Here is a 62,133-nt window from a genome sequence, read left to right on the forward strand (position 1 = left end):
CACCACCGTTTCCTTAAGAAAAATGAGATACACTCTAATAAGTCAGACCTAAAGCTTGCCAGTCTGGATGCGTTGGTAGGGGAGACAAAACAATCCCTCCCAAAGACGGGTTATTGCTAACCTTGTCAGCAGGCATAAAGAAAACCAAGGGGAGTTATGTGAGCTAATTGTGTTATCTTTCTGAGCTTTGTGATCTCAAAAACCCTCAGGGATTTTTTGAGATGCTCCCTCTCTGTCAGGTGCAAATAGGAAGCGTGCTCAGAGTGTGTTCCTCAGATACACAGCAATAACAGTGAAATCACAATTATGATAAATGATGAACAGTAATGAAATAATGGTAGAAGGAGCACGAGGTCCCACTTGTCCACCTGCCTTCTGTGCACTGCAATGGGCACCTGCCTACCTTGGCAGGACCAAATCCTCTTTTTTTGGTCCAGAAAAGCTATGCTCACACAGAGTGGAAGTCAAAGGACACTTGCTGCTGAATTCCTAAATGAAAGAGATTTCAGTGTGAGGGGATGAGCCACGTCAAAGAGCCTTTTAAGCTTTGTGCTCTGGTGGAGCTGGTGGCAGCAAAGAGCACTTTGTTGGTCACGTATACAGCTGGGGCTATGGCCTTGCACAAGCCTCCTCAGCAGCCTCTGATCTAGGGAAAACTCGTGAACAATGAGGATATTAAGCCACATGAGCACTGTCTCAGCTGGTTTAATGCCAAGGCATTAGAGGGAAAGGAGGACATCTGTGTCTTCTCTGTGAAAACTCCCCCGTCACCCCTTGAAGCAAACCAATTTAACTAATGGGATGAGATATGGAATTGCAAATGCTGTTCACAGCTACAATGTGTTGAAGTGAATATCCCTTTTGGAGGAAGAATTCAACTTACTCTTTTCTTTGAGGTCTAGTTTCCAGCTTGCCCACATGTTCACAAGACAGACCTCATGTAGATATCTAGTCTTGGCGTTTTTCTAATCATAGGGGTTGAATATGAGAGAGGTGTATGTCAAGTTAGGGCCTGTTGTTTGTAATTAACTTAGCTTCTGCAGAACAGACAAAACAATTGGAGAAACTGGAAACTGGAGATCAAGTAGTTGTTGTTGGATCCAGTTGCTGGCTTTACTTGACCCGAGGCAAAGTCCACTCTGAGTCCAATGCAAACTTTCCCATCAGTTTCAAGTATGGCCAGTTATGTGCCAAAAGAGCACCAAAAGAAAACCCTGGGGCTGTTTATAAAGATCTAGAACCAATGCGCCTGAAATAAGAAAAGTAAGCATGCATAAATATTCATTACACATACAGACTGTTTTCATAAGCATAACGGGAGTAAAACAATTAAAGCATGTTGTTATTAATTGTGAGATTGGGAATTTTGTTCACCTTATTCTAGGCCTGGCAATGATGTAGCTACATACAGAAGTGGAGAAGTTGCTGCTTAGCTGTAGTGCTGCAACTGACACAGCACATGCTTTGATTCTGATCTTGAACACAATCCACTGATTTTCTAGAGAGTGGACCAGGAGGCTGTAGGTGGTTGAGCAGCTAGTTATTCTCTTAACTCTCTTCCTTTCCCTGCATCTCATTTCTAGGTGGACAAAAATCTAGATTATTTTCTGTGATTACTGGAGTAAATCAAACCAATCCATACCTCAAAAAAGCAGAGGAGATCTTCAGAAACAAAACGGGGCCCACAGAGGGAACAAGACTAATGTTCAGCTCTGATCACAAGGCTGCAGAAAGAAAAAAAAACTAAAATAGAATTCCAGGACAGTCCTTGAGCAATACACAAGAACAAAACAAACCAAAGGCTTTGCCAACTCACCACATGAGGAAATTCCTTCCTATCCTAAGCATAGCCAGGGATTCTGCAGTGTGTCCAGGAGCAAATATCATTAGGGCTGATCTGGCTTGTTTTTGTCCAGGCGTGACATTGGCACTCAAAAGATGATGCTGGTTTTTGATCTTGTTTTTCAATAATTATACAAGAAATCTCCCACGGCAAAAAAAAATTCTAAATACTGGTTAATCTTTTCGAGCAAAAGCCAGACTTTCCAAGTGTTTGATCTAAATTCAGTTATTTTTTAATTTCCAGGAGTGGTGTTTTGTCTTCCTGTGCTGAAGATCTCTCGAAGACATGTCATGTCAAATCCTACACAGAAATCTAAGGCCCACTAGGTGTTAATGCATTTAAGCTGTGAAAACATGTTTCTGTAAGTAAGTGGCAGCACAGCTATGTAGAAATCTTGAATCTGCAGAAATTTCACATACAAGGAATGTCTTGTGGTTCTCAATGGCGTCAAGTTGCCCTCGTACTTTCCACCCCCAGGGTGGTGGTGGCTGCTGGCTGGGAGGGAAAGCAGCATGGGGCTCTACCCGAGGCACCTCGTGGGAAGGCGCCGAGCACGGTGGGTTCTGAGGAGCACAACTGGTGTTGAAGATATTCAGTGCTACAAAGGATCCGGCCTTTAAAATGTTCCTCGCTGCTGCAGGCCAAAATAATTAAAACATCGGGGCATTTAATGTTTATGTACCGATGTCTTGCATGTCCACACACTTTATTCTAAGTCCTCATAACGGCCATATAAACTCTTAGTCTGATTTGGCAAGTCAGCCCAATGACTCCTGGTTCTGATAAACAGTGTTAGCTTCTCCACTTGTGGAATCCCTTCCCCAGTTAAGCCTTGGTGCTGGAGCTGCAAACAGTGAGCCCAGGGGCTTGCTTGCAGACACCAAGCCTGGCCATCTGGCGGTGCGTGGCACAGAAACACTTGAGCAGCTCTCTGGTAGCTCATGCTGCAGCCTGGCAGGGCTGTTCTGTGTAGAGTAGCTTTTCTTGAAGGAAGATGGTCCAAAACTGCATTCTGAGATAAAGCACTACAGAGGTTGCAGTTATCCAAAAAATAAACATAAGATGTTCAGAATGAAAGATGCACTGAGAAAAAAATGCAAGCTTGGCTGAGCGTGGAAATAACTCTCACTGCAGTCAAAGCAACTTAGTTGCCTTTTCTTTAAGAGGATTCAATATCACAACCATAAAACTGAAATAAAAGTACAAGCATGTAAGTGTGATAAGACTGCTATAGTCTGGCTATCTTACAACAATTTAAGGCTTGAGTTGTAAAAATGATAAATGCAGAATCTGAATGTGAGCCAGTAAGACAAAATAACATTACCCTACAATATCTTTGCAATGTGCATTGACAAGCCTTCTTCCCTCCTCTGTGGCCTGAGATAGTACATAAATATTTTTCCAGATAAAGAATAAGATAACCTGGAGCAAGGTGGTCACAGAATGGCTTGGGTTGGAAGGGACCTTAAAGCCTACCCATTTCCAACCCCCTGCCATGGGCAGAGCTGCCACCCAGCAGCCCAGACTGCCCAGGGCTCCATCCAACCTGGCCTTGATCCGCCAGGGATGGGGCACCCACAGCTTCACTGGGCAGCTGTGCCAGTGCCTCATCTCCCTTAAGGATTAAGGAGATCAAAAAAAGGGACAGGTGAAAGAGCAAGTCTGCTTCCTTGTACCTTTTATTCTATTTTTGATCCTAAATTCAAGATCACAAACGTTTTATAAGTATCAGATCCCTCATCATCTGAGCTAACTGAAAAACGTGGTAGGTGGAAAGTAGAGAACAAGACAGAGCCTCTGTATCTTACTTTAGGAGTAAAAGACAGTGAGAGTTTTTGTGTGTTTGCAGTAGGTATCATACCTGCCAGAGCTGGCAGCAAGGAGGAAGCAACAGACAAAAAGCTGACCATGCATCTGTAACACCATGGTTCACATTGGTGATGCTGAATTTTCCTGCTGCATGTCTACTTTGCTTCCCACGAGTCCTCCATGTCATATTTAGGTCACTGGCTAATTTCAGCTTAGCTTCTTTGTTTTCATTTTGAAAAGCAGTGAAATTAAAGATCTGGAGGTACAGCAGAGCTAACACAGCAAAGAGCCTTCAACATCTTTCTGCATTGCTATGGCCCTGGAGCTCAGCCACAGGACAAATCCTTCCTCACCTATGGGAATCATTTTTCCCAGTTCTGAGAGGGAAACGCACAGAGCTGAGTGTTTCACCTGAACTTACATGCTGAAACATAAGGGCAGTGTTGTGACCCTATACATAATCTGGATCTTTCAGACATGTTTCCAGCACCATCTGGAGCAGCACCTTCAGCCTCTCCAGGACGCAAAGCCCTCAGGTGTTTTCATGCAGCTTAACTACGTAGGAGGCACCAGGAGGACAGTAAGCACTTTTAAACTCTTCCTAAACAAACTTATCTGCTCACAGACTCCATCAAGGAGGTATGTAGCCATGGAGAGCAGACACCTGAGTGCATCTCTGTTCTCTCTGCCCCAGGTACCCCTGCTGCCAGCTGCAGGGAATCTGCCTTCCCTATATAGAATGAGCATCGAACAAGTTGTGCCTTACTGCCTTGGGCTTTAAAATCTTCATTCTTCTAAGCTGAGACCACAGCACAGCTTTCCATGTGTTCTGTGTAAGAGCAGCTCCCGATCAAAGATGGATCTCAGTCGGGCTCCCCCTGTTCCTGCTGTGGTTGCCTAGCTGGGAAGCACTCACAGAGTGCAGGCACTGCAAACACCAAGCTATGGAAAAGTCTTGCAAAGGGAAAGTGAGTCTCCTGTTTATATTGTGAGCCAATATTTTGTGTAAGCTGTGATGTTATAAATTCAGGCACCCACAGTACGATAAAGACGTTTCTCCTTGCCCCTCTGTACATAGCTTGACAGAAGCAAGACAGTGTTTGTGACAGATGCTGATGAAATGAGCGATCTGGTTACAAGGCTGAAATATTTGGAAAGGACACAAGCTAGATCAGAATCTATTGCCTTTGTGGAAAGGAGATTTAATTTCTGAACTACCCACACGTGGCAACGAACAACCTTGTCTCTGCCCTCTGGTGACAGCCAGCAGGCACCATGCAATTATGATTAAAGCCTTTCATTGTTTTTGTCCCAGATTAGATTAAGTTGGTATTTAAAGATACAATTTTCTCATTGCTTTGTCACGCCAGGATAGAGACACGGCTGTCTGTGCACTCACAGTGGGCAGCAAAAGGAAATCTGAACACTTAGAGGTGAGCACAGCTGGCAAAACTCCTGGTTTCCAGGAAGAGTTGGAGAAATCTTCACAATATTGCTGGATTGTTTCTACTGATAATCTATTCTATAGAGTATTTCTATTTCTATTAATAAGGGATCACTGAGCTCATGAGTTACGCACTCTTCATCACATAGAATCATAGAATCATTAAGGTTGAAAGAGACCTCTAAAATCATTCAGTCCAACTGTCCACCTATGACCAGAACTGCCCACTGATGATGTCCTCAGTGCCACATCCACATGGTTCTGGAACACCTCCAGGGACGGTGATTCCACCACCTCCCTGGGCAGCCACTGCAGCACCACTCTTTCCTAGAAGAAATGTTTCCTAATATCCAACCTCAGCCTCTCCTGGCACATCTTAAGGTCATTACCTCTTGTCCTATTATATCTTGTCCTATTACAGTTACCTGGGAGAAGAAGCTGACACCCACCTCGACAAATTATTGTAGATAGTGATAAGGTCACCCCCGAGTCTCCTCTTCTTCAGATACAACCCTCAGTTCCTCAGGACTTGTGCTCCAGACCCCTCACAGCTCCACTGCCCTTCTCTGCACACGCTCCAGGGCCTCCAGGTCTTTCTTGTAGTGAGGGGCCCTAAACAGAACCACTTGAGGTGCAGCCTCACCAATGCTAAGTACAGAGGGACAATCACATAAAACAACATGCCAAACTCTTACTGTTAACTTCGTAATGATTTTACACCAACAGTAGCTCACTCAGTGGATACAAGGACAATACATGCAGACACACAAGCCATAGTAGCTCAGTGACACTGTAAGAAAGTGGCCCACTGACACAGAGCAACCACCTTGCTGGCCAGCAGCATCCCCACACGACAATGTGACCTCGTGCCTAGGCATCACCAAACAGACCCTCATTTATCTTGTGATGCTTTTAGCCAGTCAACACTGGTCTCCGTCAAAACCTGCTTTCTTGCTGCTGGCTCTAACCCATCACTTGAAAGGTCAACATTAATTTATCTTACAAACCAATTTCACTAATCCCTTTACATTTTATATCAATCACTTCAGAGCAATGGTTTGCACATTTGTCTCTGGCAGCCATCAGGGAAGGCCGTGCAGGCTTCTCTCCGAGGGCAGTGCTTTTCCACTTCCCCCAGCACTGCTGTCCCTCACTGGAATCACCAGCTGAAGCAATGGAGCAGCAGAGCCACCTTGTGCAATCTGCTGTACAGCCCTGGGTGCTTCACCTTGTTACGGCCATAAAGGAAGGCCTGAGGCAGGCGACTTCAGCTTTGACGTCACAAATGACCTCACTTCAGATTTACCTTAGCTATGGGCTTGACCCTATTTTAACTCACCACAATTATAGCCATTAAGTGCAATTGTTAACAATAAGGATGTTTTCAACCTAGTATTTCCCAGTGTCACCTGGGCCCACAATCTCATTTTTATTATGTGGAGAACAAGGTATCTGCACTACTCTGCTATCAAGTTCTCATTATAAAAGATTTGACACACAATAATTTTCTTAAAGGGACAAACACACAGGGTGGTGAGGTGCTGGCACAGCAGCCCAGAGAAGTTGTAGATGCCCCATCCCTGGTGGTGCTCAGGGCTAGGCTGGATGGGGCCCTGGGTAGGTGAAAGGATGAAAAGGAACAATGCACAAGCACTTGCCAGTATCTAACACTCCCAGCTTTAAGAAAAAGGACCAAAGGTGACATCCAGTTGTTTCTGAAGATGCCCACGCGACTTCAAAAATGCGGGTATGAAAAAAAGGAGAAACAAATGGGTAAGGAGGGCGAGACAGCATGACAAAGAGCACTAGCCTGGAACTGAAAGTGAAAAGGAGACATTTAATGAGCCCAATTTAAATCCTTCTTTGAATCCTGAGAGGCAATAAATGGCTCGTAAGGATTTCTCCAGCCTATTGGTTATTAAGAAAGGCCCAGTGGACCCTGCTTTCTGTCTTACAGCAGGTATACCACGGGACTCTGTAAACCTGGCACGGTAGGAAGACTCCCAATTTAGCTCAGTAGGTATGGCTAGCCAGTCCCCAGACTATTTTTTTCTGCATAGCACCAGAAAGATGTCTGGAGAATTGAAAATCCCAGCTTTTTACCATGAAGGCACATGAAAGAAAGGCAGAATCCAGTCTCAGTGTGGCATTTATCAAAGCCAATGAGAGCTTTGCCAGCAGTCACAATGGTACCACATAGCAGGACCAGTACAAGGCACCCACCAAATGAGAGACCAGAAGAATAGTGGAACCATGAACTTGCTGCATACGGGACAAAAAGCAGCAAAATATATTGTATTAAACTGCTTTTTTTTTTTTTTGGCAGGGTCGGGTCAGGGTGGAGGATTTTCCCCTGGAAGAGATGCTTTTGATACATGGCAGTGCAATAGTGTTCCCAGCAGGGCCCAGTTTAATATAGAACTGACACCAATGGTACCAATGGTTCCCCAGTCTGCACTGCAGTCTAGATAGATGCAATGGACCACACTCTCAGGAGCAGGGCATGCTTACTTGTTATAAATAAACAAACATTTAAATAAACATAATTGATCCCGTGTAACAACACATCCTGGAACTATGGTTTAGGAAGCAGGTTTGTGACATTTTTAAAGAAGAAATACTTGAGCTGCTCAAGAGATGCTGAGAGTGTTATAACATATGCAGAAAATATTTCAAGTCCCCATAGAGGAGATGGGTAAACGTGGCTATATGGGTATGTTTTTTTTTAACGCACTGGAGAGAACGTGGCTTCGTAACAGGCAGAGCTGAGAATCTGCAGTTCTCACAAAATGGAGTGGAAATGCAACTACAATCAGCAATCTCAGAAGAGCCTCTCTGACACACTTAGGAAATAAAGCCAACACAGCCTCTTCAGAGTAATCCCCTGAAAAATGTAGCTGAAGAGATGCATTTCACATAGAGGCAGAGCAGGCAGATGCTCTCCCTTTCTGGGCCCTAGAGGTGTTTTCTTTAACTTGCCTGAGTTTTCCCCACCTATGTGCAGACTGATTCACATAGTTTGCCTGTCTGAGCTCTGGCTGGGGCCCTCTAATTGTTCTTTAACAATCTAACCAAAGAGCTGATAGCAAAAGAAGTGATTTCTGAATAGGAGCATCCAGAGATGTAGTGCACCTCAGCGTATTAATTTCATAGCTTTAGTGGCATTGTTCTAAGAATCACAAGCATCCTGGCAGTGACTACATTTCCTCATCCTCACGCCCTCATTTACAAAGCCATGGGATTAAAGGAGCCTGTTTTCCTACAGATTTGCATGTTCTGCTCCCCAGTCCTCGGCAATAGCCAGTCACAAACTTGTACTTCTGGTGGCACAAGCACGTGCAAGATGCTGGACAAGCAATGGTTGCTCTGAGCTACAAATGTGGTCTGCTTGGCGGACCCCTATCAGGACCCACTTCTTTGAGTCACTGATCCTCTCTGTAAAATGAGTTTGGGGACTCCTGGGTCTCTCCCACGTTCTAAGACATTCAGCCACTGGGATGAACAGGAACCCCATCAAGGTGTTATTTCCAGCTCTCCTCTCCCATCTTCTCATTTTTTATTCTCTTGACTTAATTGGGTGCACTCCAGATGGCACACACCTGCACAGATCCCCACTAATTACACTGCACAAATAAATGCCTCATGCAGAGAAAATAAAGGAGGAAGAAATTAGCTAATTGCCCTCCCTGGCTGTATTGCCAAGGTGTTTTACAAACACGCAGTGCACTCTATAAACCAACATCACACATTTACATCTGCCACCTTCCCTTCCCATGTCCTCTCTTGGCAGGTACTACACCAGGAACCTCCAGTCCTGGTATACACACTCTAAAGTGCTTAGGATGCTCCAGCAAAACCCTCCTCCTCTTCCTCCTCAGCTTCATCTAGAGTAGCTTCCTCCATGAGAAGACAGTCTGTTATCCAGGATGAGAAAGACTGTGTGTCAAGGCCAGCCCTTGAATGACCTCTACACTTCACAGGCTGTCTGATGGATATCTTATGGGGAGGGAACTGAGGTTGTTCACTCTGGAGAAGAGGAGGCCCAGTGGAGGCCTTATCACTCTCTACAATGATCTGAAAGTTGGTGGGGGTTGGCCTCTTTTCCTAGGTGATCAGAGATGAGAAGTAATGGCCTCTAGTTGCACCAGGGGAGGGTGAAGTTGGATGTTTGGAAGAATTTCTTCCCAGAAAGAGCAGTGCTGCAGTGGCACAGGCTGCCCAGGGAGGTGGTGGAGTTGGCATCCCTGGAGGTGTTCCAGAACCATGTGGATGTGGCACTGAGGGTTTAGAGGGCAATACTGGTGGTAGACAGACAGCTGGAATAGATGATCTTAGTGGTCTTTTCCAACTTCAATCATTCTATGTTTCAGTATTTAAGAGAAACCTGACAAAGATGCTTGTAGTTCACTCTACCCAAGGCAGCAACTCAGGCAGGGCGCGTGCGGCACAGGGCACGTGTCACAAACCTGCTTGTGCTGAAAAACCAGGACGGTGATGCTGGCATAAGCTCAGGCATTTCTCCTTTCCAAGGTCACCTACTCTTCTAGCAGCGTCCAGTCCAGAGATGAAACAGGAGCAAAAGTGAGGGGGAAAAAAGAATAAACAGTCCTGGCAGGTTTAGAGACAAAGCATGATTATGCACACTTTAATTAGTTCATGCTCTGAAAGTGGGGAAAGACCTCACACTCAAGAAGAAAACTTGCTTTAAAAAAACTGAAGTGTTATTTATTGTCAGGGTTTTTTCCTCCTATATTTGAAGGATGATCTTTAAAGGTGCCAGTGCTGTAAGACAGCCTCTGACTTTTCTGTCCCTCGCTGTCCTTGCCTTCCACAGCTGGGAGAAAAATCGAAGCGAGTTTAGATGTCATAGCCAAAAGAAAAGGCTTTGAAAGTAAGCACTGAAGGAACATTCTATGTTTGAACTCCACAAAGAAAATTAAAATCAAGGGAGAGTAGAGCTGAAACAGTAATACTCCATTTTTTTATATGTACACATATATATATTTCAATCATTAGATTCAATGTCTGACTGCTTTCAATGGGACTTTTGTTTGTGTAAAGAGGGAAGAACAGAGCTCTGTTTTACCATGGCTCTGTGCTCTGTCTGCTGTCTCCAGTCCCCGAATTCTGCTCTGGACGGGGACAGGATGCAAACCCCTCAGAAGGGGTGTGACAAGAGAGGACAGAAGAGTTGCAGCACCCTTCTGCTCCCACCATGCCCCACAAATGGCCTCAATTCAGCAGGAAACAGCAGGCATGCTCTGCAGGTGTTGGCATATCTACTGCTTCTCCTATCTGCCCAGAGCCTTAAAGCATGGCCCATGGCTGTATATTTGGGCATGAGAGGGCATGTGGGGCATGCTGCAGCTCTTGTGACGCAGCCCCCTTTGGCATCAAGTAAAATAATTGACAGGCAACAAGGCTGGGTCATGATTCAAAGGAACAGATAAAGCTTCCTAGTAACTCAAAGGCAGAAAAGGCCAGTTCTTGCCCCTTTTAGTACTGTCATTTCTAGGGGTAGTGAAGAGCATCATAGAATCAGCATAGAATAACTCTGTGTTGGAAGCAACCTTCAAGATCATCAGGTCCAACCACCAAGCTGACTACAGATCCCCACATCCAGGATGACTGGAATGAGTCTGTTTAAATTCACTTACCAGCTGGAGAGGGGACAAAATTGCCAGTGCTTCAGCCAGGGCCCAATGGCTTCCTCGATGCCACATGCTGGCCTCCAGGGACAGATCTGTGGTTGTGCAATCACAAGATGTGCTTTCTTCTCTTCCCATTTCTGTTCCAGAACTTCTCCAGCCTTGGACAAACCTCCCAAGGGCCTCTGTGTCTGAGCTTCCGTCTGGGAATGGGGATGAGCACAGCTGCCCACCTGCATTGAGCTATATCTCTGCTCACCAATACATTGCAGGTGTGCAGTAAACTCGAGTACTTTTTGATCCCTCTCCTTTTGTGAACTCTCCAGAATAAAAGCTAAGTGGGAGGGAGGGAGGCAGAGTGGGTAACTGTGCACACAGATGTTAGACTCTGATTGCTAACGCTGACAGACCACAGGGTGAGAGGAACAGCAGAAATATCCAGGCAAACATTTAACTCAACAGGTTTACAAGAAGTGATGTGCACAGAAGTGTTGTGTGCATGCCTGATGTTACTGAGATGGGTTTTTAAGGGACTGTTTCCCAGTGCATTTTTCTTGTCAGAAGAAATTCAGGGAAACTGGGCAAGTGTGAAGGATACATCATACTCATGATAAGCAATTATTCTTCCTTTTAACAACTGGCTTGTTTCACTTTTTACAAGGTATCAATACAGGAGAAGGTACTTCTGATGCTCACATGCAGCTTCTGAAGTTCTCCACATGTGTTCAGATCTCACCTGATGCAAGCCAGCATATTTATGCAGGGGGAAACAAACCTGTGGTGCCATTCTGTTGGTTTTTTTGTACCTTAGTGGTCGGGCTTCTTTGAGATAGCAAGGTGTAAATGCAGAAAGCTTTATCTGTTCTTGGGTTAAAAATGCACAGTTACAGGGAGACTGCATCTCTGAGTATTCACATTTTACATCTTATCTCCGGCCATTGAGGGGCTTATTGGGAACACCAAAAGAGGTCCTGAAAGATAGAATCATAGAATATGTTGGGTTGGAAAGGACCATAAAGATCAAGCTCCAATCCCCTGTCATAGGCAGGGCTGCTCCCAACCAGATTAGGCTGCCCAGGGCCCCATCCAACCTGGCCTTGAACATCTTCAGGAATGGGGTACTCACAGCTTCTCTGGGCAGCTGTGCCAGTGCCTCACCACCCTTTGAGTAAAAAAATTCTTCCTAACATTTAACTTAAATCTCACCTCCTTTAGTTTAAAGCCATTTCCTCTTGTCTTATTGCTATTAGATCATGTAAAAAGTCAGTTCTCCTCCTGCTTTTTAAGCTCCCTTTTCAAGTACTGGGAGGCCACGATTAAGTCTCCCCTTCCCAAGCTAAACAAACCCAATTCCCTTAATCCTTCTTCATAGGAGAGGTGCTCCAGCCCTCTGGCCATCTTCACGGCACTCTTCTGGACCCACCTCATCCTTCCTGCACTGGGGGCCCCAGGGCTCGACACAGTACTGCAAAGAGGCCTCACAAGGGCAGAGCAGGTGGGGACAATCCCCTTCCTTGCCCTGCTGACACCCCTCTTCTGATGCAGCCCAGGATACTGTTGGCTTTTTGGGCTGCAAGCACACACTGCTGGCTCATGGCAAGCTTTTAGTACACCAGGACCCCTAAGTCCTTCTCAGCAGTGCTGCTCACAATGAGTTCTTCTCCCAGTCTGTGCTCATATCTAGGATTGCTCTGAACCAAGCACAATGCTTTGCAGTTGGCCTTGCTGAACTGCATTAGGTTCTCATGGACCCACTCCACAAGCCTGTCCAGGTCCCTCTGAATGGCATCCCTTCCTCCTGTTGTGTCAGCTGCACCACTCAGCTTGGTGTCATCATAGGAGGTTTATTGCTTCAAATTGCTGTGAATTGAGTTGAAATCTGAAGGATGTCAACAAGTTTAGTCTTTTCTTTAAGTAATGAAAATGTTTTTTTCTGTGTATATATTTTGCACTAGGAATGTAAACCTCAGTGCAAACAGCCCCATCAGAATGCTCTCTCCTGCTAACTGCTACAGCACTGCATTAAAAGATGCAAAAGGGAGCCTTAAATGAGCTAGAACAAAATAGAACTTTCACTTTTTTCAACATATATGAAATCTCAATTAAATAAATAACACCATGACGGAGAAGCAAAGCATGATCCAACACCAAAACTACCTCAGCATCACTACATTAGGCCTCACTTACACAAAAACTCTCTGGCAACCTCCAGGCTGGGAGCCTCCAAGCAGGTACAAAGCACAGCAGCACTTTCACGATTCCAGGTGCTGCTGCTGCAAGAAGGGAAACACCAGCACATGCACACACACGCACACACACACACAGACACACAGAGCTTGTGAGGTCATCACGTGCAGCACTGTCTCTATTGGCCTTGTTGCAATTAATGGCAAGGCTGTCCAGTTTTGTCTGTTGAGCTTGGCAGCAGGTGAGTTCCAAAGACATGGATTCCAATCATATTAAAGGAAAACAATCTTCTAAAAATAAAATAAAAATACCCAACCAACACACTGCTCTTTCATTTAGCTCAAATTGAACACATAGATCATATAAAAACTGAAAGGGCAAAGCAGAGAAACTGGCCTGCCTTCCACTCCTGGGAGAAGCTAGAAACTCATTCCATATTATATTTTAAAATATCTTTTTAAAGAAGCATTTGATACCTCACTTGGAGGACCCTGGGATGGCTGGGTCCTTTTTTCCCTGCAAAAAGCCTGTTTCCTCTCCTAGGCCACCAGTGTAAATACCAAAATAGATCACTCTGAATTGGCCTGTTAACAATGATTTATTTAATGGCTAACCACAGTGTCTGAGGCTACTGATAGACAATTTAAATATGTCACACAAACACAGCACTTTGTTTTCAACTCATTCCCCGCACACATTCAATAAATTGAGCATGGGAAAATAATAAGGCAAGCAAAGCCTTGGTTATCAGTTCTGACAGGGTTCACAGTCCTTCTAAACGAGTCTTTAAGTCATTTCATCTCACATTTGAGCATAATGCTCCTGACAGCCATGGCTCAAACTGAGCTTTTTTAAAGCCAACACAGCTTGGAAATAAATACTGGAAGCTGTTTGCTGGAAGCAGAAGCAAGGCCTAGGTCCAGTGCTGCAACCATCATGGCTCCCTCAGCAGCACGGCTCCTGGCACGGCCCAGCACAGCCCCAGCAAGCTGGGGGTGCTCAGGATCTCCTTAAGAACCAGGTTGAAGATCCCCAGAGATCACTGCATGGAAGACAGCCCCAGCCTAGACATTTGCTTTCTGGCATCCCCAAATGGGGCTGGGCCATAGATGTGGATTTGGGGCCTGCTGGCTCCCTGCACGGATGTGAATGCCCATGCTGACCCTCCCAGCTACAGAGAAATCCCTAGAAATGATGAAATGGGAAGTGGTAGAGTCACTGTCCCTGGAGGTGTTCCAGAACCATGTAGATGTGGCACTGAGGGACATGGTTAGTGGGCTAGTGGTTGGACTAGATGATCTTAGTGGTCTCTTCCAACATTCACGATTCTATGATTATATGTGCCCTGAGGGCCTTCAGGATCATTTCTATGGCATGCTGTTCTGCATGCTTTCTGTACCCATACTGAAGCTCATATTACTCTCATTTACACTTTCCTATTACATCCATTCCACATCACAATTAAAAACTATTCCAGCATGCAGTATTTAATGCACTTTAACACTTAAGGATACAGTATCTTGCTGGAGGAAGTCAGATCTTCAATGAAATTTGGTCTGCTTTGATTAATAATTGATGACATTTTTGCATAGGAAAGTAAAAAAAAAAGTGACACACTTTCTATTGATCTGAGAGCCTCAAGTAAATGAAACACATTGCCTACATCTGTTAACTATTGATATGACTGCAATGCAGAGCAGAGGTTATTTCACAATCTGTACAGATTTAAGGGTGAAAATAGAGAAAGACTTAACCTGCATGATGTTCAGTTTCTTTGAAAATGTAATTTGACGTTGAACAGTCAGAAAACCTGTGTATACAGACAATACAAGGTTACACCTATCTTCCCTGAACACTGCACTGCTAACAACATAGAAGTAGTGGAGACTGAGCAGACACTTCAAAGAGCTTTAAAGAGTTTACGGTAGGATCTTGAGCTGGGGAAGAAACCATTATGAAAGTACAGATCGTTAATCTGACCTCTATCATATACAAAGTTTTAAAACGGGTATTGAAGGAGATAATAACAAAGAAGCAGAAACAAATGGAGGTGAAATGCAATGTGATTTTAGGAAAGACAGCTTGCACCCGACTAAACTTGTCTGAATAATGCCTTGTCTTGATTAGGGAAAAGTGGTATACCTTATCTACATGGACTTCTGTAACATCTGAGCTGGACCCAAGTCCATTTGAGCTGGAGAAACCATGTGGTTTAGTTTTGTTTTCCTTTTGTTTCTTTCATGAATGCCATTGTACCAGTTCAACCCAACTGAAGATGAGTCTTTTCCCAACTTGAGCCACCAGCACTAAGCTTGCAGGGAGAATCTGAGCGCTAACAAGGAAAGAGTCCCTTCCCAGCCATGGCTTTCCTTGATTGATAACAGACATGGGAATCTTAGCAGGACCTGATGCTAAGCTCCATAGGGGCACAATGTTACCTTGAGCCCAGGGGAGCTGCCCAGAGGCTTGCCTGGGTAAGGAGCAGCACTTTGCTGCACTTGATCTGCAGGAGACACTTCACAGCCAATGGGAGAGGGTTATAACTAAGCAAGGACAGACTAGGAGAGCATTTCCAAGTAAAGAACATTTAACCAGAAGAGCTGAGAAGCAGAGGAACTTCATAAAAGAAGAATGATGAGTTGTTAGCTGTCACTCTATGCCTTTCTATGCATCAATATTTCTATTGGAAGTAGGCAAAATTAAAAGTATTAATGGTCACGTTTGGCCCCAGAATTTTTGGGGAAAAAAAAAAGAAAAGAATGGCAGAAATATTTCCATGAGATCATTTTCTCTTCCAGCACATTTAACTGATGGCAACTACTTTTGTTCTCCAGTGCTTCTGGTCTTCTTGCATTTTCCAGAGTCCCAGCTCCCCTTAGAGGCTGAACGATGACTTAGTGCACGTGTACATTTATAAACACGTCCTCCTAAAGACGTGTGTCTTCCATGGCACACATCTCCCTAGAGGCAACACAAAAAAGGAGTGATGGACATTGGATACTGCTGGTGTGAGGGAACATCAGCGCCCTCAAGGTGATGAGCAAAACAACTGAAACTAGCCAGAACTACCCATCTCTTTGGGGCATTTGTTTTATTGTATTTCCATCTCACACTTACACTGACTGCAATTTGTCAGTGGTAGAATGCTGTGAGAGCTGCTGGGCTGTGTACTGGTTTTCTGGAATTTGTTGAGTCCATACCTAGTGATTTCCTATATGATTATAGTGGAGGAAATCAAAAGACTGTGTCCATACTGGGACTGGTATAATCTGGGCATGCTTCACAGTCCTTGCCTCCCTGCAAATGTCAGTACAACTAATGAGTTAATCTAGAACCACTGAAATCCATCAACATTGTGCACTGACTTCAGTACAGACATGATCAGACTCTGTACCATCCTACCAGCTACAACTTACCTGACAAGATTAAGGGTAAAGGAAAAAAATAAATCAGGAAAAAAAAAACCAAAAAGCCTATCAGCAAGCCTACGGTATGAAAAGCCAGCAGGATGCTTCCTGGCTAGGAAGGGCAAAACAGGATTGTTTTTCTCTCAGTAAGCAGCAGAAAACCAGACTTCAATGTGGCTATAAGATGAACTCTTACAAGCTGAATGAACAATCAAATCAATATTTCTAGTTTTACACTCCTACACATGCAACACAATAAACCTTTCAGTATTCTGATCACAATATTTGATGGCTCAACAACAAAGAGAGTGAACCAAAAGGAAGAAAAAAAAGAGGCACTTACAAATTTGTTGGGTGAAAGCCACAGAGGGTACACCCTTCTTTTAGATAGGAAATGCTTAAGTGAGTTTAACAGAGCGAAATAAGTCATTTTGCAGGTTTGCAAGGCACATTCATTGAGGTAGCACTTTACTTGAAGCATCTCTTGATGTACCCTAACAAAACCTTATAGAGAAAAATCACAAGCTGGATGTACCTATATGAATTGGTAGAAGGAGAAGCATTCGTAAAATTCATAAAAAGCAGGTGAGTAAGACTGTTCTTTCCTTTTTTCAGATAAAAGGATATATATTGTTAAGGCAGTATCTACAGGCCTGGAACTTTGCAGGAGAGCCAGCAGATTTTTGTGTTTCACAGCAGCTGAAAGCTTGTCTCAAGGAGCAAGTGACGCCAGTGATACCATTCCTTGAGTTATTTCCAGGAAAAACTTATTTTTTAAGATACTGATTAAAAGCAGACTTTTATTCCTAAAACTAACTCAGCCTAGACATCAGGAAAAAATGAAACAAACACAACAATTGCCATAGATAGAAAACTCTGACAATGCCGTTGCAGAACAGAGAGAGCATATGAGTGATTAGACAATCACTATTGGCTTCAGTTCCTGATAGGCGTGGGAAGCAGCAGTAAAACATCTTTCTGTGCTGTACAGCATGGAAACATCTTCAGCAGAACCACCCAAAGATTTGTACAGAGTGGGCACTCACACACTAATGTAAAATAAATACGGAGAGGCAGAAAGGGAATGGAGCAGTTCCTCCAAGACAAAACCCTTGCTGGCCATAGGAGGCGGAAAGGAGTTGAAAGAGGAATGCACCCTCTGAAGAGCTGCTGTATGTTCATGAAGAGCTGTGGATTCTCTTAAGTACACACCAATATTAGCAAGTGAACTGACCCTAGGTAATTACTTTCAGGTCCATAGGTCCCCTGAAGCTGTTCTACCACATGCTTATCCTCCAGGTGATGTTCTCAGCCTTCCTCAAAGGGTGACAAAATTCCTTGGGTTGGTCAGTAGTAATCAGAAATAAGTCAATTCAGATTTCTGTGCTGAAGTCCACCCAGTGCAGTCAGCATACTTTTAGGGATCACCCACACACAGGGCCATCCTTATCCAACACCCTGCGAAGCCATCGGAGACAACCAAGGGTGCAGGGCAACCTGGAGCACAGTCCCTTCCCCAGCTGCTCTGTCTTAGGCCTGGAACACAATATTCAGTTTGTGTGGTCCTGTTTCACATTCTCAGGAAGATTTCTTCTGTCATATCACCATGCCACAAAGCCTCATGCTGCAGCAAAAGGGAAGGGAAAAACAGGAGACGAGACAGGTATGAACTGCAAAGGACTGAACTGAAAGGAGCTGCATTCTGCAAAGGAGCAGAATAACACTGTTTCTTTCCCTCTCCTCAGATAAAGGGAAATACACTGTTAAGGCATTTATAAGCAGGTCAGAGATGAAAGGAATGCAATCACTGTGAGCTCTTGGGAGAGGACAGTGTGCCTGCCCCCAACCCTGCAGAGCAGCCCTCCTTTCAGTTTTACAGACTCTGTTCTCTAGCAGCCAAAGTGGGAACTTCAGCTTGGCTTTGAAGGCTTTGACTCACAGCTCTTAGCCTCCCTCTGTCCACTGACCTCTGACTCCTTTGAGCCCAGCTTAACATCCATCCTGCTAGGATCCTCTGACAACGGGCAAGAAGGAAACACCTTCCTCTTTGCTGGGCTACATGCGATTACAGAATTGTTTCAGTTGGAAGGGACTTTTAAAGGCCAACTCTACTGCAATGAACAGGGATACCCACAGCTAGATCTGGGTGCTCAGAGCTCCTCCAACCTGACCTTGGATATCTCCTAGGATGGGCATCCATCATTTCTCTCATTTTCATCCGTGTCAGTGCCTCATCACCCTTATTGTAAAACTTCTGCCTTATATACAGTTTTCCCCTTTTAGTTTGAAACCATTTTCCCTTGTCTTATCACAGGAACTAAAGAGTCTGTCCCCTTTTTTCTTACAGCCGCCCTTTAGGGCCGCTCTCAGGCCTTCCTGGAACCTTCTCCAGAATGAGCAGCCCTGCTTTTCTCAGCCTGTCCTTGTAGAGGAGGTGTGCCATCCCTTGGATCACTTCTGTGACACTCCTCTGGATGCACTCCTACAGGTCAATGTGATGCAGGTGGTTCCTTGCTGGTGAACCAAAGGAGCATGGACCTACTCAACAAGGACACTCAGGGAGCACGGATGCTAGCTTCAGCTCTTCTGGTTCAGTCTCAGGACTGAGGGGATGCTCTGCAAGGAAGAAGAAAAGGCAGGACATCAGATACAATTCAGTGCTGTGCAAAGGAAAGTGATAATGAGAGATAACAGTGGGATGGAAGAGGAGAAAGTATCCAGGACATAAAGTGGTGCGGGACTGGACAAGGCTTTCAGTTACAGGTACAGAGAGAAAAGGCAACACTTCAGAGCTGTGCTGAAGAGACTAAGCTGCAGGGATAAAGGATAAGATTTCTACAGCGCTGCCTGGAATTCCCCATAGACAGATGTGCTGCTGGATACTTTCCAAGCTGACTGTAAGACAAGCTCTGCCCCAAAGCCCATATGCTATGCCAAGAGGGATGGAAGCTTTCTTCACTTACCCCTCATGTTGCCCTGTTCCCCAGCTCGGTGTCTTTCCTTAATGCAGCAGCAGTGAGGAGTTGTTTGCCTTAAAGCCCGGCAGAGAAGGTCTCATTGAGGATCCAGCATTTCCCTGCACAGCAAAGAGCAATGGGCACTGCCCTAGCGGATGCTGTGTGGTGTGACCCAAAAAACCTTCTCAGTGGGGTCTGAGTGATGAAACAGGGCTGTTTCCACCCACTGGCCTCACATCACCCTGGGGGGACAGCAGGGCCTGCAGCAAGGAGGCACCAAACAATGGCAGCCACTCCCTTTGGAGGCTGGGGAAAAAAGGCCTTGGAGTGAGGAGTTAATTACAGATATTGTGTTCCATTTCCTACAATTAGGAGCCCATCTGTAGAGATTTTAATTAATGCAGATCTTATGGGGAGCCTCAGTTTGGCTGGAGGGTCTTAGTGGGTGCACTCTTTCTCCTCAGGTATTTTCTGTAGCTGTGCAGTCATTACCATTTGCCATTAGAGATGGTGTTAGATGGCAGTAAATGAGGAATGAACAATGTAATCCCTTTCATACAGAGCAGATGTATGTATTTGCCTCTTCTCCTGACTCCCACCATCCTTCCCAAATCAATACAACTGCCAGCTACAAAAATCTCTTTTTTTTTTTAAGGGTGCATGAAGCCATTTTAGCAGAATGGAATGAAGAAGCTTCACCCTGTGTACTATCTCAAATATGAACAGACACAAGGTGGCTATTAAAAGGAATGATCTAAGTAAGTCCCTTTTCCATCTAAGGCATTTTCGTTTCATTGTTTTTTCTATGTGTCACAAGTAAGACTTACCAACATTTCTATTGATTCATTTTTTTCCAGCTTTCTTTATATTTAGCCCCTTCTCTGGATATGCTGTTTTTTTCTCAATGTAACCTACTGAGTGTCATCTAGAAGTGCCTCAAAACCAACATTCCCAGATGAAAGAAAAAGCTTAAATCACCTATGTCAGGTCTGGTACGTGCTTAAAATGCCCCAAAGCCTTGAGTCTGAGCAACCATGAGGACTGCACAGCACTGCCACCACTGCATAAACCACCAGGGATCTTCTGGCTTCGGGGGGCTTTGCACTGAGCTGAACTTATTTATTTGCTCACAAACTAGCTGCATAGGTGCTCCTGGCCAACCCTACCTGCAAACCAAAGCACAAGCCAACCTGCATAGCCCAATCAGGCCAAGTGTGCACAGCTGACTCCAGAAACTGTCACTGGGCCCTTACTATTAAATGCCACAATGTGTGTTTGCCTGCAGCTGTATAATCCTGATCCCTCTCCTATGGCTGAGCCTCAGCCATATGGATGGGGCTTCCATTGCAGGTCAGTCCTGGAGCCAGCCAGGTCTGGAGACAACTGCACACATGTCTGTAAGGGATGTGAGATGATCCTGTAGATATAACCAGAGTGGTGCTTTTACTCATATGGGAGTGCTTTGAATCTCCTGCTGCCTGAATATCACTTCAGTTCCTTCCATTTACAGAAACCATTTTTCATTCACTGTCTTTAATGAGACATTCAGCTCCACAACAATATCTAACTCATCAATCTTCTCCCTTCAAGAGCACTTATACTGATCTTCTATTTTCTTTTATTATATACAGAGCTATACACACACACGCATACACACAGTGTGTGCAGACTGTAGGTTCCTTTATTTTTGTCTTTTTGTTCTTTGCTGTGTTTAAGACAAGTTTATAACACTAGTACAATTACATGACTGTTGATTACCTTATTGATTTATTTTGCCCTGAATGATCTATCCTCCTCTTTGCAGCTGCTTGAAATTTCCCAGTTGTTCTTGAAGCTCTGTTTTTTAATACATTTCTCTCAGGAAAAGTATTAACCAGCTTCTGTGTCATGTCTTCTCCTGCTTGTTAGTTGCCTGATGAGATCTACCCACTCATACATACTTTTCTGGTGAAATACGCTCTGCAGAAGTAAAGTGTATTTATCCTGACCTTCAGGGAGTCGATCTGACTCAAAGCTGAATTCTAACTAACCTCAGATTACCACTTAACAGATTTTGCAATGACTGCCCTCCTAGCTAGGTCCACCATGTTACTGAGAGCCCAAGAGACAGCTCTGCTTCCTCTCTTGCTTTGTGCTCTGTCAGCTCCCAGAGCAATCATTTCCAAATTTCTTAAGTCAAAAGCTTTATATACTGTCTATTCTCTGTCTGGCCTGGAACAAGCCACAGTTGCCTTTGCTACTCAGTCAAGTATTACTGAAAATGTGGTAGATAGACAATATGCTATGCAAAGCAGCAAGCCTTTGGGGGGTTTGAGGCATTGAGTAATGCAGCTTCTCCTGTGGGAGTGGCGCAGAAAAACAAACCAGCTGTCTGGATTGAAATCACGAGCAATTAACAGCAGTTTCAATTACCCAGAACAGAGCTTAATAAATATTTGCAAATTACACCCTACCTATTTTCACACGAACAGTGGAAGCCCTTGAGAGCTCAGATCAGAGGGACATTGGCGGAGGGAATTCTGAAGGTCAAGAATTCAGCAGATATTTCAAAATTCTCTTCTTAATTAGAAGAAGCAAAGTCTTCTCTGCTGTGTGGAGTCGGTATGAGAGCTGCAGAGAGAAATGAAAGAGAATGATCAGAGAGAAATTCTGCCAGAGCTTTCTCTTCACAACGCACGCCATGGAAGGAATCCCAACGGGAAGAGATCCCACTCCTGCCCAGCCTTCAGAATCCAGCAGAGACACCGCAATTGCTGTTACGATCAGAGAAAAAAGGACCCATTCATATATACTTGTCTTGTGAGAAGAGACTGTTCTGGAAATGAGTGCCGTTGCATACCAAAAAGTTTCCTCTGGGCTGAGGGGATCTCAGTTTCCTTCTCAGAGCTGAAAGAAACTCAGGGTTCATAACTGCTGGCACGTTAAAGCATATCATGTCATGATAGCTGCAGAGACAGAAACCCACCACAGATCATCCGATAAAAATAGCTAAGATGCACTGGGAATGGAATCCATCACCACTTCACTGAAGCCGCAGGAATCTCTTTCCATTGTAAATGCACTCCATACGACAATGCCAGCTCTCGCAGGAGCGATAGTAAGACATAAATCACACTAACTCAGAACAGCACCCATCGAACAATGCAAAATGCCTATAAAGAGAGGCTTGACTCCACATTCGGAGAAGCGTGTCTGAAGTTGGAGCATCCAGAGTGGCTGGAGATAAGAGCCAAGTCTGTTCCAATGGTGGGGAGGTGAGCCCTGTAACCACCAACACAGATAGCCCCACACACTCGAGTATTTTTTTACTAGCTCATTCTGGGGAGACTGTATGCTCTCAGCATGTCTAACAGCTGATGCACAAGTAAAGAGAGTCCCAGTTTCTACAAGAGCATAAAGACACAGATCTGTGGTACCTGTATTTTTTCCAAAATACTGCCATGTACTCAAGCAAAGTTAAGCACTTTTGAGCATCTCAAGCATCCAAGTGTTTGCCCTGTGTACCTAAGTCCTTTGTGGATGGCATACTAAATGCTTAGCAATGAAGCAATAAGGTGTTGTTCCACATGAGTAAAGATAGCAGAATGAGGTTCAATGAAAGAAAGCTTTAGATTCACAAAGAAGGCCTGATTTCCACAGAAATCTAATCAAAGTCAGCTCCTCCACCATGCATCTGCAAACTCCCATTGCAAGCAGCTTCAGAGGAGAAATAATTTGGTTAAATCTGAGAGTGACTACGTTTTCTGTCGTTCATTATTTAGAGACCATCTAAAACTGGATTCAGATCCTGAGGTTGGGTATGCAAATTCGAAAGTCTTGGCACATGAAACATCTCCCATGGCTTCATTTTTGTCAGAAGTTTCCACATATATTAATGAGGACAGAAGGAGGAGAGTGATTTCTCTTACAATGCACTCTAATTGCCCACTTACTCAAAGGGACGTGCTTACACATCCTAAAAATCCACCCAGAATTTTCTGCCAGTGGTGGTAAAATGTAAATTGAATAAAGGTTCATCAAGCCGTACCGCTGCAGTTTCAAAATTGCATTATTCTTTATCTGGATCCACGGGAACACACTTGATTAGTACTGTAAGCACATGACAAAATGCCTGACAGTACAAATGCTGCCTAGTCATAAACATAACATTCCAATCTTCCCCCTACCCCCATCTACAGACATCATTACTTCACATAGTATTTTGTGGTATTGAGCATGAAACTGCAATAAATTTTTCAGATGCTACAGTCAAACATGCACTAAGGTAATTTTTCCCTTACTGGTTGTTAGTTGGTTTTTTACATGGCTCAAAACTTCAGTCCTTAAAACAGGGTTTCTCATGCCATCCCATGCCAAACTGGATGCTCCAGCTGTCTCGCTTTACCAAAATTCTCAGCAGGCACCTAGCACCACAGTAAGCACCAACAGTCCAAGCCTCATAGAATTGCTGAATGTCCCAAGTTGGAAGGGACCCATAGGGATCATCGAATCCAACTCCTGGCTCCACACAGCCTCCTCATGGCTCAGTTAGCCTCACTAGCATGCAGCACAGAGAAAAAGCCCCCTGTGAGCTCTGGATGCTGAGGAAGAAGTCCAGCACCAGGAGCATGGCAGAAGAGCAGTCCTCTCCTCATTAAGTGCCAAAGCAGCACTCCCTGAAAGTACTTCAGAAGAAAACTGTACTATGTGTACCTAAAGTACTTGCAAAAGATCACTGCTTCCCCTTTTCTCGCCCCCTCAGAAAAGGCATACGTTACAAAAGGCACAGTTACCAAGGTAGTCAAGACAAGGGATGCTAGTTCACACCGGATAAAAGGCACTTAAGAAGCACATATAAGACAAGTAATTAAAGGCCTTGCCACGATCACGTGAACTGGAGCTCTAGAAAGCAAAACAGACCTCAAGAAGATCCTCCCTCTCTGTAATTGCTGTCTGTAAATTGCTCTTTTATTAAATATTTATGGACTTGCTTGCCGGCTACTCCCAGTCAGAACAACCACAGTTAATAGGATTATCTTCCTGTGCCAGATGCAAGTAGCAGATATAAGAGAAATGGAGATAAGGATAACTCACCTACATTTGGTGCATGAGCTGCCACTAACCAAAGATCCTGGGCTGTGATCCTGCACTGTGGGCTGTACTCAGGCACTTTGCAGCTCTTCTATAAGCATTCTGAAGTCACAGAATCGTTTTAATTGGAAGGGACCTTTGAAGGTCATTTGGTCCAACTCCCCTGCAATGCACATGGACACCTGTTCGATTAGGGTGCTCAGAGCCCCTCCAGCCTGACCCTGGGTAAATCCAGGAATGGGGCATCCACCACCTCTCTGGACAACCCATGTCAGTGCTTCACTACCCCTATCATAAAAAACTTCTTCCTTATATCTAATCTAAATCTCCTCCCTTTTAGTTTAAACCATTTCCCCTAGTCCTATCCTAATAGATTCTGCTCAATCATGGCATTTGCACTAAGATCTGTCGTAAGCCCAGCAGTGTCAGCCTGAGGAGACGCGCTGCTTTCCTATATCTTTTCCTTCTTTTCTGCATCTTCCATCTCTCTATTCTGCCTTGCATTTTGTAAACATCATTGAAATGAACTCTACTTGCATTTTTAAATTTAATATTGAGTTCAATTTGCATTTGAAACACACACAATTCCACTTCAGGAGTCTAGATCACTTGAACATCATCTCCTGTCTGGCAACAGGGGTATAATTACAATTATGTCTACTAAAAATTTCCTCTGGGTAGAACCCAGATTTTTTTTTTTTTCCCTATGTTTGAATTTCTTTACTTTCTGAGAAACAAATTGCAGTAAACAATCAACTTGAAAGGTGAGACAGTGTATAAGAGGTGTTTTGTCTGTTTGGTGTTGTAAGGAAGGAATTCTTTCCCAAGCAACACTTGTCTGTGGAAATAAGGAAATTGCACAAGGAAGAGAAGGAAGGTTCTTTCCATCCTGCTTCTTCCATTCCAATCCAATCTAACCCAGCTCAAAACTGAGCAATGTGGCGATGCTCTAAGACCACCAGAGCCATCTGAAACGTGGCCTGTCTTTCACTTGCTGAAATGCACCACTGCAGCCTCACTGTGCTCACATCCCCTGAGCGGTCTCCACAGACATCCAGTATGCATCGATGGATATCAGTAGGCGCCATTTTTTCCACACAGACAAGCTCAGTGACACACCTTTGCTTCATACACACCTCTGTGTCAGGCACCATTCTGTCAGAGCACCCTTCTGCTGCCCTTTGTCACACGGCAACAACGTGTAATGGGCTGTTGGTGGAAAGGTTCAACCTCTACTGGTGTATCACCAACGCCTGCCTTCGATGTCGTGGGTCAGCACAAGAAAACAGGAGGCATTACTTTCGGAGCAGCCCTCGTTCATACGCGCAGCCAAGCCGATGCGATAACTTTCCCCAGTAGCAACTTTAAAAGAAGAAAATCAGTTTCTGCTTTGGAAACGCCGCGGCCATCGCTGTTGCGGTACTGAACTCTGCCGCCTCTACGTCTCCCGCCTTCCCCTGCAGCCAGCAGAACGGATCGGGCGACGGGGAACGGCGGCTTCCTCATCCCGCCGCCCCACCCTGGTCGCCGCAGGCCCCGCGCCCGCCGCTCCAGCTCCCACAGCGCCATCTACAGAGCGGCGCGGCAACAGCAGCCTGCGGGGCGCCGGCTCAGGGCAAGAGGCTGCGGGCAGCCCGCAGCGCCTTCCTCAGCTCTAACGTGGCACCGGAGGCGTTTGTGCTTTCATCTCACACGCAGGAAGAAATCTTTAACTGTGGGACGAAAGACGACACGATTTCGCTGCACACCACCCTTTCTCTGATGAACAGGGAGATGGCAAGTGTATCTTCCCACTATTAGGAGCTCCTGCCAGGAGGAGAGGATTTCCAAGTTACGGGATGGTTCATGTGAATGCTTCCTTTCAGCAAACTGGTCACTGACATATAACAAACATCTTACATCAGGAAGCCCAGTTACAAAACTCCCTTTGCATTTTCTCCTCATTCCGAATTACAGATTGCCCCCGTAGGGCCATCACAGCTCAAATGGAGAGCAGACCTGTTGCAGGTGGCACCAGTGCTAGGAAAAGGCCCACCAAGGCCCTCAGAAAACACTCAGCTCCTTGAGACACCTGCACTGCCACTCATCTTTTCATCACTCATCACCTACAGTCATCCCAGCACGTGGGACTCTGTCCCAGGGTTTGGTTTCCAGCCAAGTCTGCTAAGAAATCATAGAATCACCAAGGTTGGAAAAGACCTCCAGGATCATCTAGAGCAATGAGCCCATCCACCTACCACCTGTAACCACCTCTATTTCCCCACAAATTATATTATTGTGGCCCTTAACACTATTGGGCTTGTAAACTCTTTCTCAACAACCACAAAGGGGTAGTAGTGGGAGAACACAACTGAAATGACACCACAAGTTTTCCTGTAAAAACCTGCAGACTTGTCTGCTCCAACCAGAAGAACACTTTCAAGCAATTAAGGAGGGGGTAGATTTAAGTTACCACAGAAATTAACGCCTTAAATTTTTTTTATGTGAAGAACGTGCAGACTGTTTGAGGGAAAGATGATACTGAAGTGTTTTCTTACCTTAAGTTAGACTGCAGGACTTTCTTCACCCCTACATTCAGAAAAGCAAAGTGGAGTATTTCATCTGAACTGCATGGTTTTCTTCCAATAGAAGCTAACAGGAAAAGCCCAATAGCATCTTCTCTTGACTGAATAAGTCATTTCCTAAAACATTCTCTCTTAAGGACTACCAGTCCTTTTTTTTTCTTTTTTTTTTCCCCCTTCCACACTAAGCAAACAGAAGAATTGCTTATTTTACTGGCTCTGTATGTTACTAAGAAACCTCTCAATTCTACTTGGACTTGGCTGTGGAAAATACTTAGCAAATGTTTCTCCATTCTGTGTTAAGATTTTTCTTTGAAGATCAAAAGATTTCTCTGCCTCAAGAAAACACTATTTAATAGTAATTTTGATTTTCTTATTGTATCCCAATCAGTATGCAACTGTATTTACTCATGCTGTAAGTCTAATTTTTGTAAAATAAAAATTCAGTTGTCATCTAATATCAGTGAATAGCCAGCATCACAGCAACTTACTCTGCACCAAATACAGTGAGTATGTTGTCAACCCATGAGTCGAGTGTGAATTTTACAACACAAAAGTGCCCAATGACTATGAGTCGATCATGTGACATTAAGAGCAGATAAATTAACTCCTTCCAGATGAGAATTAAACTGTGCTTCCACTCAAGTAGATAGTACAATTTACATGTAAATAAGTCAGCTAACTCAGATTGCTTCTTCAGAGATCTTAATGGCCTAAGAAAACATTTAGGCCCAACTTCTTTGAACATTTTGGATGGATGAAGAGTGTTCACTAAGTAGCTAATAAACCTGCTGCTTTTTTAGAAATCAACATCCTCAAAAAGCAGCAAGTTAGTGCAGGAAAGACTGTCAGGCTACCAAGCCAATTCCATTTATAGCAAAAAAAAAAAACCAAACTAAACAAACAACCCAAACTAGATTATGAAGAAACACCTAATGAATTTAATGATGAAAAATATCTGATGTTCAGAACACATAAGTACACAATTTCAACAAAGGCCCAGATTCTTTGGATAGTGTTTTCCTTCAGTATCACTAAACTTGAGTGAAGTTCTATGTAATTTATTGTTCACGGCTTCCGGATGAAGTCTAAGAATTGGACTTTACTCCTTTTTCCCCCCATTTTGTTTGAAAAATTTGTACCAGAGCAACACACACAAGGACATCTGTATCCATACATACAGTTTTTCTTTTTATTAACAATGTATGTCATTACTGAACAAGGCAACTGAGAAATACAAGGACTGGACATATACATCAAAATTTTACAACCTGACAAAAAATTGGCATATGACTTATATACAGGTGTGATTAATAAAGATTACAGCTCTACTGTATTTGATTAAACACAGTCCTAATCACTTACGTTATGAAAATATGAAGTTGATCATATAGAAGTCAAATTCTGGAATCTAAAAATAATGGCAGTTTAAAAACTTCAAAGCTTTCTATATCCATCCATTTTACAGAACATCACTACAGCTCTTCCTAATACCATATACATGAAAGATTATCAAAAATATATTGATGGGTCTATGCTAATGATGAATGCTTGTATTTACATTAAGTTAGCAAATACTTCACCAAATACTTTATATACAAAACTCAATTTGTCCTTTGTGAAAGAGTCATTAAAAAGTTAAAAACCATAGAAATGCCAGTTAGAAATAATGTGCTCCAAAAATTGGACTTTACAACAACTGAGAACAATTGAAAATAATTTATGAAAAAGCATGTTATTTTATTACGAGTACTCCCACAACTCTTCAGTTCCAATACAGAGTAGCAGAAACTTTGTCCTGGGTGTTAAGTGGTATCTCCTCTTCTAATAATGCTACAAGGGAAAAAGAAACATTCTTAAGCAGTTTGTTACGCAGGCTTTGAAGAAGGTAGAAATAATTCAAGGAAGCAATACTCTTCCCCTCTTCTCAGTGCTGTAAGCTCTGTCCCCCCCATAGTAGTTCAAATACTCAGTTCTCATTTCTTTCTCCTTAGAGACCAGAAGAGGAAGGAAAAACACAATCTCATACTCCGTATTTTAATACTGTTCTGAATGTAAACTTTTTTTTTTTTTTACCAGCACTGCTTTTCAGAATTTCCTGGCTGATTTTTGTATTTTACTGTGATGTTCTTTTCCAGAATGTTTTGAATGCCCATACCAAAAGCAGCCTCCTCTACCAAACTAAATAACCCTCCAGCCCATCTCTCAATGGAAAAACAGCTTAGATGGGAACCAAGCATTTGCTCTAAACTATACAGACATGAGCACCTAGATAATGCTGCAACACTAACCATGGATGCTGAATTAATGTGCACGTACTAAGGATTAGATGTCTACTGAAATATGGAACTCTTGAGTTGCATTCCACTCAGGCCCATCAGAATACCAAAATATGGTTTGAGAACACAGAAGTGCAGTTTACAGGCCTTTATGTACATGCCAAAATATCAGACTGATCAGACTCTGGTTTTCATCTTCTTCCAGAGAGAAGTGACAGGCAGTATGAAAGCAGTGTTCTTCACTGAATCAAATCAGCACAATACAATTGTTCATAATGCACTGCAATAACTTTGTCAAAGTGCTGACACCACGTAACAAGCAAAATTAGATCTTCCTGTCAAAACCAAATGAATTAGATTGAATTTCTCTTTTTATCTCCAGAGATGCTGACTGCATTTTCCATGCTTGCTGCATGGAATTCCTATCTTCCAAATCCACCAAAGCCTAACCACATTTATTTTTTAATCCTTATTCTTCAAACACTGTAACAACCAAATCTTAAGCCTCTTTTCTGAAAGTTAAGGATGTGATGACATGTCAACCACCTTTAATCTATACAGTCTCTCCTACCATCTAATCTTGTCCCCTTTTCCCACACATAGCCTCTCACTCTTTGTCTTTTCTTCTAATTGCTCTTTAACATGTTTTACAGAGTACCTCCCTTGCTCCTCTCAACTCACACTCACTGGGAGAAAGGATTTTACATCTTTGGTCTGCTCTCCTTTCTCCATACCATTAAGTGTACCCAAAACACAACATCCAGTTAACTTCTCTATGCACATAAATCCAACTCCTTCCCCAGTGTCTGCTTCTTTCTACACACTTTCACATCAGTTCATATGTATCCAGGAACGTCTTCTTCCTCAGATTCCAGTACTTTTCATCATAGTTCTTTCTGACAAACTACCAATCTGAGCATCGTGCCCAGGTTGGAGACCAACAGAAAACACTCAAGACATCAAATCTTTTTCATCCCTAGGTCTTTTCATCCAATAACTACAACAGTGCTTTACACTCTTTGTGATGTCTCTCTAAGATATGCTCTCCTTAGTCCATTTGCACATCTAGGACTAATCCAAGCTCTGAGATTTTCTTTGTAGGTTGTGTTACTCTTCTGATTCACGTTAGAAGCTGCTGACACAATTTAAGGCGAGATGCAGGAGAAGCAGAGAGTAACTGAAGCTATATAGACATGCAATGTGTCTGAAACCAGTTTAACCATCTTCCTTTCCTTAACATCTCAAATAAGATGTCCAATAGCCTTTAGTTTTTTCCTGTAACTATTTCCTTTCAGGTCTTTTTTTTTGTTGCATTTGTATAGCACCTGCAACTGAAAGAGCTAGAGCAAAACTGAAGCTCCTTTGCACTGCAGCAATATGGATGTCAACACAGATGCTGCACAGAACATCTGGTAAATCTGTGCAGCAATTTATTCATTAACAGGATAAATGTCAGGTTTCTCAGTTCTTACCAGTTTAATTTGTGCTCTGCCGCTGGACTTTTGGCCCAACACTTTGAGTTTCTTCTTCTGGATTTGGGCGTTTCCCAGCGCTAATGCCAGTACCAAGAGATGCTCTTCCTGATAATTTAAAATCAGTATTTATAATCAAGACACTACTACTGTACTTTTATAAATTCAGGAAAAGGTGTTTCGTTCGGCTGTTTTGGGTTTTGGGTTTTTCTTTTAATTACCTGGTTGCATTAAATGTGGTTGCTGATTGTCTCCATGAGCATAGCGTAAGATACTACTTGCTTGACAGTAACCTGTTCAGATACAGTAGATGACAAATAAAATTCAGAATTTCAGAAAGTGTACAGTTACATTACTAACACTAACAAAAAATACAGTTTCTTCTCCATCAATAAAAATCCTCAGATAGACTGTCCTGAATGTATTAAGTACACACAGTCAAGCACTGCATTTGTAGCAAACAGAGTAAGGTAGTCTGTTTGGACACAGTAAAATGTTTTAAGTTGTTATAAAATTTAGCATTGGCACTGTGGGTTCCCCTCTTCCTTTTAAACTATTTGGTTACAGAAATAGCAACAAATCCTTAGCGTAAGCTGTAGAAGAAAAAACTAACAACAAATAGATAAAAGCTATTTGAAAAAGAAGGCCAAATTAGCAAGAGCAGCTGCACTTTCTTGTTCTGTTGTACTCTGCTTATGTTCTGCATGTTTAAACAAAACAAAGATAACAACCTTTCAAGATGAATAAACATACACTGAGAAGACAGTTGTGCTCTGTTAGCTTGCAATTTTGATCTCTACAAGCCACATTTTAAGTTTTTGTGGAGTGACCAGAAATTTGCTTACACATTATAAAAATTTCCAGCAAAGAAAAAAAAAAGACCTATGGAATTTCATTATATATGGAAGAGTGTTAATGAAATCAGGGAAAAGGCAACATGTAAGTTTTGCAATCAGATATACAAAGTGAACTCATCTTCCAGTATCATTCATTTAAATTAAGCCCAGAATACATTTCAATAATTTTTGTTTAGTCACACTTGTGATTCCATTCACTTCCAAATGTACCTATCCAGAACAGTATTTGTATTTCAGAGATAAAGACAAGTTCACTCTAAGAAACAATTTTTATGTTTCAAGAACAGAAACAAGGCCAGTTCAAGCTTAGATAACAACTTCCACAAAAAATTATCCATGTTATTTTCACGTTTTGTCCATTTTTTTTCCCTACTTGTACCAATTTGCAGATCCTCTACAGATGGGCACTCCCACAGTACCTTGCTGCTGAACTCCGTTTCCTCCTGTATGAGAGTCTCCTAGGGCACATGACTGAACTCCAACTGTCTGACCATCACCAGTTCCCAGCTGAGCTCCTAGTGAAGCAGGAAAAAAAAAAACAACAGCATTCCAATTTGGCAAATCCAGTTGTTTGATATGTGTTGAGAAATTACTTTGAGAAAAAGAAAAACCATGAATAAAATTTCTCTGTTGAGACTTAAAAACTGTCTTTATATAAATACTACCAACATCGAATAAAACTGGAAGCAATTAAGTTGTTCCAGAAACTGTCTTGTGAAAACAGCTCTCTTATAACACACAATGCCAAGGGCCTTACACAAAGACATTTCAGCTATTCAGTTCCAGTATTTCTATGTATTAAACAATATGACTGACCTCCTGCACTGCTGCAACCAGAAATGCTTTCTCCTGGAGAAAAACTCATTAGGCCACCATTTCCATTCCCATTTGGGTTAGAAGGCACTGTTGCAAGAAGACCTAAGCAACGAAATACGATATGTAGCCATAAAGACAGAAAACAAACAGACAAACAGATTGAAGGTAGTATCCATTGTTCTCGTGGCAGGCAATTCTCCATCCTCATCCCAAGTAATCCTATTATAAAAGATACTTGGACAACATCTGTCTTTCTCCCCTGCTGCTGAGATCTTCACAGGTAATTCAGTTACATAGCAGGCATTTTCCACATAATGTTCTGCATACATTTTCTAGTATATATTAGCTACAAGTGCCACTACATTGCATTGGACTGCAGTGTATCCTGATTCAATATCTAGTATTATCTGAATAAAGACTACTTACAGCCTCCTGAACAATCTAAATGCATGTGGTTTACTTTTCAGAGAAAAGGCAAAGGTCTTTCCTAGCTAGGCAGAACGTTAACAGAGACTGCAGTAGTTTCTATCTGAATCACAGCACTTGAAAAATACATGGTATGACTGAAGTTATGAATAACATTCATTTTCTAGCCACTAGTATTAAAACTGAGCTGTACAAATACAGCATATGCTGGTCAGTTTAATTAACCAGAAGTTTCCATAAATCCAAAGAAAATTTTCTGCACAAAACAAGATTTGTGCAGTCCACTCTAGCTCTTTTGACCCTTCTTGGTTGTATTTAATATTCTCATTTATTTGGCTATACAACCCTGGTTGCAACACTGAGTTCACACCTGTCTATGGGATGAAATCATTAATTGCTAGAAGGCGAGATACATCTACAAATAAATAAAGCCAATAGCCTATAACCATACCCAGTCCTCTGTATCGTGAAAGCTGCTGGTAAATTTGTTTCATCCTCTCAATATTCAGACGACTTGCTTCCGCATGGTTTACCATTGGTTTGGGATAGTTAACTCCTATAACACATTTTGCAGCCTTCTGGACACTCTCTGGGGCATTCCAAGGGTCATAGATGTATTTTGCAGGGAAACCTCTAAGTACAGGCAAATAACGTCTTAAAAAAAAAAAGAAAACAATCCATTTTAAATCTAGAGCTATTTGACAACATCAGTGAATTTACTGAAAATTCTGGACTGTGATTTACCTGATGTAATCTCCATTTGGGTCAGTTCTTCTGCCAAAACCCACTGGACAGTAGCAGTGAAAAAACTGCTGAAAGAAGGAACTACAGGACAGCCACATCCAGCTCCCAGCATTCACACTCCAATCTGCATCAAGTAAGAGCTCTTCAAAGACCTCAAGAAATCAGGGCAACAAGTTAGTCTGAATGTGGCACATCTTTGATACACTTGCTTCTCAAGAACCAATGGGAGTCCTCAATTCCAAAGGCAGTCCAGCTCTTCAATGGCACAGCATTCACAGAACACTCAGTACATGGTAGCAAATACTTACCTACATGCCAAACTCAAGAACAAAGGTGTGATAGCCCATTGCGACTTTTACCCTGTAAGCAAAACTTGGAGACATCTCAGAAAGGGAAGACTGGAAAATTGTACATCTTTGCTAATATAACCTTCAAAAAAAAAAAAAACCTCAAAGGATGGCTTGCCTTTGAGCACATTTGTTGCTCTTGGAAGAGCTGCTTTTTCATGTTACAACTGAGTAAGCTTTACTAATTTCTACAAAGCAGGAAACACAAGGAACTTTCCCAACTCTGACTGCCAGTCTATGTACCTCAATGTGTGCTTTCACTAGGTGAGGAGACCAACGAGTAGAAATCCAGAGTTTCAGGATACAAGAAAGTAATTCAGAAGCTGTGTTCTTGAAGGCCACAAGTTAATCTAGTGATCCAAGGACACACACTTACAGATGCGTGAACCAACGAGACAAAAAACCATCTTCTGTGGTCATTACTATTTGTATTAAAAATAATATATGAGGAAATAGATTTAAATTTGGAACTCAATCCTTCCGAAGCTTTCACGTTTCTAGCATTTTTTTGTTTGTTTTTAATTAATATAAACAAGCCTATCATGCATTAAAAAGTTTATCTGCTCACTGATCACATGATCTATCAATGCAGGCTAAAAAGAAAGAAGCTTTATTCTTTGGAGGAGAACCTGGGAGTATTTCTATAAAAGGAGTGTACAAAATAGTTTCCCAGTTACTTCTCCAGCCTGTTTTTCCAAGTTCTCATTTCCCTTTCAAACTTTCACTGCATCCAAACGTTCCAAGGAATCATCGTCATTTTCCTTCACATTAAGACTCTAAAACAAGATAACACTAACCCAAGATCTCTCTCTAACAGAGAAGTATTCATGCTATTTTTTGTAACAGCCGGTGTATACTGTAATGTTTTCTAGCAGTTAGAGATATTTAAGCAAGAGCTGATTAAAAACAACCTTATTTTTCAAGTAATTGCCTAACAACATTTTTGGATGAAGATTTTTGGATGAACACTTAAATGCTTGCACTCAACTGCTCCACTAGATGCTGCCATGCAATAAGACTTAGAATCACATTTCCTCAGAAGGCCAGGTTAGCATTTGCTAGCTATGGATGTACTGACTTAACATCCTTTGACTGCACAAGTCTGGTCCGTCCATATACATGCACTGTTTCAAGAGTAAGTAGCACTCATCTGCAAAACACAGCCTTTCCATCTGGCTGAATTACCTGTGCATATTTATCTTCAATGAACTGTAAAAGGAAAATTCCTAAGACAGCTTATGTCCTTATGTAATCAAGACTTCCCTTTTAAATGAAACGTGTTTACTTGCAGCTGATCTATTAAGTGAGATGAAATTTCATAAGACTGGATGCATACATAAGATGCAAGCTCAAAGTTCAGAGGACAAGTACGTTTAAAAAAAATTTAAAATAAACTATTTGTCATTATCATCATCCAGTAAAAGTGTGACCCTTCCAAAAAAAGTGTAGAACTGATTGAAATGATAAGATTAAGTTACCACATTCTTTTCTACAGAGGACTGACGTGCACTTTCAACTTCAGCGTCTCCTGGGTATTTGCATGGAAATTAATTGCACTGAAACTACAGCTAAATGGCATTGTCCATACTCACACTTCTAACATAAGGTGAAGGGACAGAAGTGGCTAAAAGGACACTCAGCTCTTAAGTCTTCTCCCTTTAATTCCTGTGTTTTTCCTTAGCAGGGAAGCTAACATACGCTGTGAACAGGAACAGTTCATGAAACATGACTGTAAAGAAAATTTCAACTGCAGGGTTAAACTATATTTCTTAAAATCGTAGAATCCTTAGAGTTGGAAGGGATCTCTGAGGTGCATCTAGTCCAACTCCCCTGCAATGAGCAGGGACACCACAGCTAGACCAGGTTGCTGAGGGTCTTATCTATCCTCACCTTGAAGTCTTCAGGGATGGGGCATCAACCACAAAATTTATGTATAAATATAAATTAAAATTCAAAACCAAGAATGAGAAAGAATACCTTCATTCCTTCTTCCCAGCTAATCCAGAGGTCACCTCGAGTCAAAAAGCATGCCACAGCATGCCGAGCTAAGTGGTGAATCCAGCCTTCTTGACGAAGCTGCGTCATAATTGCATCAATCCAAGGAAAACCTGTCCTGCCTTCTGCCCATTTGGCCAAAGCCTCAGGATTCTTATCCCACGGAATTTGAACACAGATAGGATTCCCCTCCATTTTATCAAACCGTGGATTGTTAGTTGCCGCTGTGTAGAAAAATTCACGCCATAACAGCTGGCCATAGAGGGAGAGGGGAGGGGAGCTGTTCTTTTTTACCTGAAGATTATTGAAAGAAAACATTTTATCAGGAAAAGAGAGAGGAAAAAAAAGAATCACAACATCTAAGAATGTGTAGCTGACCGTGTAGAATCATACCTTTTTGTACAGGTCCGTTAATTTGAAATAAAAGAGTCGACAGGACAAACAGCCAAAGCGGAGGTAGGGACTAAGCCCTGTAGGACTTGCCAGAAGGGAATTGGCGTTCATTCGTGGTCTTTCAAAGTTTGCTACCCAAGCCTTAAAAAAATATATATATATATACACCCATAACACTCTAACATCAGATTACAGAGTAGGTAACAAAAGTTAGCAAGTTTTAAAGGGAGAAATCATGCACAATCAGTAACCGAGTCCATGTGCTGAACAGGTGATCACATCATCTTAGAGCTAAGGTGATCAAATGTTCAAGGGGTTCTCCTCAAATCAGCAGAATCTCTAGTAAATAATTCACCTCAATGAAGAAGGTGTGAACTGTCCTCCAGAACTACTTATCCCTTCTTTAAACATAGAGGAAACTGCGACAATTAACAGCACCTTAGCTTTTAGAGGAACTGCCCTTCAAAGATATGAGAGGCATTTCAAGTAAGGTTATTGCCAAAGAAAAACAAATCCATTTCTCAGAACACACAGTGGCATGACAGACTTTCTCTAAAGTTCAAGTAGGTGACAATTAGGCTGTCATCTTTCAAAACTAAGAAACAGCAACTTGATTTACATCATTATATAAAGGCCCTGAGTATAAAGGGTTATTTTTTTTTTTCTGGTGTTTTTCAGTGGGGAGGGGGATGATAGTTAAAAAGATTAACACTTTGTTCAATTCTCCTTACTAAGAACAACTCTATTTTCCAGATACATCACGCTCACAACAATATGAAATATACCTTTCGTTCTAGATGTCTTTCCAGTCGTGTGAGAGCTTCTGTTTCTCCCCCAGGCCATACTGCAGAAGGCAGACCATCTGTGTCAAAACCTGAAAAACAAATTAAAACAAGGAAAGTCCTTGTTTGCCTCTATTGAAGGGCAGTACATTCTAGAGTATTGATACTTGATGGCATATTATTATATGCTGAGAATAGCCTTAAGATGGACACATGGCAAAGTACAAGTTCTATAACACTTCGCAACCAAGTCTTATCAAACCATGTTCAACAGCTCCAACTTGCAGGAAAATCCATTTTTTTTACATTCCATTATAAAGCTTAATGCTGAATGATTTTACTTCAATTCCTCTACTTTTGTTTTTGCCCAAAGTAACCTTCCATTCATTTTCCAAATTATTTTCAAGTTTCCAGTTCTGCAATATATTGGTTATCTCTAATCTATAACTTTTACTTTTTATTACCACACTACTAAGAAGCAAGAATTGCTTCATTAATTTATAGGATGCCTAAAAACTTTTTGAATCATACTAAAAGCATCCATTCTACCTTCAGAACTAACATTCCTATGTTTCATTAACTGACATACATAAAAGATTAGAATTACGATTAGTAATTCTGATCCAGAAGATGAAAAAGAGGCAAGCTTTTCTCCCTCCCTTCCTCTCCACTAAGGAGAGTTCACCAGGTACATGAGATAATGTGTTTAGTGAGATCTTTCTGAAGAAGGCTTTAAAAGACAGAGCAGCAAGAGTGTAGCCAAAATTTGTCCAGAGATTTTTCCTCAGAGATTTGGTGGTCATGCTGCATTTGTTTGTATGTATTTCTGAAATTAAGATTTATACAAAGAAGAGATTTTAGAATCTTCTAAAATAATTATTCGCCTCATTATCAAGCAAGACAAGCTTTTGGGGCTTTGTTTTGTTTTAAATTAGATTGTAAAGTGATAGATCGATGACAAAACACATATAATGCAAAGAAATAATAAAGACTGCAGCAGCTTGATGATGATTTGATATCTCAAGAAAGTGGCTGTGCTGTAATTTCAAGAAGCTCAACAGTACTTTGTGTAGTTCGATCCGCCTGCCCTCCCATTCAATCACAACAAACACTATTTGTTTATTTGTTTATCATAATTGCCATCAGCTAACAATTAACCAGAAATAGAAGCTAGTATTATGCTTTTAGTGGTAGGCTACTTCTCTACTCGTTCCACAACATCTAAGCAGTGTAAGAACTTACCTAGCTCTTCAAGCGATGGGACACCGTATTTCTCATCGTGGTCATCAGAAACTGGAGTGGTGCATTTCTGCATTACCTCTGGGGTTATAGTCTCCACTGGCATCTCCAGTGGTTCCATCCTACTAATTAGAGTCTGGAATCGTTTGTAAGTAAGAGGTGGCTGTCCTCCATTTAATTCTATTATTCTGGTTTTAAAAGGAAAAAAAGAATAAAAACAAAGTATGTTAGACAACAGGATACTACAATTATTTTTTTCTTTTTTTTGTTTGTTTGTTTTTTAATATATACATCTAGACACACAGAAGAAATATTGTACTATACAGAAAGACAGATATACATGATAATCCAGACAATTTGAAACTTAATTCCACACCATCGTTTTTCCTCACTGGGAAAACATAATTAAACTGTTTAAAACCAAGTTAATTAATCTTAACTTCTGGGTTGAGGAAAGTTCCTTAAGAATGAGTAATGAATGCAAAAATCTTGATGAAAAGAAAACATACAGATTAACAAAGTAGCAACAAACAAAGCAGAAAGTCCTCAGCAACACAGGTGAGTTAGCATGATCTTATTAAGATGCATCCATCTGCAAAAAAATACAGCATTTTTCTACTCTGGCATTCAGGGCAGAGTTGAAATTAATAGCCAAATTAATAGTGAGAAAAGGTTAGGCTGCCATTTATGTGCAATGACTTGTCAAAACACAGTTTTCACATTCTGCACTGCCCACCCTTAAATCTGCAATCTTGGAAACAGGAAAAGTTCAAGAAATAACTTAAAGCAGTAAATAGAATCAACTGCTCACTTAAGGGCCGTGGAAAATGAGAAGGAATTTTGACAGAGGGGTGGATTTTAAACTTAAGATTTAAAAATAGCTACTGGTTTCAAATCAGTGCAGCAATTCCCTTCCCCTCAATGTATCTAGCAATCTCCCATAGATGTGGCTTACAACAAACACTAAACCCAGCATCTACCATAACAAATTACTTAATGTTCAGAGAAGCCAAGTCATATTTTTGAACAGTTTGCAGATTATGTTTCTATAATAAGGAGCTAACACTAATCCATTTAAATAGATCTGTGGAATAACAAACAACACATTAAGTAACACAACACAGGGATATCAAATAATCCTCAGAGCATTACTGGATACATAACTTCTAGAAAACAGTTTTGGAAAAAATTGAGGACCTTTTGCTAACTTGTATAGAAATGAAATTGAGACAGAACAAACTAAAACTAAACAAAAACAAATACCAGCTGTCAGAAGTTACAGTTGTTTGCACTGCTTTACCATTAATTCAGAAAACTAACATTATTGTCAAAAAGAACACAGAATCAAGGCTACATTTCATAGTTTTCTGTATCAATTTTGGAATTGCAAAATTCTGCTCAGTGTGCAATAAAATCTGTATGAATAGATGGAAGAATAAAAAATATAAAACAAATGTGTAGTTAGGAAGAATGAAAAGCGTTCTATATAGAAATGAGCACACTCTATATAGAAGATACTATATAAAGACATACTTTTTTCTTTTATAAAACCAGAGGTAATGGTAACTTACTTGTCTAGGTCGTATAACGTGTGAGAAATTCTAACGATGACCTCCACTCCAGCTTCACTAGCCAGCTTCTTAATTGCTGCATCTCTCTCCTTCCCAAATGGCTCAGAATCATATTCAATAGAGAGTTTTGCAATGCTCCATTCCTGAAACACAAAATAAATATGTGGTCCTTCAGCAAACCAGCTGATTGATAGAGGAAAAGAAGAACGGAAAGGACATGTTGTAACACCAACTATTGTCTGTGGAGAGCTGGTAAAATACACAAAGGTACAAAATACAGAGATATAGATACCCTGACTGACAAAAAGACCAGCCAACGTTTTGGCATCTAGATTGGAATCAGATCAAAAAAAGCTTCTATTGATTTGTCTTGTTACATTTCCATAGAAGATTTGAAAATTCAGCTTTAACTTTAGGATCCACATACTTCAGAGTCATAACAGAAGGGAAAAATGACACAGGCTGTTTTCTGGACATTTTTGAGTAGCGGTTGAGTAGTGTTATCTTGCTGCTCTGCAAGCTCTTCACATATGCCTGTTAACTTTAGCAGCAGAGCTGAAGTTTCTGGAGAGAAACTAATTTGAGGTAACCAAATTCTTCCTAAAGCAGCTTCAAGTGTGAAAGGGGAGAAGCAAGTAGCTTCCCTTGCTAAAATCAGACACCACATATTTTTCCTTCCTGTTCCAAACTCTCCAGCCACCAAGTCCTACAACTGCTGTAATTAAGCTCGCAGCAATGAGTATGGGAAAAGAACCAAAGGAAGGCATCATTCACAGCTGTGGTTTCTGCAACAGCAGAAAATGGGTAAGGTGAAGCGTTGCACAAATGATCCTACAAAGACATCTTGTCCATCAAACTCTAAAGAAACACTTTTCTAATCCCAGTTATCTTAATCAGGAGACCTAAACACACCAGCCAGACTATTTCAGAGAGCTGGACTTATACCAGAGGCACAGGAATACAACACTGTTAACTTAGGGCATTGCTTCACTTCTAGACTCTTTAGCCCTCACCTAGATGGAGCACAGGTACAATACTTAGGATAAACCACTCTACAGAATGCTTGGCATCCTTCCACCCTTATACCTGCCAACACTGACACAGCAGGCCCCAAACCCTTTAGCAGCCTCACTCACTCTTACACGATGTTTATTTTACATTTGGTGGTGTAAAAACCATCCATTTGACAGTTGGCAGCACATTTTCTTAAACCCTTCTTTCCTCTGGCACATTGAAAAGAAAATCATGAAAAAAGCATCCAAGGGCCAGAGCCACACTGCACTTCTATCTCTGTGCACTACTCCAGAAGATGACGACCTACTGCGCTTTCAATAGCAATACTAGCAGTAGTGCTGAAATGGGTGATACCGAATTAAGTCTTAAGGGAAGCAAAGCTGTTCTGAGGGATTGGAAGTGGGCAGGAAAGAAGAACACAAATCTCTCTCTAGCTCTACCAAAAATCCTAGAGTACTTTTAGTCCTTTTTAACAATTAAAATATAATCAGTGCTCTGTCTTTTGAAAACATTAACCTTCAATCTGTGAAAAGGAGAGCCTTACTAAAAAAACAGCCATGAAATATTCACCCCCAGGCATCTTGGATTAGGTTTCTGACACAAGAGTTTACAGAAATTCCACTACTTCCTACCATTATTAGCTTGAAGATACCACCTTTCAGATAAAAACTAGTGTGTCAGAATTGTTGCTCACCTTTATGAGACTTTTAATGAGAATGATCTGAAAAACTTGATTCAAGGTTCCACATCACCCATTGCAGGGCAAGTACATGATGTATAGATTTCTGCTCTGGCACAAGAGGCTATGAGAGAAACTGTATGAGATACAGTTGATATCAAGGTAGACTTCAGCCAAAAACCTAACACGTCCAAGAGATAAAACAATGCCTCTTATTTGTCTAGCCTGGTGTTGAAGCCTGGATAATTAAATCTCTTGAGAAAATAGTCTTTCCAGAAAAAGACATTTTTTCCAATCTTGCTTATCTCAGTCACCTCAATCCAGTCACTCCATAAAACCTTTTAAAAAAAAATCAATATGCAAAGCATATTGAGCAGCCTGGAGAAGGCTCCAAGGAGACCTGATAGCGGTCTTCCAGTACCTGAAGGGGACATACAAGAAAGCTAGGGAGGGACTTTTTAATAAGGGTGTGTAGCAACAGGACTAGGAGAAATGGCTTTAAACTGGAAGAGGGCAGATTTAGTCTAGATATCAGGAAAAATTCTTTACTGTGAAGGTGATGAGACACTGGAACAGGCGGCCCAGCAAGGTTGTGGATGCCCCCTCCCTGGAAGCATTCAAGGCCAGGCTGGATGGGGCTTTGAGCAACCTGGTCAAAGGGAGGTGTCCCTGCCTATAGCAGCAGCATTGGATCTACATCATCTTAAAGGTCTCTTTCAATCCAAAACCTCTCTTTAATTCTACGATTCATTTCCATATCCTATTATAGTATTACTTTAAACACACTATTACCCAGGTAAGAAATTACTATCAGTAGCGATTTCTCAAGTTTTGATTTCTTGATAAAACTCTTTCCTTCAAAATAAAAAATTAAAAAGCAATTTATGATGAAAGGAGTTTGATATCATAAATTACCCTGTAAAGAACGGGAATCTGACGAAATAAAATTGTAAATTCTCAACTTTAAAGTTCAACTTCACCATTTTCATCAAGAACAACTGCAACTTATGCATAAGCCACTTCAGAAAAATATTCTGAAGTATATAGAAACAAGAGAGCTAACCCTGCATTTTGATTAAGCCTATCTCCAGTGAAAAATGTAGTGAACCACTTCTTATGGCTAAAAAGCACACCAGCGACTTGGTCTAAATCAAGCACTGCTTTTACGGGTCAGACTTCGAATCTCTGAATTCACATATGCATTATTTCACAGGGAACCCAGAAGGAAAACTTAGACCAGGACCTATACATAGCAAAACATGATAAGTTAGTTCTATTTCTGGAGAGGAAAAAAAATTAAAACTGTATAGTCTAAGAAGAACTTGGGTCAGTTGATGATACACACAGTAGAGAGGGAGGGAAATGCAAATATTAAAAAACCTGAAACTGCAAAAGTGTTTAAGCATTTGCATGGAAAGCAACTTGCACTTAAGTATACTAGTACAGGAAATACTTCCATTTGAAACCAGTTTGACAGTCATATGCATGGACAGAAACAAAACTGTATTTTATTTGTATGCATTTCTAGCATTTACCTTAAAAAGCCTGGGGAAAACATCTGCTGGCTGTCCACGAATAACAAACAAACGTGAATTCAGTTTCCGTAGATTGGCATCAAGATCCTCAAGACACTGAAGCAGAAACCTGCAAAGAAATGGAAAGAAATGTTTGCTTTCTGAAGTAGACAAAACAACTTCACAGTAGAAACAGGGATCAAGAGGAATAGCCCATCTGTTATCAGATCTTCCATATTTCATGCGTATTTTGATGATGCATGCATTCATGTCCACATCCTAGTTACACTTAGCTTACAGTAATTCAATAGCTCTTACTAAGCAGCACATAATAAAAAAATAAAATGAAACTGAGCTCTCATTCAAGTTTTCACCTCAATGCTATTCAGTTTTGGAACACATTAAAACATAATCAAGTCTTAACTGAATCTATAAGTGTCTTGTCACCCTGAAGGGGGAAAAATAGCACACCACAAAAAAAAGGAGACAATCAACTACTGGCATACAGCAATGAAACTTAATCCAAGTGCCTCTTACAACATAGGGGCCTGAACTGTTACTAAAAACAGCACGTCAGGAGACTAGATGGTCAGAAGTATGCCTTCGGCCTTCACTTATAAAAATAGCTCTCCTTCTAAGGAGAAATGTCACAAACCAGCTATACCCTCCCTTGAATTTGTGATGAGTAAATCAGGAAACAAGAAAAAAAGGGGAGAGAATGGGGTTCTGCAAATCTGCAAGTCTTCAGGTGAAACGGGCATTTGCACAAATGATGTTGAGGCAGATCTATACACCAAAGAATTATTAGTGGATGCAGTAATTAAAGGTAACTGATAGTCAAGATTGTTTGGGAGGAGACAAAAAAACTGACAAGAAAACTGTGGCTGGTGGACACTTAGAGATGATGGGGATACTCAGATGAGCATCCCAGTCTTCTCACCAGCATAGTATTTTCCCCACAACATTATCTATGTGATAAAAGTAAGGTTTTAATTAGGAGCTGTTCAAACCCTCTACCACGATGAGATCACTGCACCAAATCATGTGCTAACCAGGGTAGCTGCTAAGTTTTGTGCAGGCATGTGTCACTGGATTCCCCACCATCAACCAAAAGTGATACCCTGAGAGGCAAAGGAGAGACTCTCCTGCTGGAGGCCATCATTCCTATGAGGACCTGCCATACCACCACTACACGTAGGTGGCACAACAGCTTGAGACCAACTGAGGGAAAACACTGCCAGGGAGACTCTGGGGATGTGGCAGCACAGGTGCAATTATGTGGAGATGCCCGCTGAGCTGCAGGTGCCCTGTGTGGTACTAAGATCGGGCACCCAGCAAACAGGACCACCGAAACACCTATTTCACAGAACGAATTACAAAAAAATAACCCATTGCAATTAAAGTGCTATAGATTCTAAGAGGGATAACACATACACAACAGTTGTAAACCTACTGAAACTGTGAAAGAAGACTTTTTCCTCTTACGTTTTCAAGACATTTTACATTAGATAAGTGATGACTAACATTTTTTCCTTAAAAAGTTGGAGGTAATGTATGAAAAAAAAAAACAGTATGTACATGTCCAAGAACTGCCAGAAATGTATGGCTCACATGACCTGAAAGGGTAACAGAAAGCAAGTGACAGAGGAAGCAGGTGTGTAAGAGCACAGCAGCTTCTTTACTGACAACTAGGTTACGTGTTTAATGACAGGAAGAAAAAATGATGCCCAATTCTCTCACTTTGCTAAATTTTCATCCAAAAAAACCTCCAAGGCAGTTTGACAATGAAGTAAGATACGCTGTATCTAAAAAGAAACATCTGTGTAGGTAGTCATTTTAATATTAGATTCCAGAGTAGAATCGCATACACTTCTATTTAAACAGAATGTGGGCCCTACGTTTGTAGGCCAATGTTGCTTCCAGGCCTATTCTAGAAAGTACAGACTGTTTTTCTGTTGTCATTTCTGTTTTAAACTTGGAATTACAGTTCTTATCATGAATTTTGTCCACTTCAATCTTTCTCAATCTTGCTTCTCAGGAATATACGTGTTCAGAAATTCTTCACAGTAAGACAAATTCTTCACTATAAACACAAACTATAGTACCCAGATGGCTTAGGAATACTACAAGAGATTTATTTCTGTTTGTTTGATTTTAAACTTCAAATCACAGAATATAGGGGAAAGGTATTAAAGGAAACTGACAAAATAAAATGCTCACAACAATTCCAACACAAAAAAAAATGGTCTCAGGAAACAATTTTTTCCTATCTACATCTCACTTCCCCCTATTTTCTCAACCCACTTTCCTCCTAACTGACCACAGCATACAACTTTAGTCTGGACTGACACAAAATCTCATTCAAGATCACAAGCGCTGACCCAATCTTCAATTCACATCCAAGATCCCTAAACTTGCCCTTAATACCATTTAATCTCTATTTTGTTGTTTTTCCAAATCTTCTCTACTATCTTTAATATCTCTCTATCTCCATAAAACTTTCACGTATGTAAAAAACCAACAGTCTAGACTGGAGTTGTGAAATACATGGAGGAAGAGAGAGGGGAGCTGGGGGGGGGGAAATGGGACAGGGAAGAAATTACACACTCTGCTATCTCCTCTCACACAAACAAAAATTGAAGCAAACCAACCAAGTCCCAGCTTAAGCTGCACGACTGTCACTGAGAACACACTGTTCGGAGATAAAGACCAAATTAAGCCCTAGTGACCCTGTGGTATTTGTAGTAACAGCAGTGCAAAACAACACTGCTTTTGAATTGGAGAACAAGGGTTCAGTTTACAGCAAACTATTACTCAGAATGAACGTGCAATTTATTAAGCCTATTTGTACCTTCCATCTGGTCCAGATGTTTTTAACAAGATGTGCTGCAAACGATGAAACTAATCTATTTTGTTTTCACCAACCACATTCATGCAATATCACATCTAAAGGGCACTTTCTCATTAAAATTTGAAAAATTTTGTAAAAAACAAACAAACCAACCAACCCTTTACGCAGTTTATTTTGTTTTGTTTTGTTTTTTACTTATACAGAGGCTGTAGCACCTCTTCTACGAAGAATGATTGAGGGAACTGGGTTTGTTTAGCTTGGAGAAGAGAAGGTTCCAGTGAGACCTCATTGTGGCCTTCCAGTGCTTGAAGAGTGTGTATGAACAGGAGGGGGAATGGCTGTTTACGAAGGTGGGTATTGATGGGACAAGGGGAAAAGGTTTTAAACTGAGACAGGGGAGGTTTAGGTTAGATATTAGGAGGAGGTTTTTCACACAGCGGGTGGTGACACACTGGAACAGGTTGCCCAAGGAGGCTGTGGATGCCCCATCCCTGGAGGCATTCAAGGCCAGGCTGGATGTGGCTCTGGGCAGCCTGGTCTGGTAGTTGGTGACCCTGCACATAGCAGGGAGTTGAAACTAGGTAATCATTGTGGTCCTTTTCAACCCAGGCCATTCTATGATTCTGTGATTTTCCTTGCTCAATTAGAAGCAACAATTTAAGAAGGCTAGGCAATTTCTAGGCATAACCACTACCAATAAATCTGTAGTTGAATCAATAACTCATCATAACCTAAGTACCCATCTTTTTCATGTATACAGAAGTTTGATTAAAGGCATGCTAACATCTAGTTTTGGATACACCTGGGCACAAATTACTTTGAATTAATAGTTCTACATTTCAGGATTCCTGCTTTCATCTAACATGCACTTATGTGAAAGAAGCTGACAGTCTTATTAGCTCCAGCAACAACCTCTAAGCCCATCGTTTCCTTAATATTGGCATAGCATTATAATGCACACCTGAACAAATCAATGTTCCAGTGATAACGTATGCACGTACATCAGGGGAGAAGTAATAAGGTATCTACAACATGCACCTCCCCCATATTAAGCAAACAAAAAAAACGCTAAAACAGTAATTCTCAGCACTCTACGCACTGTTACAGTGCATCATTATGGGATCTGGAAAGAAGAGTTACAGAACCACTTTCCAGGTTCCACTTTGAATGGTAGCACTTGACTACATGTGAGCATGGTGGTTCTGAAGAACCAACTCCATGCATGAGTACAACGCAGAACAGCAAGATGCAGGCATCTTCCTCAACTGCAAGCGTCTAAACAGGATTGGGAGCAGCACTCTAGCACAGACACAGCAAACCTATTTGAGTCTTCTCACCAAAACCATCAAAAACGTTCCCTCTTCAGCTTAACATACTTCAAAATTAGTCTGTGAACTGGAACAGGCATGAAACCCTCTAATCTCATTAAAAAGTAATCTCTCTTCAGTATATGAACTCCTGGAGCAAAGTTTGCTAACACCAGCTTTGAAGTAACAGTTATTAGGCTTGAACTTCATTATACTTTTCTCCCTAAGTGTGGCAATTAGGAGCTATTTAAACCCTATAGTAACAGGTCATGTTCCTGAGTCTGCAATCTGAAACAACTTTGTCCTCTCAAAGTGAGAAAGCACTTCCTTTATCGCTTTGAGTAAATATAAGAAGTGCACAACCTAACTTAGTTAAAGAGGCACAAAAAGGATGAACAGATTATTTTAGCAGGGAAGAGCATCAACCCATGTTTCTTCAGCTGAACCAAGCGTTCCATCCCTCTACTAATGCTGGGGAGCAGGAAGGGATTGACATAAACTAAAACCTGTTTCATTCCTCAGTCACTAAATATTTTACCTATGACTGCACAAATTCCAGCAATCCATCCAAAATACTGTTGAACCAGTATTTCTGAATGCCTCCTTTCTAACCAATAGTCATCAGGTCAAGTCCTTAATTTTCATCTCTCCAACAAAGAAAAGCAGTGCCACACAAGAGATTTGCAGCACTGTGGTATTCAATCACCACTTAGGCTTTGTCTCTCAGCATTATGTTATGCAGCCTAGTGGTTGCTGGCTTTATTTTCCTATTCAATTTTTCTTCAGCTTTTCTATCAGATACTGCTTTGTCTTTCATAAAGAATGGGATTCAATAAAAAGAAAGAATATTACACACTGCAGAGCATCAACCACACCTTTATATCTGAATGAGTACAGTTTGCAGCATTAGGCTCTGACTGCATTAACAGATCATGTGAACGTGTACCTTTACGCATGGAAAGAGATTTGGCCTTTCATACATATCTTCTGTTTTGCCCTACGTTCACAGTTGGATCAATATGAAATTCCAGTATCGCTTAGGTAAACACACTTCTCTGATTAGCTTCTACAAGATTTCATCTAATACTGCAACTGTAAAACACTGAGAAGTACCTCAAATTAGATATATTTAATATTTTATCAGTGCATTTTCCTGTTTACCACTAACCAATGCATCTTAGACAGTGCAAGCAGTATATTCTTATGAAACCATAAGAAGATTAAGCTCAGACAGGATTTAATTGTTATGTACACTCCACAGCATCCTTTGGCAGCTTGCCATAGCAGTATTTTCCTGTTACCAAATCAAGGTCACATAGAGGCATATCTTATTATATTACGTTGTTTCAATGAATACAACATATTACTTAATTTCCCCAAAAGATATACAGTCATACCTTTGCTAGTGAGCTTATACACAAGAGCAAGAAAAAGTAGACTTTATTCAACAGTGGATACAGAAGTGAGCTGGCCACGGAGCTAACTAATCTCCTTCAGATTTGCTCCACAGACAGCAGAGAAAGAACGGCTCCTTCACAGTGCAACTCAGGACTTCAGCGCCTTTCATAACTTGGTATGAGCTGATCCATGCACAAACCAAGAAGTGCATCGCTGGCCTTTTTTTCTTCTGGCATTGACAACTGTTATTATCTCTAAGCCAAAGCAAAGCAGTGATGGATAAAGGAGACAAGATGCACCCAAGCTCAAGTAGAGCTGTGGTATGCATAACTGATGTGAAATAAGCTCTTAAAGAAAAGCAAACACCACCACAACAAATTAAACTCTTCAGAAAAGCTTGAAAGAAGGGGTTTCAAACAATAAGTATTGCTTTATAGTGGTTAATCTCTACACGTGTTCAAGTTGAGTCCTTTTCAGTGGATCTTCTGGAAGCTAAGCAGCAAAGACCATCTCATCATGTTGGACATGAGCCAGCAGTGTGCACTTGCAGCCCGGAAGGCCAACTGTGTTCGGGGCTGCATTAAAAGAGGGGTGGCCAGCAAGGAGAGAGAGGTGATTGTCCTCTTCTACACGGCTCTTCTGAGTCTCCACCTGCAGTACTGCGTCCAGGCCTGGGGCCCCCAGTACAGCAAGGATGTGGAGCTCTTGAAGCGGGTCCAGAGGAGGGCCACTAAGATGATCAGAGGGCTGGAGCACCTCTCCTGTGAAGAAAGGTTGAGGGAACTGGGCTTCTTCAGTTTGGGAAAAGAGAAGACTCCTAAGAGACCTCACTGTAGTCTTCCAGTGCTTGAAGGAAGTGTATAAAGAGGAGGGGGGACAGCTGCTGTTTACAAGAGTGGATAGTGATAGGATAAGGAGGAATGGTTTTAAACTGAGATATTAGGAGGAAGTTAGATATAAGGAGGAAGTTTTTCACTCAGAGGGTGGTGACACACTGGAACAGGTTGCCCAAGGAGGTTGTGGATGCCCCATCCCTGAAGGCATTCAAGGCCAGGCTGGATGTGGCTCTGGGCAGCCTGGTCTGGTGGTTGGGGACCCTGCACATGGCAGGGGGGTTGAAACTAGGTGATCATTGTGGTCCAAGTCATTCTATGATTCTATGATCTCACATATGGAGTTGGGTGGAACTACAACTACAACACACAATGCCATTCTATTAAATAAAACAACAAAATAATTTGAATCTAATCTAGCTTACGCTAAGACACAGATCTACTATTTCCTTCCATACCATTCTCATTAATTTCTTCACAAGTGATCTACCTTTTCAAAGGCAGCACTGCCCAAAGGAAAGGAGTACACAAGAGATGTCCTATCAAAAGGTGTCCTAATTCAAGAGACATGCATAACCTTCTCAAAAGCAACCTACATTTGGCTCCTATTTTGTGATCCCTACTGCACAGTAAATAGGGTATCTAGTCTTTGTAAAGATCTGGATCTGAGCTCCACACTTAAAGAACACCTATTACTCATCCAGACTCATTCCCATTTAACAAGCAACAAACAACTCAAATTACTTGTTACAAAGGTCAGCTTTCTGGTGATAAGAGATTAACAGGCTCACAGTTCAAGTCTCTTCTCTGCAGTCTTCCACTCTAACATACGTACTCTGTGTTCATTTTTCTCCAGCTTCATAATCCCAATCTGCTGAAGTCCTCATGACTTGACTTAATTCCTTATGCTGACTCTTTTCAGAATGAAACTGCTTGGATCCATAGAAGAAAAGTCAGGAGCAAGCAACCATACCTGCAGTGTGGACAGCTAGGAAAATAGGACCTAAAAGCAAATTATAAAATGTAGCTACTTGACAGTACAGCCATGTTCACGTTTAAATAAACTTACAGCTCCCTATTCTCATGTACCCACATAGCCTTATTTAAATGAGCTGCTCATAAGGCTTCATATAATTAAATCAGAGCTGGCCTTATTTTTATTCCTGTCACTAAATAAAGCAGTTCAGTCAAATTACTCTCCAGAATCCAGGAGAAAATAACTGCCAAGGCTCATTTCAGAAGAATAAGAGAAACTGGAGCTCCAGCAAGGCACAATCCCGCAGCCTGATTCAGAAGGACAAGTCCCATACTGACCCTCACTATAACACAATTTTTAAAACTTTCCTTACATTGAAGTAAGCTTTGTAAGATTACAATTATTGCTAATAAGATTTTACAAATTTTACCAAAAAAAGAAGCAGTGAGTAAGATAAATATATTTCTCAACTACACCATATAAATCACAAGACTCTGGTTTCCCATATCAGAATGATCTACTACACCAAATGAATAGATTAAGGGTAGAGATGAAGTCAACTAACATACACAAGAATTAGCAGAATGCTTGGAAGACAGAAAATATCTAAAGTTCTTCATTAAAAGCAACTGGATTTTATCTATCGCTGGCCTCATGCTGGTCAGCCATTCAGCATCACCCTCATTTCCTACTGCTACTCTAATGAACCAACAAGGCCAAAAGCTTCTGAATGGGCTGTTGAAAACTGAAATCCCATCTGAATACGAGGTAAATGAACAGAAATCTCACATTTCTAAGAAAAAAATAACAAAGGAAGAATCTACATTTTTAAGAAACATCAAAAACCCCAAGTAACAGCTTTGTTTATGAAGCTGCACAAATTCAGAAGTGTGCTTTTGCGTCCCCAGCTCTCTCCTTGTATGAGCAGGCAATGGTTCCCTTCACTCCCCAGGGGCCTTATATATCAAAGTCAGAAACTGACAAAAAAGGATGCACTGAGCTCAGTAACGTAAGCGCTGGCATACAAAACCAAAATGTAGTTCATGGGATAATAGCTGAAATAATAAAATCGAGTAACATCTAGATAAGCATCTAGATAAACACTATCCAACCTGCCTGTTGGTTAGGACCAACACCAAGGTCAAGGAGCAACATGTAATACTTCACTTGAAGAAACTGAATTTAATTTATCTAAATTAAGTTATTGCAGTGGTCCACTTAACTGTAGTACATCACTAAAAAGTGATATTCAACCACCTCTCAAGAAGTAAAGATGGTTCAGATGAATTATTTTATGAAAAACGCAGTCTTTATAAGAACTGCATTTTTCTATTTTAGCTGTCTACCCATCGCTTTCATTTGAAGCGAATGAATTGCCAAAGAACAACAAAGAACATCATCAATTCTTGACTTCTTGACTGTAGAAAGAATAATGGCAGACAGCTGGAAAACAACATCCTCCACACTATCAGTTTTTTCCAGTTTGCTTGTGCCAGGTTCAGGATTAACAGCACCACAGAAGATGCAGTAGGGAGCATTGCCAACATAAACGCAAATGGAAGGCACAGGACGGGACGCTGTAAGCCCTCCTTCCCAAAAGTGGATAACTTTCAGCGAAGACAAAGTGCTTAAAAACCAAGAAGTACAGTGAAATATCAAGCAAACTGCTGGCATTCCAGGAAGGAGATTACTCTCTTAAGAAACCGTGTATGTATTTTTTTGCTTTAAAGCTGTTTCCATAGATGAAAGTGATAGAGGAACATTTGTAGCTTCTGAACTAAAAACTTGCTTAATCACTACTGATGATTATTATTGCTATGCAGAGCCTCACACAAGAGATTTTCCTTCTCCACTGGAGGTCAAACCGAAGGAAAAACAAACCTTATTTGCTTTAATCCCCACACTTCAAGGTCAAGGGAAAAAGATAAGGAGGGAAGAAAGAAACAAAAAGAAGCCTCCAAACTCCGCAGCTTCCATTACTGCATTGCTCATAACCCGATCATTTCCTTATGCCGTTTGTAAGAACATTTCAATATGAATCAACAAAAATAGTTTCTTAAAGTAGGTCGTTGCTGCAGCAACCAGTTGGCTGTTTGGACTACTCCCTGCCACAATGACCTACTTTTCTAGTTATATGTAACTGTTATAGTAGGAGCTGTAATTCTAGTTCACTTCCGAAGGGTTGCGAGAGGATTTATAACTTGCAGTTGAACTTTATTCCTAACAAAGACAGATAAAAGCTGCGAGCGTTTACCAGAAGCAGATGGGTTCTGTTCCTGTGTCGTATTTGGAAGCGCTGCCACCAAAAGGTTAAACGAAATCTAATACTCTAAAAGCACCGAGCCAATATGCAAAATTGGGAGCTGACAAAAAATAGAAAGGGAAGCTGTCAAAACGAACAGCTACTTGTGAACTACGTGTTCCAAGGCAGCGCCAATGTCTGGCAGCAGTCTTTCTATACAGACAGGCTGCTCAGAAACTAATAAACTCCATCTAGAGCTGGGATTAAAGATCATTTTAAATCTGCACAAAAGGCAAAAAACTTCTGTCAATAACAGGTAAAGCTAATGCATTTCTGAACCGTATTTAATCCTGCAGGAAGGGTGCAGTAGGAACATACAAGGATACAACCAAACCCAGGAAGTAACACTGACAAAGACTTAACTCCCTGCTTGCTGTTGCTATGGATGGGCATTGTCCTTACAACAAAGGAAAAAAAGATTACCGGTACTTCATTGAACTGTATCCTAACCTCGAGGAGAAAATAAAGATCATCTTTGTAGTGCTAAGCCCACAGAGATTCACATTTCAATCACACTGACTTGCACATGGGTATTTTTGATTAATCTATACAACCCCAAGTTCAAAAGCTTACACTCAAGTTAAATTTTATGAGGTAAGCATAAGAAAATATCACTTTCAAGGGGAAGTCAACACAGTCCAACCGAAGGCAAGCTATGTATTACCATCCAGCACATCCTAATTAAAACCTCAGTAGAAAGGTTCTGACACACATCGCTCATACTACAAATGCAGGAAAACAGTGCACATGCACCACATTCCTCCAAAGGCTATTTGACCTTTAGTCATCTTAAACATTTTAAGTTCAGAAGGAAGAAAACCAGAACCGATGACAACAGCACTGCAAGTGGAAAAGTTCTTGAATTTTCTCTAAACCTTCATTTTTGGAATAAATCACGCGTAATGATTGTACTCCTGCAAATATTACTCTCCTCAAGCAGAACATCAAAGAAATAAAATATAAATATTCACTTTACCAGCACACTGGATGAGCAGTACAACAGCAACCAGAGCATCTGCAAAGATAGGATTCTGGAAGAAGAATGTAGCAGTAGAAGATAAAAATATTAAGTCAATTAAAAAAAAAAAAACACAACAGAAAGGCTGTTGCTGCAAGAGCAGCATCCGATCACTAGTAATGCTGCTCAGTTTGAAAGCCTGACCTCCAGTGCCAAAACTGCAAGGTCTGTTGTGCTGTCTTCTATAGAAGAAACACAGAACTCTGGTAAGACTGTCAGTAAATGCAGAACTGAAGAACATTTCTTTGGCAAACTAACAAGTCTCAGAGCTGGCAGTTAAAAAAAAGCATGGTGGAGATTTCATGAATGTCACCCGACAAGTATCCATGAGAAACAAAACCAAAATACAACCTCACCTCCACCCAAAGACCCCTCTGAAACTTGGATGATAAAGATTCCTCTTTAGAATATTTTTATTTTAAAAGCATATCTCAACTTTTCAGTTTACGGTCACACCTCTCCCTTGAGAGCAATAAGGAAAACAGCCATCCATCTCTGCTAAAAGCTGTGTTATCCTCTTTGTATATTTAAGACAGTTTTAAGAGACAGTCACCGAAACCCAACCAGACGCATAAATACACTCATAGAATATGCCATTTGTTTATTCCCAAAAATGTGAAATGAGAAGAGGGGGAAAAAAAAAATAAAAAAATCCCTCGACTCCATGGAATTTATTAGCAAAAATCAAACCTTCAGCTCAGAGGAAACTCACAACAGATCACCACAAAGATTTTTCTCCGTTCTTCAATTCATCCAATGTACTGGAGAACAAATATAAGCTATTTTTAAGGTCAGCTGCTCTATGAGCTGGAGTGCCACAGTTCTTTAAACATTTCTCCTGTACTTCAGAACCGCAGAGGTTGCAAAACTGCGATAAGCTTGCCGTGGTGGTGTAGTGCATAGCATAACTGTGACTGTTTGACACACTACGCACGGCATGAAGTGGCCTACATGGAAGAGTTACCTATCAATGTACTTGGTTTTCCCTGATAATGGCTGCCTTCTTCTTTTCTTTTGATCCCTCTTCTGCTATTCCAACACAAGACACACAGCAGTTTATCCTTTACCTAGAAGGTAAGCAGAGCATTGGCATCTTCATGAAGAAAAAAAAGTTCTGCAACTGCTGGCACGCATAGACTCTCTACTGCAAAAAAGAATCAACACATTTCCCAGACCATGGGTTCCACACTGTGGAAAGAGACATCACATGGTCAGGGCTTCCTTCTAGCACTTGCACATTTACAGAACCCAAACTGCAGGACATTACCTTGATGTAGCACCTAGCTCCACACGCTACAAAATACAGCAGATTACAACCAACATAGTTACTAACCAAACCTTTCAAGTGCAAACATGATGAAAAAGGTAACAGAAATATCCAAGTACTCATAATAGGAGTTGTTTCTAAGTAGCTCATGCCATAGGTATTTCCTCTCCGTTAGCGAAGAATCAATAACAATCCACATTCATGCTTTACAGCTTCCAGATTTTTTTCCCCGCCCACCCAATATTTCTGGTTTTCATTTGTAAAGGACAAAGGAGTTTGTATCCTGGGAGGAATTAAACACAGCACAAGAACTTCGCAGCTTTCCCTTTTCATGGGTGCGCAAGTCACAAGCATACAAACTCACACTGCAAGGTGTATGTGACTGAACAGGAGAGGAATCAAGGAACACGGAGGTAATGGAAGTTTTCAAAACAGGTCCAGATTTCAGTTACAGGAAGAACTAACACAGAACTCAAAAGCTCAAATGCAAACATGACATGCTCATCACTTCAGAAGTTAGATTTGCCGGAAATAGTTACTATCCTGATCAATGTCCAACTGACAAAGTCCCTTCCCTCTCAGGTACTTTGAACAAGTTCCATCCCACAGCAACAAATCTGTTGCATCAGCACTTTTCAAGAAATTATGACTAGCAGTTTTGATACTTGAACTGCCTTCTGAAGCCACAGTATGAAAACCCTATTTCCTACTCAAGGCAGTCAATATAGACATTCAGACCTTCCAAACACTAGTGCGAATTAAAAAGAAAATAGATCTGAGTTCACAATTCAAGGGAAAAAAAAAAAAAAGCATATTTTGGTAAGTTATATCAACTGCAGCTCTGTTACTGTCCCCAGCAACACCTACAAAGCTAACTTTTTTTTTTTTTAAACTGAGCAATTAGAGTGCTCATAACTGCTCCAAAAGTATACGCAGACTCTTGCTGCAGTTGTCTCCATTTACACACTCAAAACACAACTCTGCAACATTGACCTATTTTCCCTGGTCCTTTCTGCAGTATCCTTTAGTAAACCTTTATCCCAGTGAAAAGCAACAGTCACATGCACATTAAACTCCAAAGTAGTGGAAGCAACTGCTTAAAGATGACCTGGAAAATATATGGAGGCTTTGGGGTCAGAAGAACATTGCAATTATAGTTCACCCGTTGTCCTAGATTGCAAAGAACCTGAAAGCCACAAGTACATGAAAGCACATGAACTGACCATGCTCCACATTTCAAGTTGTGGAAACTTAAAGAATGTTTCACCAAAATACCCCACAGTTCATACCACGCTAATCAAGTCCTCTCTAGATGTAACCACAGGAACTGCTATCAAATCTGCTAAAAGGTAATATGCAACATACTAAGCCTATAAAACACAAAGCCACAAACTCCACATGGCTTACACAACCAATCCAGCCTTAAACTGACTGCTGCCTTTTGAATCTGCTATGGGAACACTAGAATCACAAGAAGCCCTGAAGCGAAGGGTTTCTTTCAGTACACAGATTAATACATTACAGACCTCAGTGCCACTTCTACACTGAAAAAACGGCTGACTTCACCAGCAGCTTGACCTTCCTCCTATCTCCTGTTATATAACTGACCTGAAAGCCTGCCAGGAACTGAGTGGGTATGGAAGAGAACCACTTTCCTTGAAAATAAGGCTTTTATTCTGTAGATTAGCTGTCATAAATGAAACAGTTCAGGTGGCACAATGCAAACAGCTCTCCTGCAATATTTGCATAATGAAATACGTTTCAAGAGTATCTGCTATTTGTAGCATTTAAGACATTTTTCACAGGCTGAAGGGAAATATACTTTCTTACATGAAAATTGAAGAGAAAGACAAATTAAAAATTTGTCTTCAAGAACTGATGCAGAATTCACTGATAATGTCACATGTTTATCAATTAAAACAAATCTGTATTCTTGACTGCATAAAAAAAGCTGTCTGCACAGATAGCACTTGAGTGAGGTTTGTCACCCTCTCCCCTTTCCATGACCAGAGGACATAGCAGCACAAGCTACAGAACATTACCTCCCCCTAATCAAGTAAAGAATGCAGTTTATTGATACTTCAGTACAATAAGACAAAAAAAATTCTAGCCCTAAAGAAGACAAGTAATCCTATGGACTTGTTTCTAGAGCACATCTCCCTTGATCTCAATCACAAAGTCCACACGCTCCTCTTACATATCAAAAATAATTTACTCAGACCTTCTCCTGCAGTCCTTAAACCTGTAGATCCACGGTATAAAACCAGGTCTCCAAAACCACTGCTTTACTTGAGGAATTAGATTCCTGCAAGATCCTTCTTGCAGCCACCAAGCACAGTGTATAAAGGCTGACTGGAATTGTTCTGGCCTAAGTTCACCACCCAGAAAAGAACAACGTATTGAGCACTTTATGTAAGATTTGGTTTGCACTACCACCCGCTCTGCCCAGAGCAACCAGCACAGACTTGTCTCTTGGTCTAAAACAGTTACGTTACAGAATCTGGTGATACAAAGCTATTCACCATGAGAAATATGCAAGCACAGGGTAATTTCTCAGCCAGCAGAGTTATTTCTCACCTTCTGATAGCACGATAAAAAAAATAAATTGGACCTTTCTCCTCACACAGGAAGAAGGCCAGTACTTATTTTCGACAATAAAACTTCAAAGGGGGTCAACAAATGGAGACACTACAGAAGAAGCCAATAATCACCTTCTGAAGAACACCCAGTGGTTACCACGCACAAACGTCACAGGCTACAGTTACACGGTCATCTCCATCCACAGCCAAGCCATGGAAGGAGGGCACCTGTCCCTCCCACTCCTGCCTCTCCACGGTTACCACCACCACCTTGTCATGGCACAATCTAATCCTACCAAAAGCAGGCATTAAGCTGTCCTCGACAGCCCAATGAGCTAACCTGGTTCACCAGAGGGCTGCGCTGGCAGAGGGTGGAACCAGCCCTTTCATCAGCAGTGCGGGATTAAAGCTGCGAGGACATACGTCAGCACGGCTCAGTGACGTACTTTGCAAATTACAGGACTAGATCATGTAACATAGTAAAATATAGAGGCAATTGCTGCACTGTGGGCATTTTTAGGGTAGATGTGCCCTTCTGGGAAAGAGGGCAGGTGGGCAATTTATGGTAGGATGCAGAGCGTTTCCCCAATCCAACGGGATGGACCGTAATACTCTAACCTTAGCGAGTGATCTCTAAAAACAAGTTACTACTCCGAAATAACAGACTTGTAAATTTACAGGTTAATCACCCTCAATTTAGAGGGCTGGCTGAACAAAAGTTCTGCAAGTTACGCACTGAACGGGCACTGATGCAACTCACTGAAAGGCACGACAGGTATGTCTGCAACAGTGCACGAAAACCCTGCTTCACCTGAGGACCTCGTACACATGAGCTATAGCAGCTGAGATTGGCTCATGTAAGAGGAACCCCAAGAACCTACAGAATATACATGAACTAACATTTCTCCTGAGGCTGATGCACGTCTAGCTTGGTACGTGAAGGACCACAAGTCTCGTCATCTATGTACATACTTTAGATGACTGGCTTGATGTTCAGTATTTCATAAAGAGATTTTAATCTTAAGCGTCAGACCATGAAAACAGAGGGACATTCACTGAAACAGGCCTGTTTATTTTATGTGAGTGGTAGGAAAACAACTGTCAATAAAATTATTTTGAATGATTTCAGTATTAAACTGTACTCTGTCTTTAGTTCTAGTGTCTTTAGATAAGCAAAAACTGCGTATTATTATTTGTTAAATTTGGTGAAACGCTCGGTGTGGGAAAGGGAGTTTGTTTTTGTGTACCTGCTAAAACTGTTAGGGAGCATCCAGAGGGCAAACCACTTCCTTCATGACCTGAAACTACACGCGTATTCTCAAAACCAGATGTAAAGAACAGCAAAAGTGAATTGATGCCTCAAAAAGATGCTCAAGCATTAAATTTTCAAAACAATCTTCACTTCCCATGAATTGCAGTGAGTGTCCTGGAAATTAAACGTTTGTCTTGGTCTTCAGTTTTTAATACGTTTTGAGGTATAAGCATCAAAAAAGATCACGCCTCTTCCTTCTCCTAAATCAACAGGACTAGCTGGCATAACAGCAACAAGCCTAGCAGGATGCTGAACATATCAATATTCTCACTACTAGATATATGAAACACCTTATTTCTCTTCTTCTAAAAAAGAAAGAGATTGTCTCCAGAAATGATTAAATAGGGAAGTTCAAGAATTGGCAAGATTACATTATCCATCTTGTAAAATCAACTACCATATCAAAAACGTACACGCAGACTCAAAAAAAAAAAACAAACTAAGACCAGTAAATAATTAGCCAAAGTAAACCCTTATCCAGCAACTAACAGAATGTTTGCATTTCTTTTTCCATATTTTGATCAGGTGCCATTTTGTACAAGAACTAGGGCTAAAGAAACCCTCCCCTAAATCATGTCGCTCACACGAGATTCCATTCTGCTTAATACAGAAAAGTCTGTGAGAACATGCCAGCACATTTTTTCTTATGTAGGTAATGGTTACTTGTTTGAGTATGTAAGTTACATTCTCTGCCTATTCTGCAGGCACAATTAGATGCACACTTGTGTCTGGTGCCAAAAGTTTAAGGGCAGTTATCAAAATCTGAGCAGTTTTCTATCTAGCATTTTTCCTTAGCATTTCTCCATCGCCTTCTTCCTCATACTGGGTAACCACTCTCATGCAAGACTTTATCTGTGAATGACACAGGAGAACTCATTAGACGGGAAAAGCATGTCTCAATGGAAGTATGTCGTCATGATTTATTTAACAGCTCAAGAGAATGAACAGTAATAAGAAACTGAAGAGAACCAGAAAAATGAAACAAGTTGATGAAGGCCCTCGTGTCTGTTACATAGCATTCATGATTTTAGAACAGGTAGGCTGCATGCCAGCAGAAAGGAGGTCAGTAAGGCCATGTGACTGCTTGGTAATTAGGCTTGCTCAATAGTGCAGTTACACAAAAATATTAGTTCATGAGTGTTACATGATTGTTTAAAGAGAAAAGTTCATCAGAAATGTATTCAAGGTTGCAAGATTTAAAACACATTTTCAAAATGAACCATAACTGTTGAGTCTGCAGAGCAACAATATTGTTTCCAACAAGAAGATAAACCTCCTGTTTTCCTAGCATTCTTACACCGTTTTCCTCATGTTCACTGTTAGTTCATACTTCAACCTCCAACAGACAAGAGTTTTGCTCAGGTCACTGGAACCATTAACTCAGCATAACATAAACTCTTGGTGTAAACCTACCCAAACCAAGGAAAGATCACAGTAAAAATACCACAAGAGATTAAATCTGACTCATCTTCCAAATGCTGAGGGGTTTCTGCTCCTAATCTCAAAAAATACGCATTTTTGACCAATGCAACACCCTACAGCACAGACATACAAGCATCTTGCTAACAGTCATCCAGTGACCAAGGAGATAGAAGTGTTTGGTTATCAGTTACAAGTGCAGAACGAGACTGGCAAGCCAAAAAACCGCATCATAAGTCTCGGGTATGCATGCTATGAGAGTGTGCATTACCATCAGTTAAAAATAGCTCATTAAAACCACTGGAACCTCAAATGGACCCATTCCAAACTATTAAGCGTTCATTTAAATATGATTTTATGGCACTCATTCTAACAAACAAAGCTCTGTCAATCACCTACTTTACAAAAATTAATGTATTTCTTCAGACTTGGGAAAAAAAAAAGGGGGGGAGGGGGCTTACAAAACTGGGCTATGAAAGCAGGGAGATCTTCTAGTCAAAGCCATGTACAGCACGTGCCCTGAGCTGTACAAGTCCCAGGAGGCTGTCTGAAGTGCTTGGGATAGCAGAGTGGAACTCACCCTCCTTCTGTAGGCCTCTGTTCATACAGGAAAAAGGAGTGGTGGTGGGGAGGGCTCCCTTCCAAAAAAGGGAAACATAGAAAAGTCTCTCTCTTCTGGAAAAACCAAGCCAAACAACCAAGAAAAACAAAGCCTCTATCAATTGAAAAAGACAATTTTCTTCAAAAGCAAAAGGCAGTGTAGGGACCATCCTTTAGAACACCAAGAACTGTGCAAAAGTAAACAATTGAGTCAAAGCAGATGAAATATTTTACACAAAGGTACTCAAGGACTGCACTAGCTGAAACTCATTAAATGGCCACTGAAGAACTAGGACTGTAGCACTACAGACATGAGCCCCCTTTTGCTAAAATCCAAGTTCATGTTCTGTTTACAAGGGTGGATAGTGATAGGACACGGGGGAATGGTCTTAAACTGAGACGGGGAGGTTTAGGTTAGATATTAGGAGGAAGTTCTTCACTCAGAGGGTGGTGACACACTGGAACAGGTTGCCCAAGGAGGCTGTGGATGCCCCATCCCTGGAGGCATTCAAGGCCAGGCTGGATGTGGCTCTGGGCAGCCTGGTCTGGTGGCTGGTGACCCTGCACATAGCAGGGGGTTGAAACTCAATGATCATTGTGGTCCTTTTCGACCCAGGCTGTTCTATGATTCATACCTGTCCACCATTCACAGCTCAGAGAACACAACCCAATGGCCTGGCCTTATGTAGTATTTCAGTTGCAAAACACATCAGAAGCCTATGAAGTACTCCTAAGACATTTGATTCCCTTAGCACCCAGGTCTGTTCCCATTGACCAGATTCTTTTAAAACTTAAGCACTGACCATACTTCGTCCATAAAATCAACACTGCTGAGCATTAGGGCTCCTTATGCAAAAGGAGTTATTCCCTTCAAAGCAAACAAACAAAATAAAAAGTCACCGTGAGAAAAAATGTGTGCCGGACCTCGGATATGGAAGAAATGATAACTAAAGTTGTTATTGAATGCTATGAGGCTTATTGTTGTCAGTGGAAGTGTCCATCCAGGAAAGGTTAATGTAAGTAATCTTAGTATTCCTATCCCCTGAAAACTAGAGACCGGACCACAAGTCGAAACCAAAGCGACCGAAGTCACGGGGTCCGAAGGAAACCATCCTCGAGGAGAACCAAGCGGAACCGAGCACGGGACCATCCCAACCCTGTCCCCGGTCATGACGTGGCGCAGTGCCGTCACGCCGCGCCCGCTCGGTCCGAGGCAG

At 41.4% G+C, this 62,133-nt stretch overlaps 1 protein-coding gene across 1 annotated transcript; it reads right to left on the reverse strand.

Moving 5' to 3' along the window:
• Positions 1-28,096: 28,096 nt before the first annotated feature.
• Positions 28,097-53,792, reverse strand: CRY1 (cryptochrome circadian regulator 1; the record flags this gene model as incomplete). The annotated part of the gene is made up of 14 exons (XM_031552597.1): positions 28,097-28,759; positions 30,678-30,785; positions 30,899-30,970; positions 31,954-32,049; positions 32,351-32,452; positions 33,228-33,430; positions 33,521-33,672; positions 35,845-36,156; positions 36,256-36,396; positions 37,041-37,129; positions 38,280-38,464; positions 39,848-39,990; positions 43,076-43,184; positions 53,698-53,792. Coding segments are annotated over 13 exons (1,803 nt in total), but the record flags the coding sequence as incomplete, so codon positions are not given.
• Positions 53,793-62,133: the final 8,341 nt, after the last annotated feature.

This window comes from Meleagris gallopavo, chromosome 1 (assembly GCF_000146605.3).
Source record: "Meleagris gallopavo isolate NT-WF06-2002-E0010 breed Aviagen turkey brand Nicholas breeding stock chromosome 1, Turkey_5.1, whole genome shotgun sequence".
In the NCBI taxonomy this organism is placed as follows: domain Eukaryota; kingdom Metazoa; phylum Chordata; class Aves; order Galliformes; family Phasianidae; genus Meleagris; species Meleagris gallopavo.